Here is a 72089-nt window from a genome sequence, read left to right as displayed (position 1 = left end):
CAATTTGGACCCAACCGTTATTAGCTAAAGCCAAACAATTTTAGAAATGGGATTACAAATTCTAACAACCACACCAAATATTTCGATTAGCAATCTGTATGGACTAACTCCAATATACTTTCTAGAGAATCAACTAGACAGTCAGACTCAATCTAGATAAAAGTATATCAAATAGTTAATAATATCTCAATCTCTCGATTTGATCTATACTCAAGCAAATAGAAATCTGCGAGTCTTTATCAAATACTAGAGAGATAAAATTGGATGGTACCAAAGACCAATATCCAAGTGTCAATCAATTTAAATCAACAACCAAAGGTTGGATATTCTAATTGATTGATCTTAACGCACAACCTGTGATATTTCAATTATATAACAAAATATAATGCGTAAAAGAAATAACACAGACACCAGAAGTTTTGTTAACGAGGAAACCGCAAATGCAGAAAAACCCGGGACCTATTCCAGATTGAACACACACTGTATTAAGCCGCTACAGACACTAGCCTACTTCAAACTAACTTCGGTCTGGACTGTAGTTGAACCCCAATCAATCTCATACTGATCCAAGGTACAGTTATGCTCCTACGTCTCTGATCCCATCATGATACTACACACTTGATTCCCTTAGCTGATCTCACTCACAACTAAGAGTTGCTACGACCCAAAGTCAAAGACTTTAATAAACAAATCTGTATCGCACAGAAAAGTCTACAGAATAGACAAATTCGTCTCCCACGAATGTACCTATGAGTTTTTGTTCCGTCTTTTGATAAATCAAGGTGAACAGGAACCTATTGATAAACCGAACTTATATTCCCGATGATCAACCTAGTATTATTAATCACCTCACAATAATCTTAATCGACGCATCAAAAAAGATATTGTGGAATCACAAACGATGAGACGGAGATGTTTGTGATTACTTTTCCATCTTGCCTATCGGAGATACCAATCTCAAGCCAATCGTTACGATTGTACTCAACACGATAGAGTCAGCAAGATCAGATCACACAACTACGAGAAAGTAGTATCGATCTGGCTTCACAATCCCAATGAAGTATTTAAGTCGTTAACCTGGTTTAGAGAAGAAACCAAAGGTTAAAGGAGAATCGAATCTAGCTTACACAACTAGTATCACACATAAGGTGTGGGGATTAGGTTTCCCAGTTGCTAGAGTTCTCCCTTAGATGTTAGCAATCAATGTTAGCTTGGTAACAAAGCATTCAATATTCAGGGTTTGCAATCAATGTTAGCTTGGTAACAAAGCATTCAATATTCACCGTTAGATGAAAACCTGATTAGATTCAAGATAATATTTCTCAATCGTTAGATCGAAAAATTAGCTTGGTACACACAAATGAAATAGTAAAGAAAATCTTATGTAACTACACAAGACACAATTGAAGCAAAAACGATTTGATTCACTTGAATCGGTTCATGAACTATATATCCACCGTTTGCATTTAGCATTCCTTAGTTAAGATGAATAAGTTCACAAACAATCGTTTTTAGATATAACCAACTGAAGTTCCCGGAAGGAGTTCACAAACTCCAGAAGATTTTCTCTAGTCGAGAACTTCCGCCAGTTCGTGGACTGGGTTCGTGGACTGAGTTCGCGGACTTAGATCACACCACTATTCCGGTTCTCTTGATCAACAAAGTTCGCAAACTTCGGTTCAAGGAATAAGGACTTATACATATATGTATTTCCACAACAATGCTTATATCCACCAATGGTTATATAATCTAAACTCTCATTTCAATCTTTGAGACATTCTCAGAGGACGTTATATAGTTGTTATTCACAAACCATTTTTCGTCAGAGCAATTTTCAAAGTGATTGAAACATAACATGACTTTCGTCACTAGGTAAAAATGAATTTGGCCAAAGAAAAAGTTTACCAACACATATTTCGAGAAATAGATAAGCGAGATAAACTCGGATCGATATAGCAAATGTATATAATCAAAGTCTATATGCCAAAACGACTTTTGTCTCAAGAGTAGGAGATAGAGTAGATAGACTTTTGAGTGATAGATATATTCAAGTATCCACATACCTTTTAGTTGATGAAGATCCACCAGTTCCTTGAGTAGTCCTTCGTCTTGTATGATGATTGCCATGGAGTTCTTGAGATTAACTACACTTTCTATCCTAGTCCGAGACCTTAGATACAGTAGGCTAGAAATCAAGACTTATAGTTTTGATCACTAACATTGACAAACATGCTTGAGATAGCAACGCATGCGAGTTTGACCGAGAAATGCTCTAACAATCTCCCCTTTTGTCAATTTTAGTGACAAAACTATTAATACATATGGAATAGAAAAAATAAATAAATTAACTTTTGTAGCTCCTATTCCACATGTCTAATATTCAACATTACTCGAAATCTTCGTCACTTCCAAGTACTCCAATGATCCCAAAGGTTGTAAGTTCAGCATCATCGTTGTTGACAATCCGTATCTATAACAATGAGAAAACATAATTCTCGATCATTGTTATACAGTGTCATAGTATCATTATACAGTGTCAAAGTTCAATTGTATCACAACTTCAACAACAATACTATGGTGATATGTATCACTCCCCCTTAGTCAATACTCCATCTCACATGGAAACCACTCCCCCTTACATAATGATCCGAAAACCATATGTATTTGTAGTGTGAACTACATATTAATTCTCCACCTTTTTGTCAATAAAATTGGCAAAGGTGCAAGAACGAGATCCTAATGAAATTTCCGAAAGAGATATTTCATGACCAAAAGAAATCATATATCAACTTATTTAGACGCAATCATATAGCCGAAGCTAAATGCATTCATCAAGGAGTTTAAAGATACAAGATAACCCCTATAATATTCCACAGCCACACTCCCTGCAAAGATTTGGCAATTAAGAACAAGTTCAATTAAGAACTCTCCCCCATAATATGTCATTTCCGAAAGAACAACAAGAGCGACCTTAATTTCGAAATAAAAGAAGGGTTTCTTTGGACATAACAAATCACATACAAGTATGAATTTGAATCCAAAATACTCAATTAAAATAACTACAAGAGAATTCATGATTAATTTAACCGGAAGTGCTCAACATAAGTGAACTTATGGAGACTTAAAAATGCTCAATTAGATTAATCACAAGAGAACCCATAATTAATCTAATCGGAATACACAACCAAACTAATCACAAAAAGTAATCAATTTAATTGGTTATGCTCGACATAAGAAAACTTACGGAGCAACAACTAAATAACCAAACAAGATGATTAACTTAGTTGAATATTCTCGACATAAAGTACCTCATGGAGCAACAACTAAGCCAAAAAAATAACTCATTCGATAGAGCTCAACATAAGATACCTTATAGAACAACACAGTATATACACAAAAATTGTGGATCGGAGATCGACCTAATACCGTGGAATAAGCAAGGACTCATTCTATTTTCCATCACCATTTGCACAATGACATACAATAGACATAATCCTTGAAAACAAAAGATTTTAACCCATCTTCCATCAATAATTGACATAATAGGCTTAACTTTTGTATTTGTCAAAAGTCCATTCATTCTTTTATCAACACATGCATATCGACTTACGAAAGACTTTACTTTTGACAAGGTATGGTACAATCATAGTTCACGGACGCAAACAAACATATCCCATAATAATTTGCAATATATAAAACCATAAAGATTAATACTGCAAAAATAATCTTTGCTCATGGAAGGTAGAATCAATATTTTCGCACGGATTTACACCAAGAGTGGTTACCAAAGGCATATAAAAAGATTTTCTTAACAAAGAAGAACATACAAAGTCATTAAAGACCATGCATCATAGTTCACATAAGATGATTGTGAACATTCAAGAATCCTATAAAATGCATATTACTGCCCATTCTTGAACTTCCTTCTTTGTGATTCACCAACATCATTCTTGTAAAGCTACAAAAGATCTTATAAGAGAGGTACTCCAAGAATCCAAGTGCCCAAGTCCAAGAGAAATGGAACAAGTGCAACGGAACGGAGCAAAACACTCAAAAACAAGATACAGGACAAGGACCATTCTTAGCTCACCCAAATTCAGGAATTCTCATCTTTATTTTTAAGAGAATTCAAATAAGAAGAGAATGCAAAAAGAATGAGGTCATTCTGATTTCGGACGAAGAAATTACGGCAAAACAAGTTTACCGAATATCGACGTTAAGTATGCATACGGGTTTGAAAACGAATTATCATGACCTGGGAGAGTATGCAAACGGGTATGCATACTTAAACCCATGGATTTTGATTTTAAATGAGGTTATGCATACCAGTTAGGTGTACCATGAAGTCCAAACATCCTGAACCACTTTCAAACCTAAACTTTTAATAACCTTAACCACAAATCAAGTTAGGTAGAAATGAACAATAAGCAAGGGACATGGATCATTATAAGTACTCTAAGCAAATAAAAACATAAATCTTGCTCAGGTTTATAGATGTACCTTTTTAGAAGAATCCAGTTCCGAACATAATCTGTGTGCCCCAAGTCTCGTGCTTCCCTCACCGTATACATAGAAGGGCATTCCTTGGTGAGGATGCAGTTAGAACACAATCAAGTTGCGTTGGAGTGAACAATGTATTGCTCATCATAAGTGACCGTTGGATTATCATGAAAGAGATCGCTTTTAGAACCTTTCACATCCAATTCCATTTTTCCAAAAAACTTGTTAAGTTCCAACATCATGGATACTGCCTTCTCCATAGTCATGGAATTTTCTGGAAGATCATTCCTTTTCACACACAAAGGATCACTGGCTTCCTTTGGTACCCATTTCTGAGTGCGTTTAGGAACAACCAGAACCTTCTTGCCATTACTCTCTTCAAGATTTCTCGGAAGAGAATTGGATTGACTATTATTTTGCAAGTTAGTCTTTCTCCAATTGGGAGCATCAGATCTTGTCTTAGTCTTTACGAAGTTATCCTTTTGATAACCATTACGATTGTGAAAAGACTTCGTATGACGTTTATAGGAAAATCTAGGACTATCACAACACTGATTCCTTTGCCTAAAGGTTGGACATTTACAACCCGTAATGTCGAGAGTGTTAGCCTTAACATATGATCCCGGTTTAATCACTTCTTTCGACACCCAAACAAGAATATCATGAAGTTTTCCATTCCTTATACGAAAACGACATCTCCTTTCCAGGTGACCTTTGTTTCCACAATAATGACAAATATAAAGAACGTTCTTACCCGGATTCATGTGTGCTGGTTTTGGAGGTTGATATACTTTGCTCTTTTGAACCTTAACTGCCGGTGAAGGTATTTAAATTTTTCCATCAGTGGAAACCTTTTGTTGAGAAGAATCACTAGCCTTGACAAATTTTACGTCTTTGCTAATATTTGGAGCATCTATTCCCTCATAGCCCAATCCTCGTGTATCACGATGATTTTTACTTGCTCCTAGCATAGTGGTTAATTTGCTTGAACTAGTATTGAACTTTTTCAAGTCATCTTCCAACATCTTGATTTTATCAAGAGAAGCAGTTAAATTAGTCTCAAGGCGTTTTTCTCGAACGAGACAAACACTTTCTCTGTCATTAAAACTAATTTGTTGAGAGTTAAACCTTGCTTCCGATTCTGCAAGTCTCTCTTCTAACAAGAAGTACTTTTTATAAATATTATCACATTCAAGTGACTTCATACATAGGTCTTCCTCAGAATCCTTGAGGATCGATTCGTTAGAAAGATTCGAAAAATAAACACCTGTGTAACATCTTCTCAATTTCTTGTTTTCTCGACAGAGAGGAGTCAGAAGAGGTGAGGCATGAGAAGTTGTAATCTTCTTCATATTCCACGAATCTAAAAACTTAACATACTCTGAGACTTCCTCATCAACATCTCTATCAATATCTAAGTCACCTTCATCAGAAAGTTCATCCAAATGTTCTTCTAGGAGAGTTTCCAAATCAACAGTTTTTACATCAAGAGAATGTTCATATGAACATATTGACTTAGATGTGACAGTTCTCTCAGATGAATCCAAGCTTTTAGAATCATCTGGTAATTTCTTAACTGGTACGTTATTAGAGATAGACTCTTCCATAATCAAATTGCTATAAAAACAGACTTATAAGGTCTTTAACGTGTTTGCCTGCTCTGATACCAAATGAAAAAGCGGGGGTCTAACAACCACACCCAATATTTCGATTAACAATCTATATGGACTAACTCCAATATACTTTCTAGAGAATCAACTAGACAGTCAAACTCAATCTAGATAAAAGTATATCAAAGAGTTAATAATATCTCAATCTCTTAATTTTATCTATACTCAAGCAAATACAAATCTGCGAGTCTTTATCATATACTAGAGAGATAACCTTCGATGGTACCAAAGACCAATATCCAAGTGTCAATCAAGTTAAATCAACAACCAAAGGTTGGATATTCTAATTGATTGATCTTAACGCACAACCTGTGATATTTCAATTATATAACAAAATATAATGCGGAAAAGAAATAACACAGACACTAGAAGTTTTGTTAACGAGGAAACCGCAAATGCAGAAAAACCCCGGGACCTAGTCCAGATTGAACACACACTGTATTAAGCCGCTACAGACACTAGCCTACTTCAAAGTAACTTCGGTATGGACTGTAGTTGAACCCCAATCAATCTCACACTGATCTAAGGTACAGTTATGCTCATACGTCTCTGATCCCAGCAGGATACTACACACTTGATTCACTTAGCTAATCTCACCCACAACTAAGAGTTGCTACGAACCAAAGTCAAAGACTTTAATAAACAAATCTGTATCACACAGAAAAGTCTACAGAATAGATAAATTCGTCTCTCACGAATATACCTACAAGTTTTTGTTCCGTCTTTTGATAAATCAAGGTGAAAAGGAACCAATTGATAAACCGGACTTGTATTCCCGAAGAACAACCTAGTATTATCAATCACCTCACAATAATCTTAATCGACGCAACGAAAAAAGATATTGTGGAATCACAAACGATGAGACGAAGATGTTTGTGATTACTTTTCTATCTTGCCTATCAAATATATCAATCTCAATCCAATCATTACAATTGTACTCAACACGATATAATCAGCAAGATCAGATCACACAACTACGAGAAAGTAGTATCGGTCTGGCTTCACAATCCCAATGAAGTCTTTAAGTCGTTAACCTGGTTTAGAGAAGAAGCCAAAGGTTATAGGAGAATCACTCTACCTTACACAACTAGTATCACACGTAAGGTGTGGAGATTAGGTTTCCCAGTTGCTAGAATTCTCCCTTATATAGTCTTTCAAATCAGGATTTGCAATCAATGTTAGCTTGGTAACAAAGTATTCAATATTCACCATTAGATGAAAACCTGATTAGATTCAAGCTAATATTTCTCAACCGTTACATCGAAAACTTAGCTTGTTACACACAAATGAAATGTACTATTTTGGGTTTATGTAACCGTACCCAAACATGAACATTTGTTGGTTCAACAATAGTTAACCAATGGATAGCCATATGAGCACTTTCATATCAACCATGTTCTTCTTCACCATAACTAGTTCAAATGACTCAAATGAACTAGTTAGAGAGTTGTTCAATTGCAAGGAAATATTATGTAACTACACAAGTCACAATTGAAGCAAAAACGATTTGATTCACTCGAATCGGTTCATGAACTATATAGCCATGGTTTGTATTTAACATTCCTTAGTTAATATGAATAAGTTCACAAACAATCGTTTTTAGATATAACCAACTCAAGTTCGCAAACTGGGTTCGCGGACTTAAGTTCCTGGAAGGAGTTCACAAACTCCAACAGATTTTCTAGGGTCGAGAACTTCCGCCAGTTCGCGGACTGGGCTCGCGGACTTAGCTCACGCCACTATTTCGGTTCTCTTGATCACAGAAGTTCGCAAACTTCGGTTCAAGGAATAAGGACTTATACATATATGTGTTTCCACAACAATGCTTATATCCACCAATGGTTATATAATCTAAACTCTCATTTCAATCTTTGAAACATTCTCAGAGGACGTTATATAGTTGTTATTCACAAACCATTTTTCGTCAGAGCAATTTTCAAAATGATTGAAACATATTATGACTTTCGTCACTTGGTAAAGATGAACTTGGCCAAACCAAAAGCTTACCAACACATATTTCGAGAAATAGATAGGCGAGATAATCTCGGCTCGAAATAGCAAATGTGTATAATCAAAGTCTATATACCAAAACGACTTTTGTCTCAAGAATAGGAGATAGAGTAGATAAACTTTTGAGTGATAGATAGGTTCAAGTCTCCACATACCTTTTAGTCGATGAAGATCCACCAGTTCCTTGAGTAGTCCTTCGTCTTGTATGATGATTGCCATGGAGTTCTTGAGATCAACTACACTTTCTATCCTAGTCCGAGACCTTAGCTATAGTAGGCTAGAAATCAAGACTTATAGTTTTGATCACTAACATTGACAAACATGCTTGAGATAGCAACGCATGCGAGTTTGACCAAGCAATGCTCTAACATGTACATTTCATTTGTGTATAACAAGCCAAGTTCGCTCTAACAGTTGAAAGATATTAGCTTGAGTCTAATCAAGTTTTCATCTAGCGGTGAATATTGAATACTTTGTTACCAAGGTAACTTAGATTGCAAACCCTGATTTGAAAACTATATAAGGGAGAACTCTAGCAACTGGGAAACCTAATCCCCACACCTCATGTGTCATAATAGTTGCGACTAGAGTCGATTCTCCTTTAACCTTAGGTTTTTCACGAAACCCTGTGGTTAACGACTTGAAGACTTCATTGGGATTGTGAAGCCATACCCAACTATTTTCTCTGTAGTTGTGTGTTCTGATCTTACCTCTTCTATCGAGATTGAGTATTATCTTTGCTAAGATTTGCTTGAGATTTATCTCCGATAGGTAAGATTAAAAGTAGTCACAAACATCTTCGTCTCATCGTTTGTGATTCCACAATATCTTTTTTCGCTACCATATGATTGAGATTATTGTGAGGTGATTGATAATACTAGGTTGTTCTTCGGGAATACAAGTCTGGTTTATCAATTGGTTCCTGTGCACCTTGATTTATCAAAAGACAGATTAAAAATCATAGGTACTTCTGTGGGAGACATATTTATCTATTCCAATAATAAATTTTTCTATGTGAGACAAATTTGTTTATCAAATCTTCGACTTTGGGTCGTAGAAACTCTTGGTTGTGGGTGAGATCAACTAAAGGAATCAAGTGCGTAGAATCATGCTAGGGTTCAGAGACGTAAGGAGCGTAACTGTACCTTGATCAGTGTGAGATTGATTAGGGCTCAACTACATTCCAGTCCGAAGTTCATTGGTAGTAGGCTAGTATCTGTAGCGGCTTAATAAAGTGTGTTGTTCAAAGCTGGACTAGGTCCCGGGGTTTTTCTGCATTTGCGGTTTTCCTTGTTAACAAAATTCTGATGTCTGTGTTATTTCTTTTCCGCATTATATTTTGTTATATAATAGAAATATCACAGGTTGTGCGTTGAATCGATTAATTGGTAAATACAACTCTTGGTTGTTGATTGATCCTTGAACATTGGTATTTGGTACCGTTCAAGTTATTTCTCTTGTATTCAATCAGGCTCGCAAATTTCTATTTGCTGATTGCAGATTGAATTGAGAGATAGAGATATAAAACTCTTTGATATATTTTTCTCTAGATTGAGCCTGACTGTCTAGTTGATTCTATTGAAAGTATATTGGAGTTTGTTTATTCAGATTTTCGAACGAAATATTGGGTGTAGTTTTTAGACCCCCGTTTTTTCAATAGGTATCAGAGCAGGCAAACACATTAAAGACCTCCTAAGTATGTGTTTGTAGTGATCTGACTATGGAAGATAATATCTCTGACAATTCATCACCAGTTCAGAAACATTCTAACCTAGTCCAAAGTCTTGTTTTTCCTGAAAAATCTCTCATGTCTTCTCCATCATCTAAAACTGTGTATAACTGGGAAGCACGCTTAGATGAACAGTTGGATGAACTTTCTGATGAAAGTGATTCAGAAGAGGGACACGATGTTGATGAGGAAGTCTCACAGTACATCAATCTTTTCGAGCATCTCATAAAGAAAGAAAAGTCAACTTCTTGCTTGCCTGAATTTCCGACTCCTCTCTGTCTTGGAAAAGAAAAATGAGAAAACTCTTTAAGGGATATGATTGTGGTTATAGTTTGCTACAGTATATTTTTAAAGATCGTGAGGAAGATCTATGTTCAAAAAAATCTGAATCTGATGAACTTCGCCAAAATCTCTTTGAGTTGAAAGAAATACTTGCAGCAACCGATGCAAGGTATAACTCTCAACAAAACTGTTTAAATGACAGATAAATTTTTTTTCTTAGTCGAGAGAAACAATTGGAGAATGATCTTAGGGATTCTCTTGAGAAGGTTAAATCCTTGGAAGAGAATTTGAAAAAAATTCAATTCTAGCTCTACAAAATTGTCTTCTATGCTAGGAGCATGCAAAGATCATCGTGATACACGTGGTATGGGCTATAAAGGTATAGACGCTCCAAGTACTGGTAAGATCAATTTTGTTCTTCCTAATAATCTTCCTCAAGATGAAAATTTCACCAGCAGTAAAAGTGAAAACTCTCTTCAGCAGAAGATGTCTCTAGAAACCAAGAATGCATCCCTCTAAGACTGCTCAGTTGAGAACGGTTAAAAACATTCCTGTTAACTGCTATTATTGCGGAAAGAAAGGTCACAATGAAAGAAGATGTCACATTCGTTTACGGAATGGAAAACTTCATAACATTCTTGTCTAGATGTCTAAAGAAGTAATAAAACCCGCTTCTCAGTGTACCGTTAGAAACTCATCTCACAATCATGAAAAGTGTCGCGATGGGCCAATTCCTGATTATGAATATAACACAATTTCTTCTTACAACTGTAAAAAGAATAATTTTATACGGATGACTGATAACTCTGAAAAGTCCGTAAAGAGAAAAAGGTTTCGAAGAAAGAAGAAAACTTCGAATTCTTTCATTTTCTTTAAAGATGATATTGCTTCTAAAATAAGTGTTCCTGATTATATTTATATCAATAATCGTGTTTCGAACCTCAAGACCAGTATCAACAGTCTCAAGTGCAAGATCAAGAAGGCGAGAAAAGATGCCGGCTCAGGTAACTTTTGTCCTTCTCTTGTTAATTCTTTTGAAGATTCACATAAGGCTTCTATTTTATGTCAAGGAAGTGAAAAGGAAAAAATCAATACCCCTGATGAGCTTCATGTTCATCATATTACAACTTGACCATTTCCTTGTGTGTATCCTCTATAAGACCATGAGATGATACACATAACTCTCAAGAAGATGCTTCTTCCTTGACAAATGGTATGTATTGTACTTTTTGCTTTAATCTTGTTCCTTCTTTCTGATTCGTGCTCCGGAAAGTTGTTGTTCCTTGTTCGTCTGATGTTGTCTTTAAAACTTTAGTTTGTTCTTCCTCAATGACAGTTGATCTCCAACTTTGTGTTGCACTGCTTGTGAACAAAATCTTCCTGTCATGAGTTCAAAGCTTCCTAAACGCTTGCTCCTCTGGTTCCCTAGTTTTTGATTTTTGGGTCATAACCATGAATCTTGTGCACCCGACCCATTACCAAACAGTTACAAGTGATCCTAGGGTTTCCTTGTGAAAATCACTTATATATATATATATATATATCAAGGATTTCTTTTGATATATACTTGTTAGGTAACACCAAGACTCTCTTGGATTTTCTTTGGTGTGCACAATGGAAGGATGCAATTAGGAAGACAAGTTTGATGATGCCAAAGTGCTTGAACTTCACGAAGAACCCATCTCCATAATTTGCTTTCAAACAATTGATCATGATAAAGATCTTTCATTTCAAATGTCTCCTCAATTGGCTGGAAATCTTCTTCAATATTTTGAGGTCGTCTGTGAACAACTTGAAATTGCATCAAAGAACCTTGTGTTTCTAAAAAACGAGCTAAAGAAAGCATCTGATGAACTCGCCCTTGTCCGTTCCTTGGTTACTGATCGTGTCTAAGTTTTTCAGTTGTTCTTTTAACTATTGTCTAGGAAACTTCTTATGAGAATTTATTCTTGTGTTTTTAATAAGGATAACTAGGGTTTGGAATGGCCATTATTGTGAGTACACATAGCTATTGCCAACGTTTTCATCTTGCAATGTTTTTAGATTTATTTATTTAAATTCTAAGTTATTTGGAAGATGATTTTTGTAGTATTAATCTTTATGGCTTTATATGTTGCAAATTTTTATGGGATATGTTGTTTACGTCCGTGAACCTTGACTATCCCATATTATTCTAAAGTTAACTCTATTGTATGTCGGTATGAAAGTATTGATAAAAGATAGAATGAACTTTTGACTACAAAAATTAAGCCTATTATGTCATTATGCAGATATTGATGGAAGATATGATGAACTTTTGTTTACAAAGATTAAGTCTATTATATGTCTCTATGAAAATAGTGATGAAAGATATAATGAATGTTTGATTATTCTGTAGTATTGGTCTTTCCCTGATCTACATCTTTGTAATGTACCGTGCGGCTCCGTAAGTTCTCTTATGTTGAGCACGGCCAACTGAATTGATCATTTTCATTGTGGTTAATTCAATTGATATTTTTGGATACAAATTCATGTTTCATGTGATTTGTTAATGTCCAAAGAAATCCTTCTTTTCTTGTAAAAGTAAGGTCCCTCTTGTTGTTCTTTCGGTAATGACATTTTATGGGGGAGAGTGTTTAATTGAACTTGTGCTTAATTGCCAAATCTTTGTGGGGAGTGCGGCTGTGGAATATTGTAGGAGTTATCTTGTATCTCTATAAACTCCTTGATGAATACACTAAGTTTCGACTATGTGAAATCATCGAAACAAGTTGGTATGTTGTTCTCTTTTGGTCATGAAATATCTCTATGAAAATTTCATGAGGATCCCACTAGTTTTCGTACCTTTGTCAATTTATATTGACAAAAAAGGGGAGAATTAATGTATAGTTCACACTACAAATACATATGGTTTACGGATCATTATGTAAGGGGTAGTGGTTTTCATTGTGAGATGAAGTATTGACTAAGGGGGAGTGATACATATCACCATAGTATTGTTGTCAAAGTTGTGATACAATTGAACTTTGATGATGAGTTGAACACATTTAGAATCATTGGAGTACTTAGAAGTGACGAAAATTTCGATTAATGTTGAAGAACCAAGGAGGTCAAGCATTTGGATGAGAAGCTACAAAGTTTATTTATTTTGTAATCCATATGTATTGATAGTTTTTCCACTAAAATTGACAAAGAGGAAGAATGTTAGAGCACTGCTCGATCGAACTCGCAAGCATTGCTATCTCAAGCTTGTTTGTCAATGTTAGTGATCAAAACTATAAGTCTTGATTTCTAGTCTACTTATAGTAATGTCTCGGACTAGGATAGATTGTGTAGCTGAGCATTAGGCTTCTCGACGTTCATCAATTGAAGACGAAGAACTACTAAGTAGAGCTTGTGGAACTTCATCAACAAAAGGTATGTAGAGACTAAAACTCATCTATCACTTGGAAAGTCTATTTCTACTCTATCTCCTATATTGAGACAAAAGTCGTATTACTATATAGTATTCGATTATGCACATTTGAGATTTCGTGCTGAGTTTAACTTGCTTACATATTTCTCGAAATATGTGTTGGTAAGCTTTCACTTCAACCAAATTCATCTTATATTCTTGACAAAAGTCAAAAGATGATCATGTGAAAATTGGCGAGTAACATCTTACATGGTTTGTGTGACACTATCATTTGGTGTAGACTTGGAATATTTCGTTATGATTATTTCAATAACTTGAAAATTGCTTTGATGCTAATAGTGTGTGAAAACGTCTATTGTCATCCTCTAAGAAAGTTTCAATTACTGAAATAGAGTGTAGAACCATTGGATTATGAACATGGTATGCATTCTTGCATGTATGTGATCCATGACCAGGAACTATAGTATGCATAGTCGTATGCGTACTTGTAGTTGTGGAATTCCGGGTACCAAGTACACATATCGGTACGCATACTTGCGTAAGGTATAGATCCGAGAATTTCTGCTGGGTTTTGGAAGTGTACTAAGGTATACGTACCCGTTCGCATACTGGCGAACCCAAACTCAGACAGGCTACTTAGGTATGCGTACCCATATGCATACTTGAGTGGTTAAAGTTCTAAAATCGGTTTGCTCATGAACTAATACATTTATGTATTAAGGAATGCATTCTTTGCAAACTGTGGCTATAATGTTCATGAATTGATTCTAATGAACCAAAACAATTTTGCTTCAATTGTGTTCTTGTATACTTCTATGAGAATATAGCAATTGAACAACTCTTTAATTCATTTGAGTCATTTCAACTAGTTGTGATTAAGATGAATAAGGTTGATATGAGAGTGTTCATATAGCTAACCTCGGTTAACTACTATTGAGCCAACATGGTGTACACATTTGGGTTAAACCTAAATGAAGGTACATTTCATTTGTGTATAACAAGCTAAGTTCAATCTAACGGTTGAAAGATATTAGCTTGAGTCTAATTAGGTTGTCATCTAACGGTGAATATTGAATGCTTTGTTACCAAGGTAACTTAGATTGCAAACCCTGATTTGAAAACTATATAAGGGAGAACTCTAGCAACTGGGAAACCTAATCCCCACACCTCATGTGTGATACTAGTTGCGACTAGAGTCGATTCTCCTTTAACCTTAGGTTTTTTACGAAACCCTGTAGGTTAACGACTTGAAGACGTTATTGGGATTGTGAAGCCAGACCCAAATATTTTCTATGTATTTGCGTGTTCTGATCTTATTTCTTCTATCGTGATTGAGTATTATGTTTGCTAAGATTTGCTTGAGATTTATCTCCGATAGGTAAGATTAAAAGTAGTCACAAACATCTTCGTCTCATCGTTTGTGATTCCACAATATCTTGTTTCGCTACCATACGATTAAGATTATTGTGAGGTGATTGATAATACTAGGATGTTCTTCGGGAATATAAGTCTGGTTTATCAATTGGTTCGTGTGCACCTTGATTTATCAAAAGACGTAACAAAACTCGTAGGTATTTCTGTGGGAGACAGATTGATCTATTCCAATAATAGAATTTTCTATGTGAGACAGATTTGTTTATCAAGTCTTCGACTTTGGGTCGTAGCAACTCTTGGTTGTGGGTAAGATCAGCCAAAGGAATCAAGTGCGTAAAATCCTGTTGGGGTTCAGAAACGTAAGGAGTGTAATTGTACCTTGATCAGTGTGAGATTGATTAGGGCTCAACTACATTCCAGTCTGAAGTTCGTTGGTAGTAGGCTAGTGTCTGTAGCGGCTTAATACAGTGTGGTGTTCAAAGCTGGACTAGGTCCTGGGGTTTTTCTGCATTTGCGGTTTTCCTCGTTAACAAAATTCTGGTGTCTGTGTTATTTCTTTTCCGCATTATATTTTGTTATATAATAGAATTATCACAGGTTGTGCGTTGAATCGATCAATTGGTAAATCCAACCCTTGGTTGTTGATTGATCCGTGAACATTGGTATTTGGTACCATTCAGGTTATTTCTCTTATATTCAATCAGGCTCGCAAATTTCTATTTGCTGATTGAAGATTGGATTGAGAGATAGAGATATAAAACTCTTTGATATACTTATCTCTATATTGAGTCTGACTGTCTAGTTGATTCTCTTGAAAGTATATTGGAATTTGTCTATTCAGATTGCCGAACGAAATATTGGGTGTAGTTGTTAGACCCCTGTTTTTTCATCTTTGATAGAAACTTTGGTACTTTAAGTACCTGACAAGAGAAAAAGGGACTATCCCCGCTTTACAATTTGGTTAATTAGACATTATGAAGAGATTAGGGGGAAATCCCGAAATTTATATGAACCCTAATCTTACTGTGTTTATAACAACTTTAATTCTAATATGAATTTCCATAAATGAATCAGATTGAACATGCATATCTAGTGTAATACACAAACCCACCAATCAACATAAATCACTTGTTAAATTGAGTAAAAAAAATGGTTAGCACAAAATAGTCCCTAAATTGGAAAATAGGAAGAGGAAATCCCATTGTTCCGCTTATTGAATGAACCAACATTAACATCATCAACAAGTTCCCTTATTCTTATCTCCACCAGGTTTATGCACGCACAATTCCATCCAAGTTCGTTAAATTTTTCAACAGAGTGAAGAAACAGAAAGGGAAAAAAGAAGAATCAAGAAAAGATGAATTTTTTTTTTTCGTTTTAGTTTCAATACTAATAAAGTACTCCAAATGCCCCTGGATATCTTCTTAGATGACACATGTGAAACATGCTTGTAATATCTAGAGTTTTCATATATAACATATACTAACCATCACTTTTAGTATTACTCAAGGGGACAACCTAAGAGTGTTAAAGGCACTTGAGTATTAGGTTTTTAGGCACTTTAAATGCAGAACTTGGTTAATGGGTTCACTAAAACCCGAGTGAAAACACCGGGGGTACCAAAATGCACCACCAACTTTTTCGTATGCAATCTGTAAGGACAAACTCAACACAACTCTGAGATCTAGAACTCATCAAGGAAAGTGTCTAGAGTTATCTCTCTCTCTCTCTCTCTCTCTCTCTCTTGTTGTTAGAACATTTACAGAACTGAATCTGTGAACCTAACTACAAAGAGAGTTCTTGGACGATACCAAAGACCAATGTCCACGGATCAATTAAGTCTTATCCAACAAACTAGGTCGGACGTATCTACTTTGATTTATCAACGCACAACCTATGATATTTCAATTATAAAGATAAATAATATAATGCGGAAAAATAAATAACACAGACACCAGAAGTTTTGTTAACGAGGAAACCGCAAATGCAGAAAAACCCCGGGACCTAGTCCAGATTGAACACAAAACTGTATTAAGCCACCACATACACTATCCTACTACCAATTAACTTCGGTCTGTAAATAGTTGAGCCCGAACTCAGTTTCCCACTGTTTCAGGTATAGTTGCGCTCCTTACGCCTCTTGAATCCCAGCAAGATTCCGCCCAAATGATTCCCTTAGAATGAGTCTCACAAACTAAGAGTTGCTTCAACTCAATGGAATACTTTAAACCAAATCTACCTCCCCTAGATTAAGCTTATAATTGATTTCCTGATTTATGATCTAAACGGATGATCCCAAATGAAAGATTCAGGTGATGGAAATCGATAAAAACTTGACAGAAGTATGGCTATCCTCAAAATACGGACTTATGCATTCCGAAGTGCAGCCTAGATTATTATTCACCTCAGAAGTATAAAACCTTCGGAATCAACAAAGTCTGAGATGAAGAGAACTTTCATGATTACTATCTATCTTGATCGTTGGGGCAAACTCTACAAAAAATCAAGATCAGGATACTCAAGTTATCAAGGTAAAAGATAAGTGGACCTGGCTTCACGAATCCCAATGAAGTCTTTATAGTCGCTAAACCCTATAAGGGTTTCTGGAGAGGACGACTCTAGATACGGCTAGGGCACACCAAAAAGTATTGTCAGGATTCAAAAATCCCAGTTTCCAAGAGTTCCCCTTATATAGACTTCAAATCCTAGGTTGCTTTAGGTTTAAGCTAAGATAGCTTTGGAACCAAGTAAACAATATTCACCGTTAGATGAAAACTTTGAATCTTATTCACATAAACAAGATATACACTCTGGTTAGGTAAACCGTAACCGAACCGTATATAAGGACTATGTCCAACATGTTAGCTGAAGCTAGCCGGTTTGAACTTTAAAAGCTTAACACTCATTTTCATGTTCACAAAGACATAAATCTTGAGTCACAATCATGTGATCAAATGAGTCTAGTGTTAATTAGAGAATTGATCAAATGCAAATCATCTCGTAAAAATAATTTAATCGCAATTGAATCATAAAAATGTACAAGGTACAAATACTTGAGTCGTTCGTGAGTCGGCTGAGTCACAGTATGCGGACCAGTTTGTAAACTTATAAGCATAACCGAGTTCCAGAGTTGGCAGAAATTTTTCAGTTCACGTACCGGTTTGCAAATTTAGGTGCAACTCTAAGTTTCGGAGTTGATAGAACTTTTTCAGTTCACGTACCAGTTTGCAAACTTAAGACTTTTACCGGTTCTGGAGTTCACAGACTTTTTCAGTTTGTGTACCGGTTTGGGTATTAAACTGGTTCTAGAATATAGAACTGTATTGGTTCGTATACCGGTTTGAATACTTTAACCCGGTTCCCTTACCACAGTTCCAAAATGGTTTGCATGAGAATATGCATACCTATCGGGATCACGAAACAAACATATTTTCCCATGATGTGCATACGAGTATGCTTATCACTTAAATCTGAAAGTCGATATATATCTACTCCGCTACGTGTACAAGTACATGTAATACGGATTTAGACATACATATAACAATTTTCTCAGTTTCAAAAACTGATAACACTGTCTTGTATTTCGAATATAGTAGTTCTATATTTCTCTAAACCAATTCAAAACATTTCTAAATAACGTCAATGACACACATCATTGTTCCATGCTATTTTTGAATGACAAAATTGAATCGTGATTTGGTACCGAATAATAAATTGCTCTCCACCGAAATTGATCAAGTATGAACGAATGTTCATTAAGCTTAGTCATTATATTTCGAGAAATTCGTAAACTAAATAATTAGTTCTCCACTCGAAATTCTTGTCTATGAAAGCTAGTCTAATTAGTTATGCGACAATCGTCTCAAGGATAGAAAAGTGAGTATAACTTGAGAAATAGGTGGTTCAGTCTTCACTTACCTTTTATTGATGAAGTTCTCCAAAAGCTTCGGTTGATTTTCGCCTTCAAACAGTAGAACGCAAATGATGACTGGCTCATTTCTCAACTGCACTATCCTAGACCGAGACTTAACTAATTGTAGACTAGAACTCAAGATATAATTTTGACAATTAAATTTTACAACAAGCTTGATATAACAACTTGTGAGTTCGACCGAGCAATGCTCTAACACTGAGAAAACGTACGGAGTGTTACACCATTAAACGCTTAAAAAAAACTTCGTCCCAAAGTTCAAAATAAAACTAGAAGGGATTCATCGCACGAGCAGAACACTGATGATTTCTAAAATGCAAAGTACCGTTTGAACCTGGGTTATTCTGATACCAACTTTTACGGACTAGAAAATCTTCGCTTCCAATGGACAAGGTTCGACCCACTCGGCAAGCTTTGACTTCCCAATACGCCACTCCAAGAACTGATATTGAAGATTCACCGACCAACTCGATTTTTACCAAGAAAATGTTTATCGACTCGAGTAAGTATCATATCCCCATCCAATTTGGACCCAATTGTTATTAGCTTATGCCAAACGATTCTAGCAATTGGATTACCGATTTTCAAAGTACGTTGATCCGAAGAAATTATCAACTTATTTATCCTTACTTTCGGTTTACTACCAAATTAAAAATTGAAGATATGATCCCCGTTTTACAATTGATTAATTATACATTATAAAGAGATTAGGGAGAAAATCCCAAAAATTATATGAACCCTAATCTTACTGCAGTTGAAGACGATACAATAAAAACATTGTACCACCATCCTAGAGTGTTGTCTGGATTTGAGAACTTGACGTTAATTATATAATTATTGCAGGTACTAACAGTCAAAGGAGCAACAACTTATCACAGATGAAAGGTGTATATTTTGTGGGTATAAGATGGAAGATAGGTTTGTGGGTAAGAATGGGAGGTTTTGAATGTAGGGCTTGGGCATAGGTTTTGGGAGTTCTCTTTGTAGGGTTGCTGATATGCACAGGTCTTCCAATTGAAGTTAAGAATAAGATTATGTCTTCTATGGTAGTTGCAGTGAAAACCAACCCGTGACGCAATCTCCAGCAGGGATGAAGAAGGAGAATGTATCCGCCTTTGGGTTAGGTTTAGATAGAAAAACATTTAGGAATAACCCATTGTTGTTGAACTGTTTATTTGCTAAGAACAATGTCTGATTTTCATCATATTTCCATACTTTTCTGCCAGCATCACCATTTTTTACAATTTCGGATAAGATAACTTGTAAGCGCTTAGCAAGAGATAAAGCAAAAGTTCATTTAGTGGATCTAGATGAAAAGAATTCTGAAAGGTTAATAGGTGATGAAAGAATAAGTTTATTGCAAGAGAACCTATTTTTTTTTTTGATCAACTTGAACAAATCTATGTTCATAAATCATGATGGATTAGGTAAAGGAAACTAACAAGGATCTAATGGATCTAAAGGTTTCTAAGGGATCTATACATTATAAGGGATGAAGGTAGTTCAATGGAGAACGGATAATAAGGGAGAGATAAATCGTCATTGGCTTCCAGTTTAGTTTATCAAGCAGTAATTATTTCTCTAGGTTAGTCAGATAAATGAGCCTTTGAGAGAAAAATGTAAGTTACCTAGAAGAGTTCATGAAGTAGGTGTAAAACCATCAAATCATGTGAATGCTATTAAAACCCTTAGGAACGGTAAAGTGGCAGACAATAAGGTAACCATGTCTGATAATGAGCATATTGTAGTTGTGAGGGACCGGAAAATTACGCCTAGCGTGCCTGGGCGTGAAAGCCATAACTTCCCCGATGCGCTACTCTGATGCTACAATCCGGGCCTTAAAACTAAGCAAATGCACGTCCATTTACCCTTGCAAGCATGCTCGCGGAGGATGATGCATCTGACTTTGCTTCCACACCGTTCCAACTTACCCTTGTTTTGCGAAGGGTTTAAAGCCATAGAGGCTAGTGCCGAAGCAACTTGCATGCATCACTTTCGAGTCCATGATAGGCATAAAACATGCCTTGAACTTACGCATAGGTCATTGCGGCCTATCTCTAGCTTCTTTACTTAACTAAGGCACTGCTGAACGCATGCACCGGTCTTGCTCATGCCAATGGTGCATCAATATGGCCCATGCTGTAATCTTCTTAGGCTTGTGCAAGCTCTAGTAACTTGCATATTGATGTAGCTTACTTTCTTGGGCGTTCCCAATTCGCAATTGATTCATATGCCAACTCCGTGTAGCTTGATAGGCAGTATGAACATCCATTGATTGGCGTGAAACTAGCCTCATCAAGTTTGTACACAATCATCTCTTGAAACGCAATAGCGGGCCAGATGATATGAGAGGCCAATATGTCACAATAATCTCTCAATTAGATGATATGAGCAACAAAGTGCTGGACCGACAATCCTGCAACTCATTGTGGCTGCCTACGTACCCTTCCCACTTTAAAGAGATCAAGCACTGACCATAGTTCATCCTCGAAGGGACAGCAACTTAAGCCAACTCGTTATCAAGGTCGTGGCTAAGCAATAATCGTAACGACCTATTCCATGTAGGCCGTTCCATCAAAATGCATCCAAGTGATGCATATTTGGTCTGCGGCATGGCATAGTGATGCCCATGCTTAATATGCTCCATTGGAAAAGCTGCGCAGCTATAAATGAGGCCTAAGCATCATTTATACTCTTTCGGCTAACCTATGAAGCTTACTTGGTGCATAGTCCGCATATGCACCTTCAACCAACTACCCCTCCCTATATATGTTTTAAATACATTTTTACAACTTAAATTAAGGGAGGAAAATTACTTCACCAAGTCCACTTTTGAGGTGCTAGCTTCACTATTCATGGCCATTGCCATGCTTTTCTGAATAACCGGCCATGATGGCTGTACATTCAATTCCGGCCCATAAGTCAATGCTACTGTCCAGCCATGATGGTTGTACATTAATTGTCAAGGCCAGCCTGCTCTAGCCTATTGCAACACACTAATGCTATATTGGCCTTAAACCAATGATATGGTAATGTGCCATGTTAGCACTAACTTTGCTCGAGGCCATCTAACCAACTGGCCTAATGCATCCTTTGACGCGAGATTTGCCTTTGGCCAATATAGCTTACAGCTTACACCCTCTTGGTGCCACATTGGCCTTGACCAATATGCTAACATAATGCGCCATTTTGGCACCGTATTGGCCGAGGCCAATGTTCCTTTTACTACGCAACTGAACTTGAGATGAAGCTTCATCTCATGACATGGCGTATCTTTCAGCATGCGCCATGCTAAAAAAACACGGGGTGTTACAGTAGGTGGAAATTGAATTATTGTCCCTACTATCCATGGATCTTCGCAACCATCCTTACCAAAAATATTTATATCCCTGCCTTCTAAACCGAATATCCTGTAATTATTTAATGTCTTATTTACCCTCTCATTATCGTTGATTAAACCAATATGTTTCCTTTGTTGTTGTTTTTCTGGATCTAAAATTTCTCCCTCTCCTCCTCTGGTGACTATAGCCATGACCACCGTTGTCTCCATCGACATCGCCACCGTCAACAACGATCTATTCAGACCTTCCTCCAAACTCACCACCACCACCACCACCACCTCAACTTCTTGTATTGAACCATCACAATCTCCTTCAAGGATTTTACTCTATGATTTGTAGATCTACTCAGAAATTCGATGGTGAAGATGATGACGATGAATTGAAGATAGAGTTTCAGAACTCCTTTAATAGAGTTGTTGTCTTGTTCGAGTTAAATTAAGTAGATATTCAATTTGAAGAAGAAAACAGATCTCTTCAATCAATTGGTGGTCGATCTTAAATTTGAATTCAATCAATTAGATGGTGGTAGCGGTGGGGACGTCTGTGAATGAGGAGGTATGTATTTTGTATATGTGGGTTTGAATGAGTAGGTAGTTTTATTATTTTTGCTATCCAATTTATATATGTGGGTTTGAACTATGAATTTGCAATTTCATGTTTTGGGTATGACAAACTATATAAGTGATTATATAGTTTTTCAGTTGATCACAAGCTAGGTATAGTGAGCAAGGATTTCGGTACTGCCGAATAAACTAAAATGTTGTTTTGGTGGTGGGTGTAAATTTTGTTGTAATGGAGGTGACAATGATGGATTTGTTGTAGTAGTAAGGATGGTGGTGGTGGTGATAGCAACGTTGTAGTTTATATGATTGAATAGATCGACTAGAGACGTATTTTTTCTGTGTTGTTGTTTATATGTTTTTATGGGATCAATTGTTGTTGTTGACCCAATTTTTATGGGATCAACTACGGTTGTTGATCCATTTATGGGATCAACTCTTGTTGTTGACCCAATTTTTTATGGGATCAACTACTGTTGTTGATCCCATTTATTGGATCAACTCTTGTTGTTGACCCAATTTTTTATGGGATCAACTATTGTTGTTGATCCTCTCAACTCCTATTGTTGACAATATTTTCTTTGGATAAGTATAATCATGCTTGTAATTTAAATCATCTTGTAGTTTAAATCATGTAATTTTCTTCCAATGTTGAACTTGTGGTGCAATGGTGGCATGACTGACTCCATGTCAAATGATGCGTGTTCGACTCACGCCAAGTTCACTCCATTTACATGGATCAACTTTCATTGTTGATCCAATTTATTGGATCAACTACCATTCTTGATCCCCTAAATTGGATCAACTTCTACTGTTGATTTTTTTTTTTTGGATCAACTACCGTTGTTGATCCCCTAAATTGGATCAACTTCTACTGTTGGATCTATTTTTATTTGGATCAATTACTGTTGTTGATACAAAAATATCTGAACCAGTGGTGGTGGCGGCGGCGGACTAGTAGTGGTGGAGGACTGTTGGTGGTGTAATGGTGGTGGTGAAGGAGTGGTGGTGGAATATTAGTGGTACTGGCGGTTGATAGGTGGTGGTTGTTGAACGGTGGTGGTGGAATGGCAGTTGAATGTTGGTGTTGGTGGTGCTAGTGGTGGTGGTGAAGTGGTAGAGGAAGAAATTTGTTCCATTTTGAAATAAAGAAAAATATTATGTGGGTGAGGATATTAAGGTAATCTAATTTTAAATGGATAAGGTTATTAAAAAGTATGGACATATTTATTGTTGTATATATATATTTGGATCACCTGAGGATATATTTATTGGTTGTCAAAAATATTTGGATCACCTGAGGATATATTTATTGGTTGTCAAAAGTAGGGACATATAAATAATATACCCAGTTCAGCTTTCTGAACCACCCATAGCCAAAAATAGCCAAAGAGACTGATAAAGTCTCTAATGATGCAAAAGCTTTACTTAAGATTTGGTTCGAACTTGAGATATTAGCTAGGTGATCATTAACACCTAATTAAGGAGTCTTTTGTTTTCGTTTTGATATAAAATGTATGTATGCAGTTACTGTATTTCTCCCGGACTTTCCTCTTTACTCATATGATATGGAAGAGCTAGGCCAGATTGTGAATTATTGTTGCTTACTGTTTGTTATCCTGATCAGTGATGCCTTGTTGCCTGCTGCAATGCATTTCCAGTGATCGTAGTCTAGTTAATAATATATACTTGTCTAGAATTAGTGAGTGGACAATTTGAAATTAAAGCTAGAAGATTAGCATTCACCTGAGTATTATTTAAAGTGATTGAGCCTTTTACAGGAGAAGCTAAAAAACACTAAGTAAACACACACGATGATGTGCATTCCTAACTAAACAACAAAGACAAACTACTTTTATTGTAGATAGCTCCATGCATGCATGTCGCGATACCAGCCTAGTACTCGACATATCGTCCGCGGATATCGCAATACTGAGGCCTCATTCCGCACATAGAAGGAAGTTGTCTAGCCTTTTGCATCATCTGTCCCTGGTAAGCCTGTCCTTGCATTTGTTGCGCCATTTGTCTAATAGCTTCACATCTGCACTCCTCGCTCACACCCCTCAACTCTCTACAACAGTCCTGTAGTCCTTGCCCTGTTGGGTTGCTCTCCTCCATCATGATATCATCACCTCTTTGTGATGATTGTCGTAAATATTGTTGGCACATATTCATGCGCATCCCGCGCATTTGCCTCTGACACCTCTGTGATTGTTGATTTTCAGCGGAGTCTTCGATCTCAGTGGTGGTAACAATAGTCCTGTAAATTGATGCCTCTACAGCAGCTACAGCAAATATTGCAATGAAAAGAACCGCAATGGAAGTAGTGGCCATTGTTTTTTGTTTGAACCCTGTGGAAATTGAGAATGAAACTAGCTCTTGTGGGATTATTTGATGAAGTGCGGATTATCAGTCCCGGGTGAAGGAGTATTTATAGTAAAATTCCTGGTTTGCATGGAAAGTACGTGGGGTGACTAACATGGCACATTGCCATGGTCAGTCAGTTTTATTAGGTGATCAGGAATCTTTCATTACACGCGTTTGTAATGCAAATCACAAATGCAGTACCAACCCAAACTGATTTTGTTTCTATATGTTAAATGGTATTCAATGCATGTTTTATCTCACGGATGGCAAAGCAAATGGCAGATGCAGCACCAACCTGAGTTTCATCTCATGGATGGCAAATGGCAAATCACGAGGGACAAATGGCAATTGCAGTACCAACCTGAGTGTTTTACTGTATTTCCATCTCGCGGATTACAACATTTAACCCCATCACAAATTTATGTGCTACATGTGTCTAGTTAGGTACTAAATTCTGACTGCGCAGTGAACCATTCCGACGGACCGCTGTTTAGTGCGTCAGCATACTGAACTGACAATTCTCTAGTCTTCAATTTCACAACTTGTTTTCCAAAGGAGACAAAAAAAAAGCATCTTCATTTTAGTATTAAGCTCTTCGGATAAAGTTCCCAGTACTTCACCAAATTACATGAGGTGCATCATAAATATCTTACAAATTGAAATTTTACCTCTATATATCTAAAATTATGCAATTCCTATGAATATATACAAGCACATATCACATATAAACAATGCACGTGTTGAGTTGTTAACCCACTAGTGCAGCAAACGAGTCAAAATCCGATACATTATCAGTAAGCTCAATTTCATCCCCAGCTTGGTGGAACCGTTATGCCCCTCTAGTTTAGGAAAATTATCTTTAGAAGGAAGAGGATGAATGCTGTTTCCCGTCGTCGACCACTGCACTAGAGTGCGCGTGCGTTCAGGCAAACTTATTTTGTTGCATTGTTGGAGTATTAGCTATCAGCAAATGCAGAAACAACAGTCATATTCTTGCTCACGCAATAGTGATATTTCGACTAGTTACACGCCACAGAGGAGCATAGGTAAATGTTAGGCCTCGTTGTAGGCATTACTGTTGCTTTTGTTATTTGAAATAGTAGGAACACGCCTTATCATAAGACTCTGTAGGAAGGCTATCATCTGCATATACAATATCAGGTCCAACGATCACAGTGTCAGACGTGCAGTTGTGTGATGTAAAAAACCAGCAAACCCACAGGAAGTTTGATTCTAAATACTACCTACAAAAAGACATTGTAGGGCGGCAAGAAATAAACTTGAGAGGTGCTTACCATTGCAAATCCTGTGCACATGATACTGAAACCCGGGAAATGGAATGGTGCTCTATCTGACAGGAAAATAGCTGGGAGAAAAAGAAAAAAAATAAAGGAAATTGCCATAACATCTGGTCGTCAATTTTGCGAACCGTGACAAAGCACGCATTTAAGCTGTTGCTACACTTAGGTGATCATTACCTGTCAGAGGAGTAAAAACTAAGGGAGATATTATGTTGGCGAAGGAACCTATCCCAGAAATGCACCCTTGAGCTTTCCCCTGAGATGTAATTTTAATGGAATTAGAACAAATTTTTTATTCCACTGGATAAATGCGGGCACTTGGTAACTTATGATACTTGAGTTACTGGATAAAGACATTACCTGCTCTTCTGGTCCGACTTGTTTAGATGCTATGCTCCTTAGCTGTACCAATTTGAACCTTAAAAGTTCAGTTCAAAGATGTATTTCTGAGACAACCAAAGTTTAGCTTTGAATTCTGATGCTAAATAAAGAACTCACACATGGGGATGAGAAAACAGCAAGAACAACAATTGCAGTACCGACATAGGGAACCTGCATAAGTGTACCGGTAGTACATGTGACAACACAAGTATTAAATGACGAACAACCAATAAAGAATGCAGATAGGAGTATGAAGTACATCTGGACGAAATGGAAAGTTGTTTAGAACTATTGAAAAGTAAGAAGATTATAGATTTTGTTGTCAGAGGAGAAGTGTACCCAAGGCGCCCATGATATACTGTACGTAATCATCTGCATCATTCCAGGTTTGTATATGAGTAAGTCGAGAAACTTAACATGAAAAACACAAATCTGAAAATCACACAAACATGAAAAGGAAAAGTACACTGACGAAAAAAAGGTCCTCACATGTACACAGCTTGCAAGTAGCCCAATCCTAAGCAGTTTTTCTTCTCCTAAACCAGGGACTAGTATGGGCATGAGAACCAGCTGCAAGATGAATTCAAGATTTAGCAGCTTATAAAAAGTCGATTATTAAAACTTTGGAAACAAAAATCAGAGGATATGGAAGAAGTGATAATCGAAATAGACGTAAGAATTGTAAGCATAATTCTAATTGTTAAATTTGGTAAAAGAAACCTGTGATATCACTCCTGAAACCCCAACTATCAACATTAAGTCAGCGAATTGGTCCTTGTTAAAGTGAAAACGCGCCTTCAAGAAGTACTGCACCACATAATAATGGGAGTGCAGGGCTTAATATCACCAAAAAAAAAATCTCAAGGCCTGAGACCACAAAAGTGAACATGTTCTAAAGTAGTTCATCTCAGGATTTATGGAGAGATTTATCACCAGCAATGCCTCACGGAGACCACCTTCTGCAAGATTGGTGAAAAATGCAACAATTGCCGCTTGTCTAAATATTAAACTGCATGATCAATTACAGCAAAATATTTAGAAAAAGCGTAGTAGTGTGCTGACAATAACTCATTACCCGTATAAACTGACACAAGGATTAATACTCAGCAACAGCACATAACTTGAACTAATTACCTAGTCTTCAGCAAATGGATCATATCATCTATTGACGGAATCCTTTTACCAATTTGTATCTTCGGACACGGATCATCAACAACGTTGTTGCCAATTCTCTTAGTCTTATTCAATATCAATTTTGAACAAGAGGTGGAATCAATATTACAACTAGAGTCTGGCAAGAAAAATCTCATGTACAACGTTGCCAATATAGCGACAAATGCAGAAACCTGCCATGGGTCGTCCAGAATTTACATTGCTGCTTGTTGGAAATCAGTTAATATAAATATAAATATATGTAAAGAGACAAATGGTTTAGAAGAAACCTTGAAAGTAGACTCCGTGGAAATGAAACGAGAGGTTAAGGTACCACATAGGAACGCAGAAGACCCAATGCCAGATAAAATTCCAAATGCTGATGATCTTCGGCTTTCTGAAATGTTATCTGCCTATATACCCGGAAACAATGAAAATGAAGGATAATAAGCAGTTAACTAAGATTACAGCTTTTTAGAAGTTCAAAGATTTTTAATGAATACTCTTAGTAGACATAACAGAGAAACTAGCTATTGCCTCATCTAAAGCCAAGTTAAATATGACTGCTGAAAGTTAAGCAAGTGCAACTGAGACACTGTTGCACAAACACCCAATTGTCACTTGGGGTTTAGCAGTGAAATAGGAGAGACCTCCTTGTTGGGAGCTAAGCAAGTGCAACTAAGACATTGTTGCACAAACACCTACTTGTCACTTGGGGCATAGTAGTGAAATAGGAGAGACCTCCTTGTGTCGAACTACTACCAAAGCTCTATATGCTAATCGAAGACCAAACCTACCTCACCTTAACTTTTATTCAAACTCGAGTCCAGATTACTATTGAAAAATAAAACACAAAACAAATCCAGCAATTAGAAGAAAATGGAAAATTACTTACCACATAAGCTAGAGAAAGTGAAAGAACACTGCCTTCACAAAACATTGCAGTGAGAGTCTTGAGAGCATAATAACCATAGAAGAAGTACTTGGTCCTTCCACATGCTAATATTGCTGTCATGAATCGTTTGATTGCATAGTTAGAAAATTGAACTAAGTGCACTACAACATACGAAACCACCCACGGAGGAGTTCCATAACTAGGACATACATGGGACAAAGGCGCACGTCTGAACTACCCCACGAACTCACTTTTGTTGGAAAGTTTAAAGTTAAAGAGAGAGAGAGAGAGAGAGAGAGAGAGAGGAAAAAAAAAAAAAAGGAAAAACTTTATTCAGCTGAGGCATGTCTTTGGTGAGTCTTGCTTGCATGTTAAGTGTAAGAATAATTGGTCCTTGGTAATTATAAGTTTCGACAAATAGGACACTCTTGAAAATGAATAGCTTTTTGGACAACCAGAGCAAAAGCAAAAAAGAATAGCATTACTAGACAATGAACTCAACACAAAGGAAGTAAAAGTGTTTTGAACGACAAGAATATTTACAATATTAAAGAACACTACTACTCTTTTCTTATCTTTAGCTTTAAGGTTATTTGGCAAACCCATAGTATGATAATAAAGAAGCAATAAGTAAAAATTGTCGGTCATTAACCAATGCTAAATATACTTATTCTGGTGCAATTGCAACTACCAGTCCTGCTACTAGTGTGGAAAAATATGAAGTACCTAAGGGCAAAATGGTGAGAATCATAGGAAGTGTTAGAAGAGCTTTTCGTCCGTATGAATCAGAGAGATTGCCAACCACTGGCATCACCATTAGACTGCCCAACCCTGTTACCTGCAAACAATAACGTAAACACACCAGCACAATCGGTCACAAGGCTCGCAACATATTAAATATCTTAACCAAGCACGCAAAACACATTAGTGAACCTTTTTTGTTGTTAGGATACAATTCATTTAATAAGACGCAAAAGGTTATTGCATCAATGAAAAGAATAAAGAACAGCCAGGCTTTATGAAAAAATCCACAAAATAATGAAAGAAAATCTTTTCAAGTTTCAATTTTGACTCCCAAAACCGTCCTAATTAGCTGGGTCGGCACACATGACATAACCGTCCTAATTAACTTAAAAAACCTATAACCCTTACCAAAGAAAATTGCTTAAGAAAGGGCTGTAAAGTTGCATAGTAAGTAATGCACCAAATAAAAAACTAGACCAAAAGAATTGAAATAAGTCTAAATATATCAAACATTTGCAGTACACAAGTTATTTCCTTAATATTTGGAGTTAAAAATGAGGCTAGTTGTGACCTCGTGACGATATCTCAACTACTGTAAGATGCACAAGTAATTAGTCTTTTACTTATAATGGAAATCCCTGTGGAAATTGAAAACTCCTATATGAGTACGAGAGGTGGAGCTAGCGCCCCTAGGTGCCGGCTAAATCAAGTTATTTCTTGCTCTTTTTCAATAAATCTTGTGGAATTATGCAGAGTAAGAAATGAAAAACCCACATCTATTTTTATGTGGAAATCCAATAAAACTTTCCATGGACCACAAATTTCATAGGTGCCATTCATTGTTTCTTTGTCAAGAGTTTGGAGTTGTCCCCTGTAAAATTTATGCAGATATTGATTTGCCTCGAACTACAAGTAAGAATGTTGGAACTTATACATCCTCGGCATGAATACAAAAAACTATACTTTTTTATCTAACTCTCTCGTGACACATGAGTGACAAGTTAAGCTTTCGAAGTTGGATTATTCCAAAATACAAATACGTAGTAGATTAGACAAAATTAACTGAACTTTTTCTTAAACCTAACTTTACAAACAAAATTTACTTGGATCATCATCATCATCATCCATACTGTGCATTTTATGCTTAACTTCTTCACTGACTGACTGGTAAGAAGATAAAGACGACAAACTAGAATGACAGATGACGTAGGTACGGATCAGTTTTATTAACCGTTGGATTTTAAGCTTTTATTATCTCAATCTTATACAAAATTGGTAGGACCAAAAACAGGTACGTTATAACTGATTCAGTGAATGGCGGATCAAAGCCTGCCGTTTTTTTCCTCCACCCCCACTATTTCAAAGTTAAAATCCCACTTTGATGGTGGTGCAGTTTGCCAGTTTGTACTTTGTACCACCACCACTATCATTGTTGGCCACTGTAACTCCAATTTATGCCTTAGTTTGCATGTACAATCTGTCAATCTCCACTCAGATATGAATATTTTCTCTTAATTACAAGATTAATTATCCTAATTAAACTAAGTTGAGTGAGTAATTAATAAATCAAGGGCAACTAATTTTCTAAAAAATTGCAAGTGCAACAGGATCATCATCTGATCCTGCATGCATGTTTATACAGAAGAAGAAGAATCGGAATACATACCGCTTGTTGGAAACCGCTGAGGTAAATGGCGAGCGAGCATTCGTCTTGACCAGGACATAGAGCTAACATTGTAACATCGGTAATGGCTGGAATCACCATGAAAACAGCAAAGTTATATAGAAAAACTGTCACAAATATGTGTCTTAACCTTTCATACTCCATTTTTGACTCTGTCATTTCTGTGTTCAATCACCAAATGTATAGAACCTTTTAAATTATATGATAAAGGAAAGTGAGAATGATGAAAAAGAAGAAGGAGAATACTGCTAATTCATGAACACTGGATTCTACTGAGAAACTAAAAACTGATTCTTAAGAAATGAATGTACACTTGTTAATTTGTGTAACACACAAAGGAATATATTTAAGAAGAGGGAGGAGGAGTTGTTTTTGGGTACACTCTTTATATATGGGTCACGTTGCTTTTGCTTTCAGTCTCAACGTGTCTTTATGTTTGCTGATAGAAAAAGATTGTTGCTAATTAAGATTCCATTAAACGGGTTTAAGGTCTGTACATGTTTGTGATGATATATTTTGGAGATGATGGGGAAGACTAATACCAAAACTAAAAGCAAGAACCTATATAATAGAGATACTAGTGGGGAATGCGTGGCTTCGAAGGACATGAAACAAATCCAATCAATTTCACTATTTCATCCTCTTTCGGCTTCTTTATAAGAATCATTTATGTATTTGAGTTTTGTAGCCCATAAACATAGTAACTGAACACTACATTTCCCTCGGTCCGAATGAGTTGACTCATAACCAGTTTTACTTGTATGACTCGATCCGAGTTGACCCAAAGGTGCAGTGCACTTGTTTTTAATGTATTATTACATCATACTCTACTTGCAAGATACTAGCAATAATAGTAGCTGTTGTTACGAAAGTTCGAGCCCTCGCAAAGTTGTTTTTTTACTTTTGGAAATAGAAAAGTCACAAATTATTTTGGATATGCAGTTTCAAAATGATTCCTAGAAATAAAAAAAATCATTTTTCGTGAAGCAATTTTTTTTTCTGACTACTACTTTTGAATTCTGTTACGAAAAAGTGGATACACTTTTATTTTTGGTATGCAAACATGCTATTAATCTCTCATGGGGAGAGGAATATAGGAGGAATCCGTTGCACCGAAGGATGGTTCCTAGCTAGGTGAAGAGCACATACTTCCCCAATCTCCATCACAACCTTCTCCTCGTGCATATACCTACTACATAAAAATTCCTTGATTAAAGCCCAACCCTCTTTGTACTTCCTCGAGACTACAATTAATCTTGGATAGTTTTGAAAGAAACCCAAAGGGAATTTAGGAGAAAGGGAATCTATGCCTCTCATTTCTGTTTTGCTAGTCCTTCCATAACGCCTTTCCCTCTTGACAATAGGCACACACTGTTGGGAGAAAGAAAGAGACCGACCAGCTCGATAAACTCATTTATTTACCGCTTATGTAAGAATGTTGTATTTTATCTTCAGTATAAATCAATCAACAGTGTCATATTTGGTTGAGTTGGGCAAGAAAGTCAAAAGCAATTTCCAGAAGCAATGCATAAACGAGAAGCCTACGTATGGCAAAGTTAAAGATGGTTTTGCGAAATACACTTATTTAAGAAACTTTCTTGGATCTTTGTTTACTTCCATAGATAGTTTCTTTACTTGTGTAACTCTTTATGAATGAAATGTTGACAAAATACAGATCTAGATAAATGCATAGCCATAGGTCATTCCCTATGACATTTAAGTAACTATGGCTTCATTCAAATTTTGGTACATTTTTGCGAATAATGTAAGTCAGTGGCCGGTTTTGGACTACATTTCTTTTGTTCTAGTGACAGTGACTGAACACCGCCCCATCCTTTTGCATTCTTCGGCAATTTTTCGCAGCAATAGGGGGAGTTGAATCTTGAAAACTGGCTGTATAATTTTTTTTTTTTTACTAGAATAGTGAATTGTAGTAGTGACGAATACCCAGACTCTTTTGTACTATTGTACCCCCCCAAAAAATTCCGGGGCTCTCTTAGACTATTTGCAATACTTAAGTTGGAATCTGGTAAACTTACTATCATTTTGATGACCGTATGGATAAGAAAAGACATGGATAAGCTTAGCCCGTTTTCAATAGGTTATTAGTCACCGACTCCATCTCAATGCTGCTGCAATCTTAGCTACTAATAATTCTAAAGCCTTGAGAGTTTTTGAAACAACGTTGAATGACGGTGATAGTAGTAGTGGAGATTTCCCGCTGACCCGGTCTAAATTAGCATCAGCAGCAAGCGCTAGCTGCCTTTTCTGCTCGCATTATGAGACGTAATAAAGAGACATACAACAGCTGCTATGGGATGGGAGGGGTACGTATTCGGCTAATGCTTTAATTTTCTTTCACCAAACATTCGTCACTTCTGCAAGTAAACTAGCCTCTCCTTTGAAACCCACATGTTTCCATTTCCAAAAGAATGATTTTCTAGGAACCATGGTTTTTTTTTTGAGGGTACCATGGTTTTATTAAGTCATCTTCCCTATAATGACAAGGGGTGTCCTAAAATGTGGAAATGACTAATCTATTCTTAACTTAATTTAATTTAAAACCAACCTTATAACCACCATCGTCTCCTCCCACCACCACCGCCCACCACCGCCGATTACCACCACCACCACCTCCGATTATCACCACCACCAACCACCGATTACCACCACCACCTCCTCCCACCACCACCACCACCGCCTATTTAAGAAATGTAACAACATCAATGCAATCACAATTAAGTTCGGTTACATAATAATTTTACCGAGTATAAAAGACGCCAGCCGCAACCTGATTCTGCCATGGGACCACTCCGGAGGTATTTTCCAACAAACCCTTCGCTTTAATTTGATTTTGATTGCTTCAATCGAATAGAAATCATCAAAATAGGGTTTTAATAGGAGTTACAGAGCCATGTTCGGTTAGGTCGATTTTCCAAAAAACCCTAGTTTACTAACTGAACTTCTTGAAAATGAAGAACACGAAGAACAGTTCGGTTCTATTGGATTTAAAATTAAGTCACCGAACTCTCTGTTCGGTTGTTTCGCAAAAAAAATTAAAATTACAAAGTAACCGAACTCCACCCTTAGAACCTAAAAAAAAAAACAAATCCAGTCTAACCGAACTGTGTTGTTGTGGCCACTATGTTGAGTTCTAAAATAACCGAACTTAGCCAATAGAGTTCGGTTTATTCGCAAAAAATTTTAAAACTACAAAGTAACCGAACTTAGCCAATAGACGTTGGAACTTCACATTTTTTTTGTTTGTTAAGTTCGGTAACTTCACAATTTTATCGCAGAAACCGAACTCAGAATTCGGTCGGTTAGCTGTTAGGTTCAAGTTTGCGAAAGAACCGAACTTTGTAAACTTATATACTCTTATATTACGTAAAGTTCGGTTAGATCAAAAGTGCATGCATGCGAACCAACCGAACTTTGTACACCAAAGTTCGGTTAATTGAGAACCAACCGAACATAACGCTGTAACTCCTAGAAATTATTAGAGAGTTCGGTAACCTGCGTGTTTGGAACAAGTAACCGAACTACACTTTCAGATGAGTTCGGTTACTTGTTCATCTCACGTGGCAACCGAACTACAACTTCATATGAGTTCGGTTACTTGTTCTTCATATAAAGTAACTGAACTGTTCAAAATCCAGTTCAAATCCGGATCATTTTGAAGATTAACAAATATTCTAAGAGAGGATGGAGATGAAGAATCAGATGAGTTTTCATCATTTGAATACTCAAACTTAGTGAATTGGAAAAAAATATTATTTTCCATGTTTTTCTCCTTCATCTTCTCTAACTCTACTCTCTCAATAATTCTACTCAACTAATAATAGACCCATCTTTTAATTTAATCTCACTAATTGTTTTTAACTAAATCATTCACTAATCATAACCTAAAATTAATTAAGAGGGTAGATTAGGTATTAAATAAATAACTAGGTATGGGGTGACCTAGAATTATTTCTAATGCCTTTACCCAAAATAAAACCATGGTCCCCCAAAAAAACCATGGTCCCAAAAAAATCGTTCTTCCAAAAGATTTCCAACATTGTTGCTGGGCGAGCCTAGACCCATCCACTTTTTGGCCGTATGAAACTCCAAATATTGTCAAAATACTTGCAGTCAATGACTAAATGATTTGTATCTTATTTAACTTGAGAACACAACACAGAGACTGTCGAGCATTGAATTCTTTTTTTTTAATAAAAATAGATATTTTATTGCCTCTAGTGAGGCGATTGTCATTGATCTTTAGCCAGAAGACTATAGCCCTCAGAACTATAATCATCATGAGCTTCGGTAGCAGATGATTTTTCTCGAACTGACTTAGCTATGTGATCAGTTACTTGGTTGTCATTTCTACTTACAAAATACTCCCTCCGTCCCTAATTACATGACCTATACCATAAATAAGTGGAGTGATAGATTAGTATTATTATAAGAAATATGTAAAATTTGATAGTCATATTTATATACATTAGATAGGTGTTTTAAAATGCTTTCCGATGATACAAAGTTTACGAAAATCCTTTGTATAGTTTGAGAGATAAATCATTTTTAAATTTAATAGTAAATTTTAACTAGGTCATCTAATTAGGGACGGAGGTAGTAAAAATTACAATAAGCAAAACTAGAGACTAAATGTTTAATCTCTTTTATTAAGTTCATATTTTCCCATTAAATCAGAAGAGTGTTGCCGGTAATGGACTGAACAACTAGTTCAGCATCAGCTTCAATGTAAATCCTTGATAACTGCTTTCCTTTTAACCATGATAGTGCTTCACGTACTACCATACACTCCCCTGCTTCCGGACTTAGTACTCCATTTGAGTAATTCCCTTTGATCCCATGGCATTTACCTGCATGATTGTGTATGGCGATGCCAGTACCCAGTTGGTTAGTATTGCGATCATAAGAAGCATTCACATTAAATTTTAGTATGACATCTAAAAGTGGTAACCAATGAGAAGCGGTACTAAGAGTATGTACATTCAGATTATTATCATTATCATGAAAATGTGATGAAAGGAAATAAGTATAATCTTATGAATTGAGTTAAAAGAGTTTAGAGTAACTCCCTGAAAAATCACATCGCATTTATCCTTCCATAGCACCTAAATGCCAATCATAAGAGTGTATAACAGTCTATCTTCATTCTTGGAAGTAAACCAACTGATAACCCGTTTTGATAATGTCTGGAAATTATTTCTAACAAAATCAATATTAATATTACTCCTCTCCAGACAGCTCTAGCATGCCTACACTCAAAAATGATATGCTCCATAGTTTCTTCATTATGCCCACAAGTGACACAGTGAGTATCTATACTTTCATTGTAAACCACCAGTTTTCTCTTAGTATAATTAATATCTCTGATGCACTTCCAAGCAAACAATTTGATTCTATGAGTTGTGCTGCAATTCCATAGATCTATTCATATTGTTGACATTGATCCCATTGACTTGAAAATCATTGCTGGATAAAGTTACCATCTTGTGGGTGATTTTTACAGAAAATTTGCCATCTTTTGCAGCCATCCAGACCATGACATCCTCTTTGGTCTAGTCAATAAACATATCTTGTATTCTTCTAGAAGTATCATCATCAAACAAGTGATTAAGCAGGAGGACATTCCATTGATTTGTGTCAGGTAGCATTAACTCAACAACCTCTCCATAAAATCTGAAAGATTCATTAGAAAGAATAGGAGGAGTGCTCATACCTGATATCCATCTATCCAGACAGATTTTAGTTTTTTCCCCTTTATTGATCTCCATGAAATAATATTTCTGAAGAATTTGAAACCCTTTTGTTATGCCATTCCAAGTATATGAGCAATTTTTTGCTGTGATATTCTGGTGAATGATATCACCATTCTTGAAGTATTTACTGCTCAAAACTTGAACCATGAGATGATTGGATTCATTGCATATTCTCCATGCCAACTTAGTGAGAGTGCCAAGTTGAGCTTCTCCAAATCTCTAAAAGCAAGCCCTCCTTTGTCCTTAGAAGTACAGACTTTCTGCCAAGCTAGAAGATTAGCTCCTCTATTAGAATTATATACCCAGAAGAATTTCCTCTCAATAGAAGTAAGCTGACTTAGAAGATCGTTAGGAAGTTTGGAAGTTCCCATTTGACATATTGGAACTGAATTATGAACATGCTTTAGTATAGTACCTCTACCAGCTTGAGAGAGTGAAATTGAAGACCAAGTGGAAAATCTTGTGAGGAAATTTTCCTTTATAGACTTGAAAGACTCTTGTTTAGAGTGACCAAGAATTAAAGGAGACCCTAAATATTTCTCTTTAGAATTCATTGTTTTAACACCAAGAATATGAGTCAAAACTTCTGCGGTCTCTGGTTTAGTTTTTTTGATGAAATACACTGCAGACTTGTCAAAGTTTATGACTTGTCCTGACTGAGAACTGAAATTGTGAAGTAACTCCAGAAGATTATTAACTGGAGTAAGAGTTGCTTGATTGAAGATCAAGCAGTTATCTTCAAAAAGCAAATGATTAATGGTTGAAAATTGAGCAGCCACTTTAATACATTTGATGGTGTTGTTTTGTTGAGCAACAGTGAGATGTCTTGAGAAAAACTCCATAGATAAAATAAATTAATTAATTAAATAAGGTGAAAGAGGATCACCTTGTCTGATTCCTTTTGTTGGTGAAAATTCTTCAGAGGGACTACCATTGAGAAAGACTGACATAGAAGTAGTGTTGATGCATTGATTGACCAGATCACAAAAACCAAAATACTTGAGAACTTTGATCAAGAAAGACCATTTTAATATGTCAAAAGCTTTTGACATGTCTAATTTAAGGGTTATCCAACCAAACTTCCCTCTCTTTTTCTTCATTGAATGCATTATTTCTTGAGCAATGACAGTATTATCACTTATTAATCTTCATGTGACATATGCAACTTAAAATGAAGAGACAAACTTAGTCATTAAGGGCTTCATTCTGTTCACAAGAATCTTGGAAATGATCTTGTAAGATGTATTACATAGACCAGTTGGTCTGTAATCTGCAGCACAAATAGACTTTTTCTTCTTGGGTATAAGAGAAATATAAGACTTATTAATTAATCTGTTTTAGAATATGTTTAGTCTCAAAAAAAAATTGTGACCATCCTACAAACATCATCTCCTATAATTTCCCATTAAATCTTGTGGAAACCTGCTTGAAAACCCTCTGGACCTGGATCACTCCAATTCTCCATGCTTCTGAGAATATCATGAACTTCTTTAAAAGATGGAATTCTTGTAAGTGAACCATTATCTTCTTCAAAAATAATTGTAGGAAGAATGTAGTATAAAACTTCATCAATATTTGGATTAGTAGTGGTGTAATACTTTTGGAATGATGTGTCAGATGAACTGAAATATCCTATCGAGATTGAATCCATTTGCCTTCATGATCTTGTATTGAGTCTATCTTATTTATGGTTCTCCTCTTAGTAATCTTGGTGTGGAAGTACTTGCTGCTGTAATCCATTTCTTTAATAAAAGAATCTCTGGACTTTTGCTGGTAAAATTCACCTTGAATCGTATGCCACTGATTTAGCTCCTTGTTGATACTTATTATAGCATTACGGGTGTTAGGATTTTGACCTCCTTGTTGAAGTATGTTCAATTATTTTTGCAAGTTGTTAACTTTCTGGTTGATATCACCAAAATATTCTCTATTCCACAAAGAGATATTTTTCCTGGTTGCATGTGATTTCTTGACTAACTGAAAGGAAACAGAACCATTGACACTTGCATTCCAAGCATTAGCAATGACAGTTGCACATGTAGGATCATTCAACCATGTTAAAAAGAATTTGAATGGCTTCCAACATTTAGGTATAATGGAATCAGTTACTAGAATGATTGGACTATGGTCACTCCCTATCTGTGTTAAATACATTAACTTAGAGTTTGGAAAATTTACAATCACCATTTCCTAATCCATATCTATTCTAGATATTTTAGCTCTTGTACCTAAATTATTACTAGTCCAGGAACAGTCCTTACCTACAAAACCAATATCTTATATGCCATAGTTTGAGACAATACTATTAACCCATCCATCATTAGAGGAGGAAACACCACTATCATTATCAATAAGATGAAAGTTTAGGTCCCCTATGACAATCCAAGGATTATTATTAGCTCTGCTAATTTGATAAATAAAATTACATTGTTCTTTTTTAGCCTCATACCTGGAGTAGCCATACATAAATGTAAGGAGAAATTCAGGATTACTAGGATCATCTTGGACTATGACATTGAACATATTCTTGTAAGCATCTAGCATTTTACAATTAAAACCAATTTTCCAAATTAAGTCGAGACTACCAGAGAGACCTACAGGTTCAATATTGTAGATGGGGAATAACTATTTGCTGGTTTTTTAGGGAATTGAAGAGTCGAGCGTGTTGTCGAGACTCCTCAACCGAGCAAACTGCTCAACCTCACACAGATGCACTGCAAAGGGAGTACTTGGATTCGAGAGATCAATCTGTAGGACTCCGGCCTAAACCAAGTCAATGGTCGTTCCAGAGTCAATTCGATCGCAAAGAGGGAGATGGATTGATCTGTAGGAGGGAAGGTGAGAATTGAGTGGGATCAATGATGATCAAGGATTGTTGATGTGTTGAAGGTTTCTGCAATTTTCTCTGTGAACTGATGAGTTCGAATAAGTTCTGGGAGATTGACAAATTCTTGAGAGTAATTGCTCGAGAAATTTTGTGTAGAGGAATGTTGTTGTCTCAATCATGGATCCAGACACTTATTTATATTGTCAGAATAGTAAACACCTTGATCCCTGTAAGTGTGACGGTTTCTTGAGTAAAAGAGTGGAGAAGTGGGAAATCGTGGTGAAACCAGTTCCAAGTCGTGCGGAGACGTGGTTAACTGTCCACCCACTACTTTGCTAACTCCTTCAATTGTTTGCAAGACTTACTCACATTTCTCATCGTGGATGAATCCACGTGCCGTAGGCTGCCAGACCAAAACCCTAATTGATATCCCCCCATGTGACGTGATTGATGTCTCACGAATCGTGGAGTCTGCATGACAGACGCGTATTTAATTAGTCAGTTGTTGACTTGTTTAGACAACGAGTCTAGGTTTTATTTAATTGAGCATGAGTGACGAATGTTCAGTGATTCATGGATCCAGATGTGTATTTCTTTGGATGATGTTGCGTGTATTGGCAAAGATGGTGAATTCGACGACTGAGCATCGATGAGTTACTGAATATTGATAGTTGGATCAATATTCGAGCAACTGAGCAAGTATTGCTCAATTCGAAGAATTACTGATAAATTACTGAATATTGATAGTTGAATCAATATTCGAGCAACTGAGCAAAGTTTTGCTCAATTCGACGAATTACAGATAAATTACTGAATATTGATAGTTGGATCAATATTCGAGCAACTGAATAAGGTATTGCTCAATTCGACGAATTACTGATAAATTACTGAATAATAGTTGGATCAATATTCGAGCAACTGAGCAAAGTATTGCTTAATTCGACGAATTACTGATAAATTACTGAATATTGATAGTTGGATCAATATTCGAGCAACTGAGCAAGGTATTGCTCAATTCGACGAATTAATGAAAAATTACTGAATATTGATAGTTGGATCAATATTCGAGCAACTGAGCAAGGTATTTCTCAATTCGTCGAATTACTGATAAATTACTGAATATTGATAGTTGGATCAATATTCGAGCAACTGAGCAAGGTATTGCTCAATTCGACGAATTACTGATAAATTACTGAATATTGATAGTTGGATTAATATTCGAGCAACTGAGCAAGGTATTGCTCAACTCGAAGAAATACTGATAACTTACTGAATATTGATAGTTGGATCAATATTCGAGCAACTGAGCAAGGTATTGCTTAATTCGACGAATTACTGATAAATTAGTGAATATTGATAGTTGGATCAATATTCGAGCAACTGAGCATGGTATTGCTCAATTCGACGAATTATTTTATTGGTGACGTGACCCAATAAAATATTAATTAAAATATTGGTAGACTACCGAATATTATATAATTAACTCAGATGTTGATTGCTGGATCAACATAAATTTATTAGTGTTTGAACTTGCTCAGAATGATGAATTCGTGGAGCGTTTGTTCGAAACCCTAATTTTTGATCAATTGTTCGTCAATTGATGAATTGTTGAAAACAGTTCATGAGTGATAAAGGGAATGACCACATGGGATGATGGACGTCCATGTGGCACCCAGGTGCTCGAATGAGCATGCACCAGGATCCTCAGTTGTCCAGTTGGTGAAAGAATGATGATTTAAATGCCGATTTCATCATTTATTGAAATAGTGCTCGATTGAGCATTAGGTGATAAAACCTAATTATGGAAAAGTGAGGGACCGACCAAGAGGGAAAAAAACCGGCCCTTGGTGGTAGTGGGACAAGCAGATGGTCGCTTGAGAAAATTCCAAGTTGGTTGGAAAGAGTTTGGACCCAGTATGAGCAATTGAGCAAATTAGGTCAAAATTATGAAAAAGTGTGGGATCGGCTCCTTGCAAGCCTTAGAGCCGGCCTTGGTCGGTCAAGGAATCATGCTTGTGTCACCATAATATTTATGTCTCAGTGTTGAGAGTTTCGGCATTTTCTGATGTGCGTTTGAGCAATATCTTGGATTTTCAGAAGAGTTCGATCTTTGACTGAAATTCTTGATTTTGCTCGAATGAGCAAGTAGAACTTTGCTCGTTTCATCAATTTTTGAGAATATTAAAACAATGATATTTTATTTTTTGTCAATAACCTAGTCGGTCATGTGACCATTTGACTTTTTGGCTTTTTCATGGTTTGAACAATATTTGAGAAAATATGAAGAAACCATGATTTTTGCTCAAACTGAGGAGTTTCATGAGATGAGAAAAATAATAATTATGAAAGAGCCAGGGCTAAGGGATTGTAAGGTGTGGGACCGTCCACGTCTAGGGCATGGCTGGTTGGCCAGGTAGCCCGGTCCCGCAACACCTTTCCCTATTTTATATTATTATTTTTCATGAAACCGTGAAACTATGGAGAAACCATGAGTTTTGTTGAAACAGAGAAGTTTCATGAGATTAGGGAAATAATAATTATGAAAGGACAAGGGATTGCAAGGTGTGGGACCGTCCAGGGCATGGCCGTGCGGCTAGGTTGCATGGTCCGCGACACCTTTCCCTATTTTATGTTATTATTTCTTATGAAACCATGAAAATATGGAGAAACCGTGAGTTTTGCTCAAACAAGGAAAGTTGCTAGAATGAAGGAGTTTTCATGAGTTCATGAAAATAACAAAAATAAGGAAAATTATGGAAGAGACATGGGACCGGCCACGGCTAGGGCACGGTCAGCCAGCCGGTTGGCCCGGCCCATGAGCGCTTCTTTTATTATTTTAATATTATTACTTTGTCTCTCCTGTTTTGTGTAGGATTACTCCTTTGTCCATATTTTCGAATGCTCGTTCGTGCATTCGGGTGCTCGGTCGTGCATCATTGTCGAGTACACTTGCACCATTTTCTTGGGACTTACTCAGTGATAGTACAGATGCCCGGTTGGTGAGTATTTATTACTAAGTTATGAAATTCAGTGGAGAATGATTCATGAAACTGAGTAATAAAGGTGAGTAGTTATTTATTATCAATTCATAGGATTAGCCGTGGATTCGACCATGAATTCAGAATAATAAAATGAGTATTACCATTCCATGGGATCGTGGATTCGACCATAGAATCAGAGTAATAAAATTATCTATTGCCATTCCATGAGATCATTCGTGGATTCGATCATAAAATCGGAGTAATGAGATAAGATAATTATCTATTACCATTCCATGAGATCAAGCCGTGGATTCGACCATGGAATCAGAGTAATGAGATAAAATAGATTATCTTCTAAGAATTCAGTGGTGAATGTCACGGTAGAATTAATCTATTGCAGAAGGGATATTAGCCAGTTAAAGCGTCATGCCCATTCTGAAAGGTGCATAGTCAGGAAACAGCAAGTGTTGCCGAAGTCCTGAAGGCGTTAATGCTCTCAATATTACGGAGAACCACCTGGATCTATACACGGTCTCTCTACATAGTCAGGAAACAGTGAATGTCACCGACGTCCTGAAGGCGTTATTGCTCTCAATCTTAAGGAGAACCTCCCAATCGTTCTTCTATGTAGAGGGGGTCTCTCTCATGTAGTCAGGGAACAACGAGTATCACCGACGTCCTGAAGGCGTTAATGCTCTCAATCTTACGGAGAACCTCCCAATTATATTATTCTACATAGAGGGAATGATGAAATGCGAGGCATCGAACGCTCAGCTAGTGGAGGCTTTTCGAGAAACATATTCATCATAACTCTGAGAGGAATGCTCACTCAGTCAGAGATCGTGAAACGGTTCACGGATCGTAAAATACGAATCGTTACATGCGTTCCTGATGCCGGGTCAGAAACATGCAGTATCATGATTTTACGATTTTAGCCCTTGTTGAAAATCCACCATTAACATTAAGTCCCCTGCTTAGTGGGGGACAGTCATGTTCCGCGATAAGCACTGGATGGTGATTTTCCAGTGGACAAGATAAGCAGTCGGGCTTAGTCGTACAAAGGCATTTTCAGAATCCCCGATTTGCTCCAATGGTGTCATGTACGAGCAAATGCCCAGGTAAGGACCCTGAAAGTATGATAGAGTGTCATATCACGAGCACGGGAAGATGGAGCACTGCTGATTTGGACGACCGGAGGTCCAGTTTTTGTCGGTTTAGCATTTGTGGGCTGATCCCAAAAGGAAAATCCTTGTTTTAGGAACATATGTTCGTTCGCTAGTTTAAGAAACAAACAATGATCCCTAGCTCGTGTTTGCAGGTTCGAGGAGACGAGCGAATTTTGAAGTATTAAATCTTGTATCAGAATCACTACTGTTAGTGGAATCGTAAACTGGTAAGAGTTGAAAGTTACCATTTTTGCAGACGTTGTTGTGAGCACCTTTATTCCATGATTCATTGTTTTGATGAATCCTGATGTGCTGAAGTAGAAATGTTATACATCTGTGACAACCACTTTGCAAGAACTGACTCTCATGATGACACTTCCAAAGATGGTGTTTCCAGAGATGACATCTCTATGGATGCAACTTTAAGAAATGGTACTTCTGGACCTCTGAGTGATGGTGAGAGATCCTTCATACTGAGTTGTACTCCTGGTTATTGCATTAACTTTATCACATGATGATCGTGTAGTGAGATCCCGAATCAATGTAGACTTCACGACGATGAAAGAAAGTCTTCGGGGTGGAGAACCAAGAAGTAAGGACTACAAGATGTTAGTAAATGACGTGCAGTCCCCAGCCGTTTCTTTGGTGAGTTGTTGACGTTTCCTCCGTCATGACTTTTCTTATCCGTATAATTAGGATCACAAACAAATGTTTGTTAATCTCAGAATTTTGCTTCATTGATCATTGACAGTCTTCATCTTGCTCCTAGGAAAACAATTCAGGAATGCAGCACCGATGAGGGAGTTGATGTAAGTATCTCTTTTCGTGCAAGCGATCATGGCATCTCCTTGAATGAAGTAATAATAATTTTTTTTGATGTATCCAGGAGGATATTATTGCGGATAAACAACATATTGATGAAGCACATTCTTCCTTGGAAAATGAGGAGACGGAGAATCTTCAAAATCTGGAACTGAATGGAGGTATTAATGCCACTAACGGTAACTTCAACAACGTTAGTCCTTTGAACGGCTTAGAGACTCCTCAAGTAAGTATTCCTCATGCAATTTCTTAATAGAAGTAGGAAATTTCTGACTTGTGAATGAGTGAATGACAATCCATACGAATATATGAGAAATTTTGCCGAAATACGTCACCAGAAAAATCCAGACTTCAGTCTTTCAGTAAAAACGTTGTAGAATCTTCGTCCTATGTCGGATTTCCGCGATCTACCCATGTTTTTTCATTCCCAGGAAATTTTCAAGCTTTATCAAAGAAGCTTTTTGAGTTTTGAGCATGTTTAGGGGCCGAAATAGGCGAAACAGAAAACTTCCAGGAGATTTCCAGAAATTTTTCAGATGGCATGTAGTCCAATATTTTGGCCACATATCTTTGCTAATTTATCCAATTGCTTCGAAATTTGGATATGTTGTAGAGGACATCCATACGAAGAGAATGACATATGACAAAACCTTATATTCCTTACCAATCACTCCCAGCTCGTCGCTTTGTACAGGGAACTGTAAAATCACTTCAGACAGTCTTGCTGTAAAACGTCTCTTTTGTGTCTTCAGACCATTTTCTTGTGTCTTGAACGCTTGATGAAGGATTTAAATTCCATTTATTAATTTTCAATATGAACCCCTTGATTGATACATGATCATGGTGCTTGCAGTGCCATCTTGTTTCTGTCGGTCGTAGAAACATCACTTCTGAAACCCTGGTCACATGACCATAACTGAGGTTGCTCTCAAGAGGGGATGATGTAATGACCATGGTTGCATGTTCCAGTGGTATAATTCCTTTTATGATGAATGATTAGCACAGGAGAGTCTAGTTCCACGGGTCTTGGAGTGTGAAACTGATCGTCATGATCAGTGGACCGTCAGTCCCCAGTATTTTGTTAAGTCTCTCCCTTTCGTTATCCCTTCTTCTGGCAGGACCTAGATAGAGGACCCAAGTACAAAAGCTTGATGTAAATACCTAGGTGGTCGAATTTGGAGGTACCTTGATGAAGGACTTAGTGGAAGGGCCTGGTGGACATCGATCGACTGTGGAGGTTATGAATCCCGTCTAAGAGTTGCTGCTTGCATGTTGTATGCTCTGAAAGCTGTAGGAACCTCATACGACGTCAGAATTCGGTGCTTGACCCCAAATTTTGAAGCTAAGAGACTGAGTTATCATATGAGAAAAGATTTGCTCCATTTAGAGTTGCATAGGTCAGTCAATGACGCATGCACATTCATAACTTGTATTCCCGTACAAATTTTCAGATTCCATAGACCTGACGGTAAATGCCATATCTTTCAGCTTGAATGTCCGATTGATGCGCCCTTTTGGCATGTTGTATCAGAGACATAGACAAACATCTTTTGTTGAGGAAGAATCGTCCCATTACTCACCCATTGGTACGTTTTTGTAAACCCTTGGCCTGAAGTATGTTGTACTTCATTTGTAGAGGCGATGAGAACATCTTGTAGAAGACTTTGGCTTGTGTTCGTCCATCTTGCAAGCTTTTGTAAGACTCTCATGTTAACATGTTTTCACGTCTACACATATTTATATGAATCATCAGTGATTGAAGAAGTCCGCTTCATCGAGAAATACTTCAGAGAATGGTTAGTTGATAAAGCCCTATCATAAGGATGTTGCTCCTGATACCGTTGTGGATGCTGTGATCACGATTGAATTTTCTCCAGAAATTCTTGTTGATGCTGAGACCATGGACGGAGTTCCTCCAGATATCCTTGTTGATGCCGATACTATGGTCGGAGTTGCTTCAGAGACTGAAAAGGTTAGAACCATGATTTATCGACATAGACTTTGCTCCTCCATCCAGTGAGCCTTTACATTCACGAACTAGTTGGTGGTTTGAGCATCCCTAAGATGAAGGTGTACTGGGAGTACAACCCAAATTCTCCTGATCAGTATGACTTTACTGTGAACTGGCTTCGTCGGTGAGTCGACGTTGTTGCGGCAGATAGCAGTAGCGGCTTTCATTCTGGATATGATTGGTGAAGAGAAGAAGTTACTCAGCCGTGCATGGTCTTCTGATGTAGAGAGGTTCCGTTGATCATGTTTCATGGAATCACATCATGTTGCAATGACTTGTTATGAATCAATCTTTCCAATAAGATCAAGTCCCCGGTGTGTTTGAAGGAATTTGTGTCATCGATGACTGATGTTGCATTTGCTCCAGAAGTCTTATCATGGGATAGTGAAGACTTATCGATTGTATTTCACTTACACTTTGATCGTGTCGGTGGTGAATCAGTGTGTCATATTCGAAATATTTGTGCTCAAGCCAGAGGCGCCATTATCGAAGGTGTACTCTTTGATTGGGAGTACAATTTGAAGACTTCTTAGATGCTTGAGCGTTGAAGCGTCATATCCTTCAAGCTTCGAATGTCTTAGGCTTGATCGTCTCGGACCCGAGTATCTTCTGTTAATTCAGCATTCCTTTCGCTGCGTAGTGGGATTCAACACTTATGCATACATCAGAGCTTTATGATTTTGTGGCACACATGGACACTCCTGCAAGGCTATGGAGAAATGCCCAAATTGTTATTTGCAATGCTTGAACATCATCTTAGTAATGAATGTCTCAGTGAGATGCTCGATTCGGAGAAATGTCAGATTCAACCACTTGGTAAAATATTGCTGAAGTGAGATTACCCACTTATAGCATCTTGCAATAGCAAAGATGCTAGCAGAATTGAGTCCCCATGCTATAATATCATGTGAGGAAATATATGACATAGACATGGGAGGAATGAGACTTGCCTGAGTGCAGGACCTTTTGATGAATGTCTATGCATCTTTTGCAGGTTCTTGTTTCAACCTCGTCAAAGTTCGAAATTCCTCCAAGTGCTCTGATGATGGAACGTCCGCCAAATCTTCTGGATCAGAAATTTCTTCGTTGGAGAGATGTGCAACCAAAGACGCTTTGTCACTAGTCATCTTCTCGGCATGTATCCACGTCCGTCCGAGAATCATGTCGTATCCGGGATCTTCCCTGATTATGTGAAACTCAGTTTCCGTTCAGGTTGAACCAACTTTCATTTTGAGAGTGATGAAACCGTATGCATCTCTGAGCGTTCCTTCATGGTCTCTGATTGAGATGGTAGCATGAGTAGCTTCTTGTAGAGTGATGCCTGCGACTCTGAGGGATTTCAGTGGAACAATGTTGATAGTGGTGCCAGCATCGACCAACGTTCTCCCAAATTTGTTTCCTTTGATATGGACTGCGGTAAGTAGCCCCAGTCGTACCTTTCTTTTCTTGTGGCTGAGGCTCAGGAAGTATTTCCGGATGTGATTCAGTGTTGTGAGCATGTCCTTCTTTGTGCCTTCGACAGATAGAGAAATCCGCATATATGCTTGACCGAGGATTGGACTGCCTCTTTGAAAAGTTGCTCAGAGAGAGTGAAGGTTTTGATTGGGAGAGGTTCCTGTGTACTCCTTCAGTCCCAAGTTGAAGCTCTCCTGGATAAACCTTTTCTTTGAAGATGCGCTTCAAAACACTGCAGTCACTTGTTGGATGATTGATGAACCTATAAAGGAGACAATTTCTGGGTTCTTCTTCAGTGGGCTCTCCCTGATGAATGGCAATTTGATTGCACCATCTTTAATCCAGACTTCCAGTAACTCAATCACTTCTTCAATGAGAAGAGGGAAATTTGAGTATGTCTGATCATTTCCCCATTTGTTGATGCTGGGTTGAGGTTTGTGCATTTCAGGAGTGATTATCCTTTCTTTGCGCCTTCGGAGGAGCCTTGGATGTCGCATGTTTTAGCAGAAGCTTTCCTTTTGCTTCCTTGAGAAACAACGTTCATGGAAGGTTGGGCATTGTACTGTTTGTTGATCAGGCGCCTGGCACTGCCTCGACCTTCTTGCGGTTCCTCGACTTTTGTAGTTCTTGTTCTTTCCATTAGAGTTGGAGCAGTAGTTGGTGATCGCTTGGCTGCTTCATGGAGTTCTGAGAAAGTTTGGAACCGGAAATTTTCCAACACGGCTCTGTAGACTGGGATCATCCCGTTGATGCACAAGTCCACCAATTGTTGTTCAGTGACATTAGGGTCATGACAATCCAAAGCTTGAACTCTGAATCTCTTCACATAGTCGTTCGGATGTTCAATGTTCTTCTGAGCCATTCTTATTAAGTCAGAGAGAGTAATGTGCTCAAAGAAGAAGTATTTCCTGTAGAAGGCATTAACCATTTCTCCCCAACTAGCGATGCTCCCAGGTGCAATGTTATTATACCAGGTATATGCTCGGCCTGTCAGAGATTTCGAGAATTCCTTCAAACGGACGACATGGTTGTGTTCGTGCTCACCTAGCGCCTCCAGGAATCGAGAGACATGCTCTCGAGTATTCCCTGTTCCATTGTATAGTGTGAACGTTAGAAATGTGTAGCCCTTAGGGAGAGGAATTCTATGTGTAGAAACTGGATATGGAGGTTGGTGACGATGGACAGATGGTTCCTTGTCTTTTACTCGATCCTCCATGAAGCGTTCCAGGTCCTCACGGGTGATAAAGCCTGCAGGTTCCTTCGTTGGTGGGTTGTTTGCAGCCTTGTGGACTTCATCATCATATACTACATGGATCATAGTGACTTCAGGATCAGCAGTTGAAGCCGTTTCTTTGGATTTTCCCTTCTCCTGAGTTTTCTATGACATCTTGTCAGTGAGAGTTTTGAGATAATTGCATAACTCCTTCTGAGTGTTAGCCATATCAGTTTGATTTTGGACGAGAACCTCCTGGACCTTCATGAGATAAGCTATGGTGGGTGGATTTTCTTTGACTTCCTCGGGATGCCGGCCGAAGAGAGGATGATTTCCAATGTTGGTTTGGGGAGAAGTGATATCACCACCACTGTTGGAAGCAGGAATGGTTTCTGGAATACCATTATTGTTATTATTGCTAGTGATAGCGTCGTTTGTGTTTGTAACTCACCCATACCTAAGACCAGCCATTTCATGAAAATGTGAGATTGCAACCGAGAGATTAATCTCCCATTGTGGTCGCCAATCTGTAGATGGGGAAAAACGATTTGCTGGTTTTTCAGGGAATTGAAGAGTCGAGCTTGTTGTCGAGACTCCTCAACCGAGCAAACTGCTCAACCTCACACAGATGCATTGCAAAGTGAGTGCTTAGATTCGAGAGATCAATCTAAAGGACTCCGTCATAAACATAGTCAATGGCTGTTCCAGAGTCAATTCGGTCGCAAAGAGGGAGATGGGTTGATCTGTATGAGGGAAGCTGAGAATTGTATGGGATCAATGATGATCAAGGATTGTTGATGTGTTGAAGGTTTCTGCAATTTTCTCTGTGAACTGATGAGTTCGAATAAGTTCTGGGAGATTGACGAATTCTTGAGAGTAATTGCGATCATAAGAAGCATCCACATTAAATTTTAGTATGACATCTAAAAGTGGTAACCAATGAGAAGCGGTACTAAGAGTATGTACATTCAGATTATTATCATTATCATGCAAATGTGATGAAAGGAAATAATTATAATCTTATGAATTGAGTTAAAAGAGTTTAGAGTGACTCCCTGAAAAATCACATCGCATTGATCCTTCCATAGCACCTAAATGCCAATCATAAGAGTGTATAACAGTCTATCTTCATTCTTAGAAGTAAACCAACTGATAACCCGTTTTGATAATGTCTGGAAATTATTTCTAACAAAATCAATATTAATATTACTTCTCTCTAGACAGCTCTAGCATGCCTACACTCAAAAATGATATGCTCCATAGTTTCTTCATTATGCCCACAAGTGACACAGTGAGTATCTATACTTTCATTGTAAACCACCAGTTTGCTCTTAGTATAATTAATATCTCTGATGCACTTCCAAGCAAACAATTTGATTCTATGAGTTGTGCTGCAATTCCATAGATCTATTCATATTGTTGACATTGATCCCATTGACTTGAAAATCATTGCTGGATAAAGTTACCATCTTGTGGGTGATTTTTACAGAAAATTTGCCATCTTTTGCAGCCATCCAGACCATGACATCCTCTTTGGTCTAGTCAATAAACATATCTTGTATTCTTCTAGAAGTATCATAATCAAACAAGTGATTAAGCAGGAGGACATTCCATTGATTTGTGTCAGGTAGCATTAACTCAACAACCTCTCCATAAAATCTGAAAGATTCATTAGAAAGAATAGGAGGAGTGCTCATACCTGATATCCATCTATCCAGCCAGATTTTAGTTTTTTCCCCTTTATTGATCTCCATGAAATAATATTTCTGAAGAATTTGAAACCCTTTTGTTATGCCATTCCAAGTATATGAGCAATTTTTTGCTGTGATATTCTGGTGAATGATATCACCATTCTTGAAGTATTTACTGCTCAAAACTTGAACCATGAGATGATTGGATTCATTGCATATTCTCCATGCCAACTTAGTGAGAGTTCCAAGTTGAGCTTCTCCAAATCTCTAAAAGCAAGCCCTCCTTTGTCCTTAGAAGTACAGACTTTCTGCCAAGCTAGAAGATTAGCTCCTCTATTAGAATTATATACCCAGAAGAATTTCCTCTCAATAGAAGTAAACTGACTTAGAAGATTGTTAGGAAGTTTGGAAGTTCCCATTTGACATATTGAAACTGAATTATGAACATGCTTTAGTATAGTACCTCTACCAGCTTGAGAGAGTGAAATTGAAGACCAAGTGGAAAATCTTGTGAGGAAATTTTCCTTTATAGACTTGAAAGACTCTTGTTTAGAGTGACCAAGAATTAAAGGAGACCCTAAATATTTCTCTTTAGAATTCATTGTTTTAACACCAAGAATATGAGTCAAAACTTCTGCGGTCTCTGGTTTAGTTTTTTTGATGAAATGCACTGCAGACTTGTCAAAGTTTATGACTTGTCCTGACTGAGAACTGAAATTGTGAAGTAACTACATAAGATTATTAACTGGAGTAAGAGTTGCTTGATTGAAGATCAAGCAGTTATCTTCAAAAAGCAAATGATTAATGGTTGAAAATTGAGCAGCCACTTTAATACATTTAATGGTGTTGTTTTGTTGAGCAACAGTGAGATGTCTTGAGAAAAACTCCATAGATAAAATAAATTAATTAATTAAATAAGGTGAAAGAGGATCACCTTGTCTGATTCCTTTTGTTGGTGAAAATTCTTCAGAGGGACTACCATTGAGAAAGACTGACATAGAAGTAGTGTTGATGCATTGATTGACCAGATCACAAAAATCATCACAAAAACCAAAATACTTGAGAACTTTGATCAAGAAAGACCATTTTAATATGTCAAAAGCTTTTGACATGTCTAATTTAAGGGTCATCCAACCAAACTTCCCTCTCTTTTTCTTCATTGAATGCATTATTTCTTGAGCAATGACAGTATTATCACTTATTAATCTTCATGTGACATATGCAGCTTAAAATGAAGAGACAAACTTAGTCATTAAGGGATTCATTCTGTTTACAAGAATCTTGGAAATGATCTTGTAAGATGTATTACATACACCAGTTGGTCTGTAATCTGCAGCACAAATAGACTTTTTCTTCTTGGGTATAAGAGAAATATAAGACTTATTAATTAATCTGTTTTAGAATATGTTTAGTCTCAAAAAAAAATTGTGACCATCCTACAAACATCATCTCCTATAATTTCCCATTAAATATTGTGGAAACCTGCTTGAAAACCCTCTGGACCTGGATCACTCCAATTCTCCATGCTTCTTAGAGTATCATGAACTTCTTTAAAAGATGGAATTCTTGTAAGTGAACCATTATCTTCTTCAAAAATAATAGTAGGAAGAATGTAGTATAAACCTTCATCAATATTTGGATTAGTAGTGGTGTAATACTTTTGGAATGATGTGTCAGATGAACTGAAATATCCTATCGAGATTGAATCCATTTGCCTTCATGATCTTGTATTGAGTCTATCTTATTTATGGTTCTCCTCTTAGTAATCTTGGTGTGGAAGTACTTGCTGCTGTAATCCATTTCTTTAATAAAAGAATCTCTGGACTTTTGCTGGTAAAATTCACCTTGAATCGTATGCCACTGATTTAGCTCCTTGTTGATACTTATTATAGCATTACGGGTGTTAGGATTTTGACCTCCTTGTTGAAGTATGTTCAATTATTTTTGCAAGTTGTTAACTTTCTGGTTGATATCACCAAAATATTCTCTATTCCACAAAGAGATATTTTTCCTGGTTGCATGTGATTTCTTGACTAACTGAAAGGAAACAGAACCATTGACACTTGCATTCCAAGCATTAGCAATGACAGTTGCACATGTAGGATCATTCAACCATGTTAAAAAGAATTTGAATGGCTTCCAACATTTAGGTATAATGGAATCAGTTACTAGAATGATTGGACTATGGTCACTCCCTATCTGTGTTAAATACATTAACTTAGAGTTTGGAAAATTTACAATCACCATTTCCTAATCCATATCTATTCTAGATATTTTAGCTCTTGTACCTAAATTATTACTAGTCCAGGAACAGTCCTTACCTACAAAACCAATATCTTATATGCCATAGTTTGAGACAATACTATTAACCCATCCATCATTAGAGGAGGAAACACCACTATCATTATCAATAAGATGAAAGTTTAGGTCCCCTATGACAATCCAAGGATTATTATTAGCTCTGCTAATTTGATAAATAAAATTACATTGTTCTTTTTTAGCCTCATACCTGGAGTAGCCATACATAAATGTAAGGAGAAATTCAGGATTACTAGGATCATCTTGGACTATGACATTGAACATATTCTTGTAAGCATCTAGCATTTTACAATTAAAACCAATTTTCCAAATTAAGTCGAGACTACCAGAGAGACCTACAGGTTCAATATTGTAGATGGGGAATAACTATTTGCTGGTTTTTTAGGGAATTGAAGAGTCGAGCGTGTTGTCGAGACTCCTCAACCGAGCAAACTGCTCAACCTCACACAGATGCACTGCAAAGGGAGTACTTGGATTCGAGAGATCAATCTGTAGGACTCCGGCCTAAACCAAGTCAATGGTCGTTCCAGAGTCAATTCGATCGCAAAGAGGGAGATGGATTGATCTGTAGGAGGGAAGCTGAGAATTGAGTGGGATCAATGATGATCAAGGATTGTTGATGTGTTGAAGGTTTCTGCAATTTTCTCTGTGAACTGATGAGTTCGAATAAGTTCTGGGAGATTGACAAATTCTTGAGAGTAATTGCTCGAGAAATTTTGTGTAGAGGAATGTTGTTGTCTCAATCATGGATCCAGACACTTATTTATATTGTCAGAATAGTAAACACCTTGATCCCTGTAAGTGTGACGGTTTCTTGAGTGAAAGAGTGGAGAAGTGGGAAATCGTGGTGAAACCAGTTCCAAGTCGTGCGGAGACGTGGTTAACTGTCCACCCACTACTTTGCTAACTCCTTCAATTGTTTGCAAGACTTACTCACATTTCTCATCGTGGATGAATCCACGTGCCGTAGGCTGCCAGACCAAAACCCTAATTGATATCCCCCCATGTGACGTGATTGATGTCTCACGAATCGTGGAGTCTGCATGACAGACGCGTATTTAATTAGTCAGTTGTTGACTTGTTTAGACAATGAGTCTAGGTTTTATTGAATTGAGCATGAGTGACGAATGTTCAGTGATTCATGGATCCAGATGTGTATTTCTTTGGATGATGTTGCGTGTATTGGCAAAGATGGTGAATTCGACGACTGAGCATCGATGAGTTACTGAATATTGATAGTTGGATCAATATTCGAGCAACTGAGAAAGTATTACTCAATTCGAAGAATTACTGATAAATTACTGAATATTGATAGTTGAATCAATATTCGAGCAACTGAGCAAAGTTTTGCTCAATTCGACGAATTACTGAATATTGATAGTTGGATCAATATTCGAGCAACTGAATAAGGTATTGCTCAATTCGACGAATTACTGATAAATTACTGAATAATAGTTGGATCAATATTCGAGCAACTGAGCAAAGTATTGCTTAATTCGACGAATTACTGATAAATTACTGAATATTGATAGTTGGACCAATATTCGAGCAACTGAGCAAGGTATTGCTCAATTCGACGAATTACTGAAAAATTACTGAATATTGATAGTTGGATCAATATTCGAGCAACTGAGCAAGGTATTGCTCAATTCGTCGAATTACTGATAAATTACTGAATATTGATAGTTGGATCAATATTCGAGCAACTGAGCAAGGTATTGCTCAATTCAACGAATTACTGATAAATTACTGAATATTGATAGTTGGATTAATATTCGAGCAACTGAGCAAGGTATTGCTCAACTCGAAGAAATACTGATAACTTACTGAATATTGATAGTTGGATCTATATTCGAGCAACTGAGCAAGGTATTGCTTAATTCGACGAATTACTGATAAATTAGTGAATATTGATAGTTGGATCAATATTCGAGCAACTGAGCATGGTATTGCTCAATTCGACGAATTATTTTATTGGTGACGTGACCCAATAAAATATTAATTAAAATATTGGTAGACTACCGAATATTATATAATTAACTCAGATGTTGATTGCTGGATCAACATAAATTTATTAGTGTTTGAACTTGCTCAGAATGATGAATTCGTGGAGCGTTTGTTCGAAACCCTAATTTTTGATCAATTGTTCGTCAATTGATGAATTGTTGAAAACAGTTCATGAGTGATAGAGGGACCGACCACATGGGATGATGGACGTCCATGTGGCACCCAGGTGCTCGAATGAGCATGCACCAGGATCCTCAGTTGTCCAGTTGGTGAAAGAATGATGATTTAAATGCCGATTTCATCATTTATTGAAATAGTGCTCGATTGAGCATTAGGTGATAAAACCTAATTATGGAAAAGTGAGGGACCGACCAAGAGGGCAAAAAACCGGCCCTTGGTGGTCGTGGGACCAGCATATGGTCGCTTGAGAAAATTCCAAGTTGGTTGGAAAGAGTTTGGACCCAATATGAGCAATTGAGCAAATTAGGTCAAAATTATGAAAAAGTGTGGGACCGATTCCTTGCAAGCCTTAGGTTTGGCCTTGGTAGGTCAAGGAAGCATGCATGTGTCACCATAATATCTGTGTCTCAGTCTTGAGAATTTCGTTATTTTCTTATGTGCGTTTGAGCAATATCTTAGATTTTCAGAATTATTCGATCTTTGACTGAAATTTTTGATTTTGCTCGAATGAGCAAGTGGAACTTTGCTCGTTTCAATTTTTGAGAATATTAAAACAATGATATTTTATTTTTCGTGAATAGCCTAGTCGGTCATGTGACCATTTGACATTTTGGCTTTTTCATGGTTTGAGCAATATTTGAGAAAATATGAAGAAACCATGATTTTGCTCAAACTGAGGAGTTTCATGAGATGAGAAAAATAATAATTATGAAAGATTAGGGATTGTAAGGTGTGGGACCGGCCACGGCTAGGGCATAGCCGACCGGCCAGGTAGCCCGGTCCCGCAACACCTTTCCCTATTTTATGTTATTATTTTTCATGAAACCGTGAAACTATGGAGAAACCATGAGTTTTGTTGAAACAAAGAAGTTTCATGAGATTAGGGAAATAATAATTATTAAAGGACAAGGGATTGCAAGGTGTGGGACCGGCAACGGCCAGGGCATGGCCGACCGGCTAGGTTGCGCGGTTCGCGACACCTTTCCCTATTTTATATTATTATTTCTCATGAAACCATGAAAATATGGAGAAACCGTGAGTTTTTCTCAAACAAGGAAAGTTGCTAGAATGAAGGAGTTTTCATGAGTTCATGAAAATAACAAAAATAAGGAAAATAATAGAAGAGACATGGGACCGGCCACGGCTAGGGCACGGCCGGCCACCGGTGAGCCCGTCCCATGAGCGCTTCTTTTATTATTTTAATATTATTACTTTGTCTCTCCTGTTTTGTGTAGGATTCCTCATTTGTCCATATTTTCGAATGCTCGTTCGTGCATTCGGGTGCTCGGTCGTGCATCATTGTCGAGTACACTTGCACCATTTTCTTGGGACTTACTCAGTGATAGTACAGATGCCCGGTTGGTGAGTATTTATTACTAAGTTATGAAATTCAGTGGAGAATGATTCATGAAACTGAGTAATAAAGGTGAGTAGTTATTTATTATCAATTCATTGGATTAGCCGTGCATTCGACCATGAATTCAGAATAATAAAATGAGCATTACCATTCCATGGGATCGTGGATTCGACCATAGAATCAGAGTAATAAAATTATCTATTGCCATTCCATGAGATCATTCGTGGATTCGATCATGAAATCGGAGTAATGAGATAAGATAATTATCTATTACCATTCCATGAGATCAAGCCGTGGATTCGACCATGGAATCAGAGTAATGAGATAAAATAGATTATCTTCTAAGAATTCAGTGGTGAATGTCACGGTAGAATTAATCTATTGCGGAAGGGATATTAGCCAGTTAAAGCGTCATGCCCATTCTGAAAGGTGCATAGTCAGGAAACAACAAGTGTTGCCGAAGTCGTGAAGGCGTTAATGCTCTCAATCTTATGGAGAACCGCCTAGATCTATATACGGTCTCTCTACATAGTCATGGAACAGTGAGTGTCACCGACCTCCTGAAGGCGTTATTGCTCTCAATCTTACGGAGAACCTCCCAATCGTTCTTCTATGTAGAGGGGGGGATCTCTCATGTAGTCAGGGAACATCGAGTATCACCGACGTCCTGAAGGCGTTAACGCTCCCAATCTTACGGAGAACCGCCCAATTATGTTATTCTTTATAGAGGGCATGATGAAATGCAAGGCATCGAACGCTGAGCTAGTGGGGGCTTTTCGAGAAACATATTCATCATGGTTCGTAAAATATGAATCGTCACATGCCTGAAAACCGTGTCAGAAACATGCAGTATCATGATTTTACGTTTTTGACCTTTGTTCAAAATCCACCATCAACAGTCCTGAAGGCGTTAAGCCCTCTAACAAATAATTATGTCTAGAGGACCGCCTAATAGTTCTTCTTCATAGAGGGCACAATGAAATGCGTAGCATCGAACGCTCAGCTAGTGGGAGGCCTTTCGAGAAACATATTCATCATGGCTCTGAGAGGAATGCTCACTCAGTCAGAGATCGTGAAACGGTTCACGGATCGTAAAACACGAATCGTCACATGCGTTCCTGAAGCTAGGTCAGAAGCATGCAGTATCATGATTTTACGATTTTAACCCTTGTTGAAAATCCACCATCAACAAATATATGCAATATTTGGATATTTATAATGTTTTAAAAGTAGCATGCATTTGGATTGACTAAGTTTTGTTTCACATAAAATGATTATGTCAGGGTTTTGAGACCTAATAAGGTCACTTAAGTGGTTTCTGGTGGCAGCACTCTTAAATCCTTGAGCATTCCAGGAAATGATCTTCATCGTAAACACTTCACTTTTACCATGTGTAAGAAAGTAAAAAGAAAGAATGATTAAGGAAAACAAATCAAGAAAAATTTTATGAGTGCAAGGTTTATGCTTCAGATATAAAATACTAATGATACTAAGATAAATAGAACAAATGAAAAAATTCAAAGAAATATTAGTGCCACTGAATAAAAAGAATATAAAACACGAAAAACAAAATATAAAAGGAGAAGTGTGTTTTTTGTATACCTGAGTCTCCTTTTGTGTTTCAGCAGTTTGATTATCTATTTTTGAAACCCTTTGAGATGTTTGATTGTCTGTGCTAGTGCCAGTTATGTTGCTATTGAGATCATCAATGTTATCATTAGCAGAATCAGAGCAGTCTTCATTGATTCTAATATTCCTAACCTTGAATCTTCAGCATCTTTCAAACTCCTTTCTTGTAGGAAATTCATATCAATAACTTCACTATCCTTGGGAGGTATGAAGGTAGCATCTTTGATAAACTTCTTCTGGTTGGACTTAGTTGTTAGAGATTTTCTAGTTGACATTTGCTTAATATTATTCCTGATGTTACTTTCCTTTCCAAAAAAAATATGCTTTTTCATGTGCTTTGTTTAGAAAGATAACAGCATCTTTGCATGTAACCTTGCAGTGTTTGATAACATAACAATCCGTGCAGATACCAGCTGGTTGTCGCTCATAAAAGAACTTGATCTAGCGACTGAGACCGATTAAACCCTCACAAAAATTCATTTACAGTCGCGTTCCTTACGCCTCTTGAATCCCAGCAGGACTCCGCGCAATTGATTCCCTTAGCTGGCGTTATACCAACTAAGAGTTGTTTCAACTTAATTGAAGACTTTAAACCAATCTGCCTCCCACAGATAAGCCTATATATATGATTTCATTTTTGATCAAAGATCAAGGTGATGAAAATCGATAGCAATACACAAAGTCTAGTTAACCTCAAATTCCGGACTTACGCAACCCGAAGTACAGCCTAGATTATTATTCACCTCACAAGTATTAAACTTGTGGAATCAACAAAGTCTGAGACGAAGATAACTTTGATGATTACTATCCATATTTATCAAGTGATCAACTCAACAATCAATCAAGATCAGGATACTCAAGCTATCAGATAAACAATAGATGGACCTGGCTTCACGAATCCCTATGAAGTCTTTGTAGTCGTTAAACCTTGAAAGGGTTTTAGAAAGAGGACGACTCTAGTTTTACAACTAAGAAACACTAAGAAAAGTAGTGTCGGAATCCAAATATCCTAGTTTTTTGAGGTTCCCCTTATGTAGACATTCAAATCATAGGTTATTTTAGATTTAAGCTAAGATAGCTTTGGAACCAAGCAAAAACAATATCCACCGTTATATGAATCTTTGAATCTGATTTACATAATCAAGATATACACTCTGGTTAGGATGGATCGTAACCGAACTGTGTACTAGACCACGCTCATGAATGGATAGCAGAAGCTAGCCAACTGAACTATAAGCTTGAGCATTTACATAAACACTTAACACTTAACCCCGAGTCACAATAATGTGATCAAATATGTGTATGGTGTTTTAATAAATAGAGATTATTCAAATGCTAATTATCTCGGAGAAATAATTTTATGTGCATATGAATTTAATCGACATGGTAAATAGTCATACAAGGTACAGATACTTAACCTATTCGTGAACAGTTATGTCATGGTACGTGTATCTGTATGTATACTTTATAACATAACTGAGTTCCGGAGTTCACAAAACTTTTTCAGTACGTGTACCGGTATATAAACCATTTAAACATAACCAAGTCTCGGAGTTAACAAAAAACTTTTTTGGTATGCGTACAAGTATGGATACCATTTGAACATAACCAAGTTCTGGAGTTCAGAGAACTTTTCTGGTACGTGTATTGGTATGGATACCAAACCGTTTTCGTAACCAACAGTTCTTCTCTAGTACGCGTACTATTGCGTACCGATCCGGATTCACGAGTTCACAGACTTTTAAAGGTGTGCATACTAATATGCGTACCAAAAATTTGTTTATCGACATATAGCTACTCTGCTACGTGTACTGATATATACACTGTCTTGTATCCGAATTTATAGTAGTTCTATATTTTTCTCTAAATCGGTTCGAAACATTTCTGAATAACATCAATGACACATATCATTATTCCAGGCTATTTTCGAATCTTGAATCATGCTTTTGATTGCGAACAATAAATTGTACTTAACCTAAATTCATCAAGTATGAAATGTTCATCAAGCTTAGTCATATTTCGAGGACTAATTACAAGAAGAATCTTGACTTGAAATTCTTGATATGCTTAGGATAGTCTAATTAGTTACGCGACAAAGTCTCAAAGATAGAAAGGTGAATATAACTTGAGAAATCGGTGGTTTACTCTTCACTTACCTTTTGTTGAGGAAGTTCTCCAAAAGCTTCGGTTGATCTTCGCCTTCAAACAGTAAAACGCAATGATGATTGCCATGATGTCCGTTTCTCAAATACATCTTTTATCCTAATTCGAGACTTAACTAATTATACACTAGAAACCAGGATATAGTTTTAACAACTAAATTTAACAACAAGCTTGAGATAGAAACACTTGTGATTTAGATCGAGCAATGCTCTAACAATGCTAATTTTCCAATTTTCGTCATGTGAGAAAGATTACCCAAGTATGAATCATACTTCAACTAGCAGCTAGTGGTGAATAATTTACATCGAAAATCCGCATCAAACATAATACATAGCATGAGTAGTTGAGGATGTATAGTGTCTTGTATGCAAATATTTATAGATAATATTAAAAGACAAAACTTATGCTCATGAATGGAACAACTTGATGTATGGAACAACTTGGTGTCAGAGAAACAAAAATTTCATGGTCGCACTTCACAAGTCAGTTTTTGGTCATGAGAACTTTTCTATTTTTAGTTGGCGAACTTATAACAGTAGTTGGCGAACTTATAACGGTGACTTCATGAACCTACAGACTCCTGGGCAATATTTTCATTTGAGTTCGTGAACTTAGTACAAGAGAAATCTCCTGAAGCCATTTTGCACTTAAGTTCGCAAACCTAGTACAAGAGAAATTCTCATGTAGCCTTTTTTATTTGAGTTCGTGAACCTATCTACTTGATTTCGCGAACATATTCTTCCCTGGAACCTTTTTTTTTTAATTTGATTTGTGAACCTACAAATATAAAGTATGTGTATCTCTCTTTGTTCTAAAGACTCAACCGTGATTTGATATACCTAAAAGATTAATTAACTAAACCTATATCGTTCATATCTTTGGGCTCATTTATTCTGCTCGTATTATGGGCCAACTGAAAATAAGCTATAAAAGAAATGTGTTAGAGCATAGCTCGGTTGAACTCACAAAGTTTTGTTATGTCAAGTTTGGTTGTCATATTTTAGTATCAAAACTCATCTAGAGACGCTTGATTAAATAATAGAGTCAACTTCGTTTAGGTTAGACTAGAAAGTATAGGAATGTTAAGATATACAAGTATTGCTCTGAATATACCTGAAGAATGTAAAGAAGTAGCGAACTACAACGACAACATCATCCTTTCACTTGAGGTTAGTAATATTGACTTGAACTGTTTCATTCCTAACGTATCTTTCAAGTCGTGTTATATTGAAAACATAAGTGCGAAGCTGTATATACTGTACATATTGTATAATACTCTAGTGATGTGACATGATCATTATAGTATGATCATAGTATTATGGAATTAGACTACGAAGTATAACACTTATCTTTTGAACTTCGTAGATATGACATCGACATAATCTTGTATATATTGTTATGTTTATGTGAATGAGTTATGGTGAAGATTTCATCCTAGGAAACAATATTTTACATTTTTTTAAAGGAAGTACATTCATGAACTTGTTTCGTGAATTGAATGGGAACTCATTAGGCTTATTGGTCCGGCTATTCATTGCATATCTATGGATGACCAATATGTGTGAGATGGTAGAACCGATCTTAACTTTGTTATGTATTTTGGTGTCACTAATCACAATGCCTGACTTATGATTTGGTATGACTGGTTTTTATTAATTGGTGTAACCGATCCTAAGTATTCACCGTGTGGTGGTATGATCGATCTTTGTAATTGGTGTGACCGATCCTAGTAATTGGTGTGACCGATCATGAGTATGTGTAACCAATCCTTGTAATTAGTGTAACCATTCCTGGTAACTAGTGAGATCGATCACAAGTAATACCATGTGTAGATAGAACCGATCCTTGTAACTGGTGTAACCGATCCTAGTGACTGGTGTGACCGATCACAAGTATTTCCATAATTAGGTATAATAGATCCTAGTGATTGATAGAACCAATTGAAACCATGTATGTGATTTGGTATTTGATCAATCACAAAGTAGTCTTGGAGTACATGTGAACCAATTCTAAACTTGTTTGGAAGTGTGGTATAACTGATTCCAAGAATGCAAATCCATGTAGATATGAAATAAGGATTTGCAGTGAAAAGATGTCAACATTCTTTGAACACGGACAATAATTCTTATCATTTATTGTTCAAAGATATTCCTTAGTACTCAAGGAGATCCTGTGCCGAAATAAATTGAGAATCTTTTAATTAAGGTTTTTGGTTTTATATGCTTTAATTACCAGCAATTAAATGCATATCTCTAGAGAATAAAAATTAGTAATGTGCATTTACTAATTGGATATTTTCATTGCACCTAGTTTGTTTATTCTTGAGAATCTTCTCTTCTGATATAAGATTCAATCAAACTAGAATGAAGTATCGACGCGATCTTTAGAACTGTTGTTAAATCTAAAGACATCTTGTGATAATCCATTGTTAACAGACTACATTCTGTGTGTGACTGATTACAAGAGATTCAAGTGGTGTTGTGCAGGTTATTGAAGATTAAAAAAGATTTGAAGACGCATAAGATTTCTTATTGGTTTTCGTATCTTGTGAATTGTGTGCACAAACCTTGATTGGCTTTGATCCAACTAGAATCGGATTTATTCGATTGATTAGTTGCGTGAGATCGACATTCTCAATATATCTCTTTGAGATTTATTTTGATTGAGTGCGAATATATACTTGACTATTTCGGTAGTTTAAGTTAGATTGATCTAACCAGACAAAGGAGTTTATTAGATTAAACGGAAGAGCCTTTGTCAACAACTCATCCATATCTTGTAGCAAAGATTGATTAGAGTGGTTACCAAACAGATTCTTCCTTTGTTGTTTGGAATACGATCCAAAAGACTTTTTATTCAATTGTGTGACTCCAGAAGTCGAAGGCGCAGGGATACTGAGGGAACTAAGTAGTTAGGGGTAGTCTGCTTGGTCTCAACTATACGAAGTTGGTTTAAATTTTGTATAACGGCTTAATTCTGAGAGTACTCAGAATTGGACAAGGTCCCGGGGTAATTACGCATTTGCAGTTTCCTCGTTAACAAAATCTTTCAGTGTCTTTTACTTTGATTTCCGCATTATAATTGTTTATTATGATAAAGTAAAATACACATATATGTTAACTCCGCATTACTTAATAGTGATCCTATAGAGTTTGGTTAAGTCTGAACCCATTATCAAGTAACCTACTTCATTATTGTATTGTCTCGATCTTGTATCCATAGTCAATCACACAAGTTATCTTGTTGTCGTATTGTCTCGATCTCGTATCCATAGACGATCACACGAAGTTTGAACCGAATTGTTGTATTGTCTCGACTCTGTCCATAAACGATCACTTTTGGTAGATGACTTATAGGTTGATAAATAAAAGATTGTGGCGTATTTGGGTACCCTCGTCTTTTCAAAATGGCTTTTTGTATTGTTGGGCCTAGCTTAAGATAACTCTAGCCCTGGTGTAGTTCCGCCCGGAACAAAGAGACATAAAACAACTTCTTCTTTTTTGCTATCCAACATTCCGAAAATTGAGTCATGTTCCTAGTATACCTATAGTTTCTGATTGGTAACCATGATTATAATAGATTATAAGCCCATAATCAGTTACGCCATCCCATAATCAGTTGTATGATGTTTGTTAAAATTTATAATGATTGATTATTTTAATAAAAAATCTATTATTTTTATAAATAGAAAAAAAATTAAAAATTATCATAATCAATTATTTTTACAAAATTGAATTGAATTTTTTCCTTTTATTATCTCTAAACTATCGAAAGAGAGACAAAAAAAAATCAAAGATAGTAGTTCAGTTAGAGCACTGTTCGGTTGAACTTGCCAAACGTTGGTATGTCAAGGTTGGTTGTCATATTTTATTATCAAAACTCATAAGTCGCTTGATTATATTACTAGAGTCAACTTCGTTAGGTTAGACTAGGAAGTCTAGAAATGTTGAGACATACAAGTATTACTCTATAGACCTGAAGATTCCGAAGACGTATCGACATCGACAATGAAAACATCCTTTCATTTGAGATTAGTAACTGTTTCCATTTATATATCGTTACTTTCAAGTCGTTTGTGATTGAAAACATAACATACAAAGTTATATATAGTAGCGGTATATGTGCCAACCTGTAACCTTGTGACAGCCTGTCTATTCTTTGTCCAGTCATCATTGCTTTGCTGTCATTTTATAGCTGTCAAATTCTTATTGGTCCAAAATGTAGTCACAACATTTATGGCGTCTCAAAGGTCCCTTAAATACTGAGTCTAGTTTTCAAGAGTCTGTAAAAAATGACAATTGATTGATCAATTGCAAACCCTTGTTCATTGAATCTTTAGTAATGAAATAATCTGGTCTACTATGGTATCAGTTATCCAATCGATCCATACTTCCGCTGTTTTCAATTCATTAATGGAGTTTTAGTAATTCACATTCATCACCAAATTAGTTTCTTCAGTATTTCTTTTTCAATTTCTTCTTTTCTTGCTTCAAATCAATGGCGGCTGCACCGTATGAATCAAGAATTTCTACAATTCCTCTCAATCAGATCTCAAATATCATTCAATACAAGCTTAAAGATGATAATTTCGTAACCTGGAAGAGTTTAATTTTTCCTCTTTTAAAGAGATATAAAGTTTCAGGGTTCTTGGATGGATCTCTACCTTGTCCGGATAAATTTCTCACACAAGAAGATCTTGAACAAGGTAATATTAATCCTGCTTATACTTCTTGGTGTGATGATGATAATACGTTGTTCTTTGGATACAATCCACTATTTCTGAGTCGGTAGTAGCTTATGTTGTTGGTGCTGATTCTGCTAGAGAATTATGGACAAATATTGAATCAAGATTTGCCAGAACATCAATTAATCATGTTATACGATTGTGTACTCAGTTACAATCTCTTAGACTAGGTTCTGGTGCAATGTATACATATCTGGGAGATGTTAAGAGACTTTCTGATCAATTAGCTGCATCTGGATCTGAGATTTCCAATGATGAACTTGTTGTTCTTATACTTACTGGAATTGGTAAAGAGTACAACTCATTTAGTACTTCTATTAGGATCCGTAATCCTCATGTTACATTTGATGAGTTACACAATTTGTTGTTAAGTTAGGAAATTGTAGTTAAAGAAAGATCAAAATCCTTACTGTCAAAAGCAAATAGCAAAGCTTTTTCTGCTTATCAATCTCAACAAGCTTTTCTGGCTCAACAAAGACCTCATTATGGATATTCTCATCCAAATTCTTCATCCAGACCAAGAGGCAGAGGTAAATTCTCATTTGCACCTGCTTACAGAGGTTTTTCACCACAATACAGGAGTAATTTTCAGCTACCACCAAGAATGCACTCTCCACAGTCTTATTCATATCCTCTTGTATTTGCACCAAATACTAGTACTGCATCCACATCTGTACTTCCAACAGAACCACCTTGTCAGCTGTGTAATAAAAATGGTCATACAGCACCTGCTTGTAGACACATACTTAATTTTGCATATCAGAATGCTCATACACTCAATAATATGAGTGTCATGCTTTCAACTGCAAACATATTGGGAGAAAATCCCTGGTATGATGATTCAGGTGCCAACAATCATTTAACTTCGGATGAAAATGAGTTATAACTCATGTCTGCTTATGATGGCTCTGAGGAAATACATACAACCAATGGAGAAGGTATGAAAATTACTTATACTGGTTCTACTATTAAAACTACATCTGCTCATAATTTTGCTCTGAATGATGTTTTAGTAGTACCACAAGCCTCAAATAATCTACTATCTGTTCACAAATTTACTAAAGATACAAGTGCTTAATCACCTTTGATTGTTCTGGATTCTTTGTGAAGGATCTCTCCTCTGGGAAAGTAATTTTGAGAGGCCCTCAATGTAATGGATTATACCCTTTCAACTTTCAACACTCAGTCTCCAAGGATTCTTCTTCAACATCATCTCCAACAGCTTTGTCAGCATCTACATCAACACCTCCAGTAACTGCAAATATTTGGCATAGCAGACTTGCACATCCATCTTTCCAAACTTTACAAAAGTGTGTAGACAACTTTCACTGAAAATGTTCTCAACACACCCTTATTCTGTCATGATTGTCAGCTTGGTAGGAGTCATAAGCTGTCATTTTCTATTTCAACTTTTACTAGGACTAAACCGTTAGAACTTTTACATCTTGATTTGTGGGGACCAAGTCTTGTAGCTTCTAATTCTGGTTTCAGATACTATGTGAATATCATTGATGAATTCTCTAAGTACTGCTGGATCTTTCCTTTGTATGAGAAATCAGATTTTAAGAAGGTATTTTTTCAGTTTAAAGCTCAAGTTGAAAATCTATTACAAAAGAACATTCATGTTATAAGAACAGATGGTGCTGGAGAATTTTTGAACAATGAACTATCAACATTTCTATCTATGACTGGTATTTTTCATGAAATTTCTTGTCCACACACTCCAGAGCAGAATGGAGTTGCAGAATCCAAGGATAGACATTTAGTGGATGTTGGTAGAACTTTTCTTATACAATTTGGACTTAAAGATTCTTTTTGGGTTGAAGCCTTTCAGACATCCAATTACACTTTTAATAGATTACCAACTAAATCTTTATCTTTCAAGTCTCCATTTGAGGTGTTGTTCAACAGAAAACCAGATTATACATTTTTGAGATCTTTTGGATGTCTTTGCTTTCCCTGGCTCAGACCATATACTAAACACAAACTTGAAGCAAGAAGTATCTCCTGCATTTTTATAGGATACAACCCTCAACACAAGGGATATAGATGTCTTAATCCTAAGACTGGTAGAGTTTTTATTTCAAGGCATGTGGTGTTTGATGAATCTACTTTTCCCTTAAGAGCTGCCACTTCACTAGCATCTACTATTGCAACTACTTCAATTGTTTCTCCTCCACAGGCTCCTTGTGACCCATTTATGTCACCAACTACTGCAAAGATATTGTCAACTGCTGGTATTTCAGATACTCCCTCTTCTTGTATTATTCATTCTACTACTCCAGTTATCCTAGATAATGTAGCTACATCAATGACTTCTACTGCTTCAGAGTATCCTGAGCCATCTCAGTCAGTATCTCCATCACCTGTAGCAGTTACTAATACTCATCAAATGATTACAAGAGGTAAAAACAAAATCTCCAAGAAGAAAGTGTTATCTACTAAACATGCTCTCTCAGCTACTCAGATAGCTCTTGCTCCATCTACAACACCCACATGCTTTAATCAAGCCAAAAAAATTCCACAATGGAGAATCTCTATGGTTGATGAAGTTACTGCTCACCAGAATGCTGGTACTTGGACTCTTGAAGCACCACATCCTTCTCAGAACTTGGTAGGCTGCAAGTGGGTCTTTAAGATTAAACAAAATCCAGATGGCACCATAGAAAGGTTGAAATCAAGACTAGTGGCCAAAGGGTATCATCAACAAGAAGGTTTGGATTACATTGAGACATTCAGTCCAGTTGCTAAGCCAACAACAATAAGAATTTTACTCTCTTTAGTAGTACATTTTGACTGGCATATCTCCCAACTTGACATCAGCAATGCATTTCTTCATGGGGATCTTTAAGAAGAAGTTTTTATGGTTCAACCACCTGGTTTTGTTGATCCAGAAAGACCTCATCATGTTTGCAGGCTGCACAAGTCCATCTATGGCCTTAAACAGGCACCCAGAGCATGGTATGAAAAACTTCACAATGTACTACTGTCTTATGATTTCAAATCTTCTGCAGCTGATACATCATTGTTTGTTCAGAAAGTAGGTACTAGAATTACTCTTATTTTAGTTTATGCGGATGAAATTCTCATCACTGGAAATGATCAAACATACTGTAGTGAATTCATTAAAACTCTAGGCACTCATTTTACTATCAAAGACTCAGGAGCTTTACATTATTTCTTAGGCCTTGAGGTTAAGAGAAATTCTTCTGGTATTTTCCTTTCCCAAACCAAGTATGCACTTGATCTTCTTGATAGAACAGATATGTCAGGTGCCAAGCCTTGTTCTTCACCAGTTCCAGTTGGATATAAACTCAGTGCTTCTGATGGAAAACTATTATCCAATCCCACTGAGTTCAGATCTTTAGTTGGTGCAATGCAATATCTCACATGGACAAGACCTGAGATCAGCTATGTTGTTAATCAAGTATGTCAGCATATGCAGGCTCCAACTGATGTGCATTTTATAGCTGCCAAGAGAATTTTAAGGTACATTAAAGGTACAATAGACTATGGGATACTCTTCTCCAAAGGACTGTTAGCTGTGTATGGTTTTAGTGATGCTGATTGGGCAGGTGACCCTGATACTAGAAGAAGCACTGGAGGATACTGCATTTTCTTTGGATCTAATCCAATCTCTTGTTCAAGCAAGAGACAATCTACAGTTGCTAAAAGCTCCACAGAAGCTGAGTATAGAAAGTCTTTCTCAGTCTGCTGCAGAGGTTGTTTGGTTGTGTAAACTGCTGAAGGATTTGCACATTTTACTGCCACTTCCACCTAACATTTACTGTGACAATATGAGTGCAATCTCCTTGTCCTCCAATCATGTTTTTCACAGCAGGATGAAGCATCTAACAGTGGACTTCCACTTCATCAGAGAACTTGTCCAATCTAAAGCATGTGATGTCAAGTATATTTCCACACTTCAGCAAGTTGCAGACATATTCACTAAGGGGATTGCAGGGCCAAGATTTGCTTTACTCATAGACAAGTTGAAAGTTCTTCCTCCAGCACACCTTCAACTTGAGGTGGATTTTTTTTGGCAAAGACTAAAATCGTAACCTTTCATATTCCTGATCTAGTAGTCAGATGAATATTGAGACTTATGTCTCTCATTGAAGCATGAAAACTCATGCCACAAGAACCTCTGACTGAGTATATTGTCTCTCGGAGCATACATGAATATGCAGTATCTCAACTGAGGAAACGACACATTTATTGAATACTAAGCAATTTCAGTAATCACTTTTATATAGAATTGAACGATTGGACGACTCCTAGACAACTTGCCTGCTAGTATAGAGCGATAACGTCTTCAGGATGCAACAACGTTTTCCGTGACTATATTAAAGACGTGTATAGGATCTTAATGATTGGACGACTCCTAGACAGCTTGCCTGCTAGTATTGAGTGATAACGTCTTTAGGATGCAACAACGTTTTCCCTGACTATACTAATAAATATGACGCTTGAACAAGCTCATATCACTCAATTCTCAAATAATTAATGCTCCTAGACAGCATGCCTGCTAGTATAAAGCCATCAATTAATTATTTCTAATCATTAAGTTCATTAACTGAATCCCTAGAAAATATTCTACGTTCTTCATAATATTTCACTAGTTCAATTCGTGGTTCTTCCCAGCAGAATTCCATGGGTTAGTGATAAATATTCAACGTACGGGCATCTGAGCCACTATCGAGTAAGCCCCGACCAAAATGGTGCGAGTGTACTCAGCAATGATACACTAACGGGCACCTGAATGCACGATCGAGCATTCAAAAATACGAAGGAACGATGAACTTATGCAAAATAGGAAGAAAAATAATAATAAAAAATATTAGCTAAGGCGCTAGGGGACTGCGCCCACCGTCTGGCCAGTCATGTCGTGGTCAGTCCCACGTCTGATTCTTTATTTTTATCATATTTTATTATTTTTCCTCGATCTCGTGAAAATTCCTTCATTTGAACAAAACTCCTTCGTTTTAAGGAAACTCCTCAGTTTCATGGTGTTTCCTTTGTGTCAAGGAAATAATATAAAATTATGAAAAGTGTCACGGGACCGGGTTCACTAGCTGGCCGGTCATGCCCTAGTTGTGGCCCGTCCCACACCTTGCGTTTCTTATTATTTTATTATTATTATTTCCTTCATTCCATGAAATTCCTGAATTTCATGATATTTTCTTCACATCAAGGAAAAGATATAAAATTAGGGAAAGTTTATGGGACCGGGCCACTAGCCGGCTGGCCATGCCCTAGCTATGGCCAGTCCCACACGCCCCTTATTTTATTATTTTTATTATTATTGTTTCCTTCATCACGTGGAAACTCCTTCACTTTAAGGAAACTCCTTTATTTCAATAAACTCCGTGATTTCATGATATTTCCTTCAAATCATGAAAATTGTTATACACGTGTAATTATGTTAAGAATATCTAGGGTGAATCTCGTTTATTAATGGGATGTCCTTGTGTCTAGCCCTATAAATAGAGGCTCTAATGTTTGTCTACAGTACACATTAATAGAATTTCTCTCTTTTCTTCCCTTCTATTTTATGCCTCCTTCTCTGTATTCTCTGTTTATAAGACGTTATCACGCACGTAGCTCTAATCGCCGAGCATCTAGGAGACCGAAATCATGAAAGAGAAATAAAAAGAAGTATACGTTTTGACCGATTTGGCCGATGTTCTCCTTACAGCATTAACGTGGGGAGATTCGAACAATCCTAAGCTCTTTTGATTTATTTTTTTATTGATTGTTTATTCCACAACTGACTAATGTTAATCAGTGTTTTGTTTTTGTTTATTTTTGCATGTGTTAATAATCCTTGAGGATGAGATCCAAAGTCCAAACTACATATGAGCCCTCCCTTGAAGGGTCCACTGTACCTTTCCATCAAGGATACATGATGAAGTACCAATTGGAAGTGGAGGCTATCGACCACTATACATTAAAATCCCAAAAGTATTTTATATTTTGATTATCAGTCTTTTGTTTGAGCGTTTTTTCTTTTTAAAAAATATTATGCACATTAAGTTGTATTATTATGTACGGGTGATCAATCTTTCCAAAAAAAGGAAAAAAAAAATTGATCTCCTTTCTTCTCTTATCCTTTTTCATAGAGAAAGAAAAAATAAATAAAAATCCATTGAAAGATGGTTTACAGTTTCTATTTCTTTCATGAAATTGTAATCACTAAAAATTGATATCATCGCAATTTAGCTACTTTTGCGGTAGTTAATTATATGCATGGTTGAAAAACTTACGACCAATTAATTTTGGTATTTTCGTCTATTTGATGAACATCATGTGATTTTTATGATCGGTTTTTATTTTTTCTAAAGAAACCATCTATCAACCACGAAGTGAATTTTACCTATGTGATGACTAAGTCGATATTTCTTTTTCTTTTTGTCGATGCAATTGTGGTGTATC

At 36.8% G+C, this 72089-nt stretch overlaps 3 protein-coding genes across 4 annotated transcripts; all 3 read right to left on the bottom strand.

The window, feature by feature from the left end:
• Nucleotides 1-24687: 24687 nt before the first annotated feature.
• LOC113340876 (2S albumin-like) lies at nucleotides 24688-25125 on the bottom strand. Its single transcript, XM_026585950.1, has one exon. The coding sequence runs from the start codon at nucleotides 25123-25125 to the stop codon at nucleotides 24688-24690; it is 438 nt and encodes a 145-aa protein (XP_026441735.1).
• Nucleotides 25126-25712: 587 nt separating this feature from the next.
• Nucleotides 25713-31836, bottom strand: LOC113291552 (hippocampus abundant transcript-like protein 1). 2 transcript variants are annotated; one of them, XM_026541076.1, is made up of 14 exons: nucleotides 31298-31836; nucleotides 29614-29725; nucleotides 28888-29000; nucleotides 28283-28405; nucleotides 27975-28186; nucleotides 27774-27849; nucleotides 27561-27647; nucleotides 27330-27410; nucleotides 27180-27212; nucleotides 26958-27011; nucleotides 26820-26861; nucleotides 26637-26715; nucleotides 26454-26524; nucleotides 25713-26301 (listed from the first exon to the last, which is right to left on the bottom strand). In XM_026541076.1, the coding sequence occupies exons 1-14, from the start codon at nucleotides 31472-31474 to the stop codon at nucleotides 26212-26214; spliced, it is 1350 nt and encodes a 449-aa protein (XP_026396861.1). In that variant the 5' UTR covers nucleotides 31475-31836; the 3' UTR covers nucleotides 25713-26211. The 2 variants fall into 2 exon arrangements, with proteins under 2 accessions (XP_026396861.1, XP_026396866.1); XM_026541081.1 differs by lacking the exon at nucleotides 31298-31836 and adding an exon at nucleotides 30203-30221.
• A 5384-nt stretch (nucleotides 31837-37220) lies between these two features.
• LOC113340807 lies at nucleotides 37221-37931 on the bottom strand. Its single transcript, XM_026585896.1, has one exon. The coding sequence runs from the start codon at nucleotides 37929-37931 to the stop codon at nucleotides 37221-37223; it is 711 nt and encodes a 236-aa protein (XP_026441681.1).
• Nucleotides 37932-72089: the final 34158 nt, after the last annotated feature.

Source organism: Papaver somniferum, chromosome 1 (assembly GCF_003573695.1).
Source record: "Papaver somniferum cultivar HN1 chromosome 1, ASM357369v1, whole genome shotgun sequence".
Classification (NCBI taxonomy): domain Eukaryota; kingdom Viridiplantae; phylum Streptophyta; class Magnoliopsida; order Ranunculales; family Papaveraceae; genus Papaver; species Papaver somniferum.
This window is presented reverse-complemented; position numbering and strand designations above follow the sequence as displayed.

Coding starts and splice junctions, on each gene's coding strand:
- LOC113340876 (XM_026585950.1), bottom strand. CDS start 25,125: ATGGCCACTACTTCCATTGCGGTTCTTTTCATTGCAATATTTGCTGTA.
- LOC113291552 (XM_026541076.1), bottom strand. CDS start 31,474: ATGACAGAGTCAAAAATGGAGTATGAAAGGTTAAGACACATATTTGTG. Junction 28,187..28,282: donor CCACGGAGTCTACTTTCAAG/GTTTCTTCTAAA, acceptor GACCCATGGCAG/GTTTCTGCATTTGTCGCTAT. Junction 27,213..27,329: donor TACTTGCAAGCTGTGTACAT/GTGAGGACCTTT, acceptor GGAATGATGCAG/ATGATTACGTACAGTATATC.
- LOC113340807 (XM_026585896.1), bottom strand. CDS start 37,931: ATGGAGTTTTTCTCAAGACATCTCACTGTTGCTCAACAAAACAACACC.